This window comes from Sturnira hondurensis, unplaced genomic scaffold (genome assembly GCF_014824575.4).
Source record: "Sturnira hondurensis isolate 20B ecotype Veracruz unplaced genomic scaffold, ASM1482457v3 Scaffold0010128, whole genome shotgun sequence".
In the NCBI taxonomy this organism is placed as follows: Eukaryota; Metazoa; Chordata; class Mammalia; order Chiroptera; family Phyllostomidae; genus Sturnira; species Sturnira hondurensis.
In genome coordinates, this window is record NW_028082759.1 from 1,854,486 (window position 1) to 1,926,574 (window position 72,089).

A 72,089-nucleotide genomic window follows, 5' to 3' on the forward strand; every position below is an offset into this window, starting at 1 on the left:
CAGAAGAAGCAGCGTACCTGAAACACTCTCATGAGCAAGGCTCAAATAAAACATCTTGCTGTTGGAATTAAAGTGAAAACTAAAAGCGAAGTGAATAACCCTGCATTAGGTGTTTCTGGCACAGACTCATTAGCTCATTAGCACAACACATCACCAGTTGGTCGTCCTCCTATGAAGAATAGTGAAAACCTCCAGGCCTTATGCCCACTGAGCTACTTAGGGCCCAGCATATAATTTTTTTCCTCATACCAGCTTTAAATTAGGAAAGTATAACAAGAAGCAGGAAAAGTTTTATCTGTTATAACATTCAAAAGGACAGCGACACTTTACTAATGTATACTTCTCTTCCATTGTTCTTTGAACAGTTGCAAGCAGGTCTTTCTGCACAGATAGCTCTCTTTCCATGGGTCAGTGGGTCATGTTGCCTTGGAAATCCTCTCCTAGAATTAAAGTACTTGTAGATGTTCATATATTTATAGTCACATACAGAATTCTCATTTTGACTAAATGCTTTCCTCTGAAATTGATATTCTATCAGGACTGTGTTTTTTTAACTCTATTTCAACCAGCTCTATAGCAAACCCCTGAAATAGCAGACTGCCATTCTGTTAGGGAAGATGTGTGGGAACTTCACCTACAGGAAGTCTGTGGTTGTCTTGTAAGTCAAGTGCCTAGAAATAGAAAGTGTTAAATACGTTTCAACTCTCTGTAAAAGGCATGCACTTAATTAATAATTATTTTCTAACATGACTTACCATTAGAGGAAGCAGGAATATGTCAACCTTTATAACATTTGAAGGGCTAGGTGAAGCATACTTGAGTATATTTCCTTAATGTTTTCATCTGTAAGTAGCTTTATTGAATGTATTTTCCATGCTTTGTCTACCTGGTTCATTGATCTTCCATCTTCCTTCTTCCCCTCCTCTCACCCCTCCTTCCTTCTTTCCTTTATTCTCCCTCCCTCTCTCTCTCCCCTTCTCTTTCTTTCTCTTATTAAATGGATACACACTATTCCATTTGGTTAACCATTGTATTAGGAAGTAAAGCTGTTCAAACTCTTGTTCTCCATTGGTAGCTCAAACTAATATCAAGCAAAGAGATTAAGAGAATGTGTAGATAGTTGGAAGTTCAAGTTGAAAACCCAAGCCTGTTATATAATAGTGTCAGGAATGTGTACCTGCCCAAGGAGGTGCTCAATAAATAATTTTACTACTTTGAAATATATAGTGTTTCTGAGTATGATCCCCAGCCATCAGAGTGATTTACAGATGTCAGTTAAAATGCAGGTTCCTGGGACCTGCTAGTATCCACAGATTTTGATTTAATAAGTCTAAGCAGGAACTTTTTATTTTGCATAATTAATAAGGTCTTTGCAGAATGACCAGAGTGATTCATTTCCTAGGGTGATGAACCAGCCAGCTTGAGTTTGAGTCCTGCTAGCTGTGTGATTTGGGGAAAGTTGTTTGATCTCCGTATACCTCCATTTTCTCACATGTTAAGCAAATACAACAATAGTGTTTGCTGGAGGGAACAAATGCATAACATACGTGGTGTTTAGAACAGTGTCTGGCACAAAATAAACAGTGTAAACAATTATGATTCTTTTTTTTGACACTTAAAGAACCTCAGAAAAGAATTCATTTGTCCTTCTAATAACTTGGGGTGTTGTCATGACTTCAACTCTTGCTTTCAAAACAACTTGATTGAGATAAATGTACATAACATAAAATATACTTATTTTAAATGTGCAGTTCCCTGAGTTTGATGAGTGTGTACACCCTCATGACCACCACCCCAGTCATAAATTAGAACATTCCCATCACCCGCAGAGTCCCTGTGCCTCTCAGATGGCCACTTCCCGTCCCAGCTCCAAGCAACTACTAATCTGCCCTTTGTTACTACAGATTAGTTTTACTCTTTCTAGAATTTCATATAAATGGAGTCATGCAGTATGTACTCTTTTATTTTATTTTCTTTTTCCTCCGCATGTTTTTGAGATTCATCCACATTCCTGTGTTTTCAGTAGGGCCTTCTTTTCGACTGCTGAATAGCGTTCCATGATATGAACGTACCGCAATGTGTTCATCCACTCGCCTGTGGCTGGACATTTGAGTTCTTTCTAATTTGGAGCTGTTATGAATAGTCTAAATACTGTATTTGTTGACAGCTAGCGTAAGTTTTTCCGTTTAAGAATTACTAAAGTCAAAGATGTGGAGCACGCACTCCCTCCCAAGAACACACCCACGCCATTCTTCCCTCTCAGGAGTGCATCTCCTAAACTCTAAGGGTTTCCATGAGTCTGATAACCAGGGGCGCAATGGGCGGTGGCAGATCATCTTGGGCTGACCCCCTGAACCCGTCTCCAAGGCCCCCCTTTCTCTGACTTTTCAGTGAGCCGCAACCAGCCCCACTCTGGCTCCCCTGGGTCCTGTGACTTTTATTTCTCACATAGACTGTTTCGCAAGTAGCCCTCAGAGACTCATTCCTTCCTCTAACATTTCTAGAGAGCCGACCTATCCCCACCTAGATTCTCTCCTGCTGCTGCTTCTATCCTAAGCTCTTCCTTGTTTCACTGCCCCCAGCTTTAATAAATGTACTCTTAAAATTAAAAAAAGAAGAAGCTATTTCTCAGTCTTTTGGTTAAGATCAAATGCAGTATCTGTTTTCATCCGTTTACTATGTGATACAACCTCGATTCCAGCACAATATATTACATGGCTTTTAGGAGCAGGGAGATGGAACACAAGCCTGCTCCGTCCGTTTCGTGCATGGGTGGGGGAGGGGGACTAAGCTAGAGACGGAAATACTGATATTGAAGACCTTAACCATAGATATGGGCTGTTTTTTAGTTTGTTTGTTTTTGCAGACATTGTATCTTTGTATGGCTACACCGTTCTCTTTAAATGCATCAATTTTTATCCAGGTGAAGTATCTTTAACTGGACAGAGCAAACACAGTTCCATTCAATAAATGCCTTTGAACAAATTTCACAAACACGCATTTTACAGTATCCATTAATCCATTCATCTCAGGGACTTTTTATGTCATTGTCTCCACCATATATTTTCTTTTCAATTTCTTAAGGTCAATTGAATTGCAAGTTATTTCAGTGAGAAGATATTTTAAAACCATCATTAAATATATTGAGGTCTATAGGATACCAGTTTGGTCTCCTTTCAAAGCATGAACAATTTATGGGGTGCTAGTGCTATGTAATGATATTAGAAATAAAAGAGTGAGTATAGATTTATTTTAAGACATAAAGTAAAAATATAGGGATCTGTTGTATGCTTTTAAATATGAAAACCAATAAACTCTTCCAGTATCGCCAAAGTGCAAAGATGTATTTACCTAGATAACGATGGCTTGGCATCTTTTGTAATAAGATGAGGATTTTCTAAATCACCAAGCCTGGCTCTTTTTTGCTTAATAGTTCTTCCTTCAATCTCTCTTTCTTTTCACATTTTATAAGAAGCAGCAAGAAGAAACCAGGCAATGACTTCAACACTTTCCTTAAAAATCTTCTCCTTTAAATACGCAAATTCATCATTTCTGCATATAGCAGACTTCAATCCGGCTGTGTTCGGCTGTGTTGCTTTCTGGAGGATCTGAGGGGGGATCATTTTTCTAGGATGATCTGGCTTCTAGAGACTGCATGTATTCCTTGGAAAGACCTCTCTCCCATCCTCAAAGCCAGCAATTACTGGTCCATTCTTTTTCACATTTCATCTCTCTGACTCTCTTTGACTCTGACCTTGACTTTCTTGTTTTCATCTTTTATTTGTAGGGATCTTGTGATTGCAATAGGCCCACATGGGTGATCTCAAGGTCAGTTGGTTAACACTCCAAATTCTATGTGCAAATTTAACTCCCCGTTGCCATGTGCCATGTGACAATGTATATTCACACGTATCAGGAATAAAGACACGGACATTTTTGGGTCAAGGGTTGTGGGCCATTTTTCAACCCAGTGCTCTATTTACTGTTAACAAGCACCATTCATTTCAAGAAAATAGAGTGGACGACATTTCTACCATCATTAGAATCTTTTCAAGTCCAAATTTTTTCATGAATGTCCTACCATGACTAGAAATTTAGGAATTCCAATGTCACATGGTCTGCTTTTCATAATTAAAACTTTTCATAATTAAAACAGATGTTTCAGAGTGGTAACATGGTCCTGATAATTACAAGTTACCAGTATAAAATTTGTCTAGCTGGGTGTGTTTAAAACATACTGAAAACAAATCGTTATCTTAAGAAGGAGTATAAAAGAATAATAAAGACGAAAATGATCATGAAATGCTTCTTATCTTTCTTGTGTTGGACACGTTATCCTGATTTGACAACTAATATAATCAGTGGTTTTAAAAAAAATCAAGTGAATTTCTGCCCCTCACAGGAAAAGCGGGGTATATAATAGCATACAACTGTGCTTTCCTTTCTTCCCTCCTACTGCTTTGCTCCCTCACCCTTTCTCTTAATTCCCTTCAGTTTATGAACTTGTGTTGGTTTATGAACTGGACCGAGAAGCCAGTAGAGATGAATCCATTAGTGTCTTTAGTTTATTTGAGTTGATATGGCAATAACATCCCAGAAAGAAAAGAGAGACAGAGAGAGGAAGAGATAGGGGGGGGAGAAATGTGGGTTCTAAAAATCCTTCGTATTAAAGATAATCCTACAATCTGTTCCCAGGTTTAACATACTTAGGGAGTTGATTGTGGATCAGCGCTTCTCAGACTTTAATACGCATAGGGATCCAGGGAGGATTTTGTTAAATGGTTCAGTAGGTTGGGGCTGAGGCCTGACATTCCATACCTCTGACAAGATCGCAGGTCACGGTGATACACAGACCACACTCTAACCAGTGAGGGGTTAGATCACATCTCTGGTTGGCACTGTCATTTGCAAGTGTGAAAAGAATACACGTGAAAATGTTTTTGTACTGTTGTCATTGTGAGTACAGGGATAACAAAACGTCTTTTCTGCCTGAGCTGACAAATTTACCCAGGATTGCTTTCAACTAAATACTTGTCCTTGTTAACATTTTCCTTAAGTTGGCATGACAACTATCCCATTCTCAATAAAGTGGAAGTAAGTTTTAACCTACATATCACCTGTCAGCCCGAACAGACATGGAAGATGATGACACACTCAGGTGTTCATTCATCCACTCAACAGTCATTTCACTGAATCCCTACTGTGAACCATGTTCACTGCTAAGTACTTAGGCCACAGAGATCACTTCTCTAGTGCAAAACACTACTTTCCTAGTGCAAAAGTACTTTCAGTACTTTTTTCAGGGTGTATCAAATATTCAGATTAATAAATGGCTTTCACATCACCTCTCAGTGATTCCAGCCACACTTAACCCTGAATTGGTTGCTTTCTGCACATACCCCATACCCACAATGGGTGAGCAATGTCTCCAGCTGACAGTCTACCCTTGGTAAAAGTGAGTAGCCCCTGGCAGAAATTACTGAGGTTCAATGTGGTGCTTATGAAAAGGTGGGTGGTCTACAGAATTTGAGGAAGGTAAAAGCAGAAATTGACAGCTTTGGCAGATCATATTCCAGGATGAAAGGAATACTGACAAGAGTAATACCAGTAGAGGAAAACAAAAACAAAAAAAGTCAATTTTTGCCAAGCCTATAGTGTGGGACAACTAGAGGCCAATGAGGCCATTTGGACCCAACTGATCTTTTCACCTTATCGTCCCATACTTTTTCAATGCACTTTGCATTTTTTTTTATCAAATGGTACCACTTCCTGTTTCTTGAATACTCATGTCACTGCTCCCTACCTCCATGTCTTCCCTCAATGAAAAAAGCAAAGCAAAACAAAAACGAACTTCTATTATATTACCTTTATCCAGGTAGGACCAACCCTTCAAGGCTTAACTCTAATGCTGCTCCCTTATGCAGTTAAGTCTCCTGTCAAAAAAAATCTCTTCTTCCCCTGGCTGGTGTAGCTCAGTGGATTGAGCGTGGGCCTGCGAACCACACGATCACGGTTCGATTCCCAGTCAGGGCACATGCCTGGGTTGCAGGCCAGTTCCCAGCAGGGGATGTACAGGAGGCAGCCATACATTGGTGTTTCTCTCCCTCTCTCCTTCCCTTCCCCTCTAAAGATAAATAAATAAAATTTAAAAAAAAATCTCTTCTTTTGTGCTTTCATATTGAATTTATTTTTAAAAACTGGCATGAGATTCTCTTTCAATTATGTGTTAATGGGTATTTCTTTTTTTCTGGGTCTTAAATTCTAAGTATCCTGAGGACAGAAGCCCTAATAAGACATGATCGTGGGCTGATGGGTTGGGAGTAGAGGAAGAGAAGTTTTCAGAAGTGGGAGAACCAAAACGTGCAAACTTGTAACTACAAACTTTAGTCTGTTACTAAGGCAAAATTTATTTAAATGCCTTGTTTCTTACTTAAATGTCTTTGGGAGGGGGCTTAGTCTGATGTTTGCCATAAGAGCACCGCCGACAAAAATGGGAGAGAATTTGTAAATGCGATGAGTCAAAGATGGCACCAGGTTATGTGGTAGGTTTTAGGAGAAACATAAGAATTGGAGATAACCATGGGCAATTTGTCCCAGAGTTCCTGGGGTTGAAGAAGGACCGCATAATAATCATTAATCATTGTGAATTCACACTGAAACAGCATAATGAAATTTTTATTCTGAAAGTCAGAAAGGTGACTGAAAAACAATATCAGAACCTAATTTTCTGTGCTGGAAGACACACACGGACACCACCCCCTACCCCAACAAATGGAACTAAACGGACTGAATTAAGCAGAATCAGGATCTTACTGGAAGGATGTAAATGCGACCACAGAACTGACTGCATTTGCAAAAGAGTAGATGAGCTTTAACTCGAAGACCAGAACAAGAGAACAACCCGTGCAGACACCAACTTCCCGGCAGAAATGGTGGAAGTTTTAACTATGGTCAACTACAGTTTTTCCAAATTAGAGAGGAGTGTAGTTTTTTTTTGTTTGTTTGCTTTAAGAAGCCAAATTTTTCCTGAGTTCCCTCCTTTTTTCCTTCCTCTTCTTTTGTTCCGGTCCCCATCCCCTCTTCTCTGTTTCCACTCAGTAACTGCTGGGATGGTGATTGGGTAGCTGGAGGGGCCAAGACTCAGTTCCCCTGCCCTAGTCTGGGCGTAGTGGGTGGGACTCAGCCCAGAGCTGGTTTTCCACAAGCAGATTTCTGTGCACTTCCACACGTTCGCCTAGCGAGACCCAAGGCCAAGGGCGGACAACCGCTGGGGAGCCGCCCCGAGCGACCCACACCTGCCGGGGAGGGACCGCCGGCTGCCAAAGGACCCTGAGTGACCTCACCATGGTGTGTTGTAGCCACTACTTTCTTTTCGAGTTTTTCGGTGCAGGGAAGGGGTTCTGAAAAGAAGTTGAGTGTTGTAGGGAAAGGAACTGCCAGGGATCTTTGGGGGTTACCGGAAAAAGAGACAGTAGACACAGGGAGAGGCCGCTACCGGAACGGACCGAATGCTTCGGAGCAGCGCGGGAATCGGATTTGAGAGTCACAGCCTGTTGAGCAGGTAGACAGGAGTGAGCCCAAGTGGGAGCGCTGCGGCTGCTTGTGCGTCGGGTGCATTTGCCCAGGGATCCGCAGGTGCCACCGCAGGGTCCCCGCTCCCTCCCACGTCTTCCAGCTCCTGACGCCCACTCTCCTTCTGCATTCACAGTGCAAGGCGTGCCCTGGAGCTGCTGTAGATCTGAAACGCAGTCCAGAGATCTGGGAGGTCACTGAGTAAGTTGTCGCAGCATACCCACGGGTGTCGGGGCTCCCCAGAGCAGCGGCTGCTTTCTCCGGGCCCCGGGCCCCGGGCCTGGGCCAGTCCTCCACCGGCCCCCCAGCTCCCACCATCCGGGAAGCCTTCCTGGCGCTCCCTGCTGCCCAGCGCCGGGGGACCTGGGCGCGGTTCCCACGCGGGGGAGGAGCGAGGGGGCAAAGGAGACGGTGCCGGGGGACCGGGCTGAGGGTCCGGGGGACCTACAACACCGGAGAGAGGAGTACGGGCGTGGGTGGGCTCCAGGCGGACCCCGCTAGCGGCTGCACTCTGGGAGCTGGGCCGTGAGAACGCGTTGGGCGCGCCGGGGCCGCAGCTCTCCCACCGCCAGGGCGCCGGGCAGCAGCAGCGGGCCAGCCAGCCCGGCGCAGCGCCGCGGCCTCCGGCGAGCGGGAGAGAGCTGGAGCAACCAAGGGGCGCTGGGACCTTAGAGCCTGGGCTTTACCGCAGCTTCCACCCGCTTGCTACGGAGTGGGTGAGCGAATCGCCCTCCTCGAGAGCAAACTGCTAGGATCGCAGGGTTCCTTAGAGAAAACAGCCAGAAAACTTCCAGTGGGGCTCAGGGGTTTGACCAAAGAGTGAGTGTGTATGTGGGTGCGTGTGCGCGCGCTCCCCAGCCCGTGTGCTAATTACAGTTTGGCTGTCTAATCTCCGTCTCACCTGGGGAAACGGCGAGCAGGGGCCACCCTGTCTCTGAGTGCGGGACCTGTGCCCGTGCGTGTACTCAATGGGCTGAGCTGCCTCACAGTGACCGTGATGAGAGGGGCTGCGATGCAACGTAGTCATGTGATTTCTGGCTATAGATTTTGTGTATCTTTCTCCTGCCCGTTTGCTCTTCACATGCCTGTTCTTTCACTTTACACTTACATCTTTACATCTTATGAAATAAATAAGATCTTATGAAATAAACCAGAAGGTTGTACCTCTCACTTAATGGTAACTGGCCGAAGGTACCTGGGTTTCCAACATGATGGAAATTCCTCTGAGTGTGTGTGTGTGTGTGCGTACGTGCGTGTGTGTGTGTGTGTAGGGGGGGGGATATATATTAAATTAGAGTTTCATTTATAACACAGTAGTAGTGATTTTTCAGGGCTAGGTCTCTGATGCTGATTTCATTAAATGTCTGTTTACTTCTAGACCTGGGCTTAGTAGGAAAATCGTTAACCTCTGGTTCCATATATAAGATGTTGAAACACAACGATAGATACAGATTTTCATGTCTTGATTCATAATGTAGAATTAATATGTTGCTTTTCCTAATATAATTATTTTTGTGCAACTGTGCTGTTTCAGATAACGGTTTAGTGGTGTGATGGCTCTATTAACAATGTAAAGATGATACGAATGTCTAAAATTCCAAAGCAAGCTTTACCTTGTGAAAAAGTCCCATGAACTTCATTACTTTTCCAGTGGAGGTTGTCTGTGTAGGCTGTGCTCTCTGTTCAGTAGTTACCAAACACCTGGTTCTGTGGATTTACTGCAAGGGTCATGAAGTCCCTGACATTGTATTCAAACAACTGAGTTGCTGCATTTTTAGGGAAATAGTCTAGACTTCTCAGATAGCTGAAGAGATCTGTGACTCAATAGAAAAATAACCAGGAAGTTAAAATATACATGCATAAACTACACTTTTTCTTATCCAAACAATAGACTTTCTATATAAAGCCTTCTGATAAAATAGTAGGAAAAATTCTAGAATAATTGAATAGTGTTACAATAATAAAACATTTCATATAAAATAGACTCACTTGTATGATTTTAAATGTGTTGGATAGGAAATGTAGGCAGGTGAAATTTATTTCATAGAAACTTGTACTCTTTCTTCTTGTACTGTAAGACCTCTCTCTAGTTTATGACAAAGAAAACATACTTCTCTCTTCAAAATCCAACAAAAATATAAAGTACTTATCCTTGGTGAGGTATTTCATAGTATATGGATATAAATGGCCCCTTAAAGACCTTGTTTCTAGATGTCCTGGTGGAAAATAATGGGTCTAATACAGCTGTCATTTACAGAATGAGGAAGGAAATATAAGGATATGTATTTATACCTGGCAACACCAAAGAAAAAAGAAATGTGGAAAACCACAATGCTTAGTAGTAATATCTCTTATACCTGTGATTTATTAAATCATCTTGCTTTAAGGTATTATTGTAAAAACTGATTTAGTTAATATTATATTGTATTAAAACTGAAGAAGTGATAACGAAAATTAAATTATTTCTGTTATGAATAACTCAGTAAAATTTTATGACTAAATGTCAACAGTTTTGTCATAGACATTTTTCAAACAAAAATTCTATCATTATGTTTTTAAATCTAATCTCTATGTATTTTTTCCATTACCATTTAGTTCCCTTATACTCGCCTCTCCCCAGAAATCACCACACTGTCATCCATGTCATGGGTCCTTTTTCCGTTTTCCTCGATCCCTCTTCCCCCTAACCCCCTCCCACTAGCTGTCACATGCTGACTTAACATTATTTTTAATGAATAAAGATATCGCATAACCTTAAATTTTGTCGGATATCATACAAAAGAAATTAAATTCTATGTCTACATTTGTAGGTTGCATTTATCAACAATTAATGTGAGTATAGGGAGAAGAACACTGATTCTTTTGCAAGTTAGTTTAAAATGACATGTGTGCCCATGAAGTGTCTAATTCACCATTTTCAGAAATAAATAAAAATCGAATTAGCCTTAAGAATGAATCTCTGCAGGTAAAGAGAAATGGAAATTTAAAGCAATTATTGAACATACCAAAATATATTATTGATGGGACAAAACTGTGGAGGAAATTATTTATTCTGAATATTTTCTCTATGTCAGATTTTCCAGAAAGTTTCTTAGCTTTTCAATTATTTGCTAAGATTTAAAACATTTATGGCAATGATTTTTATATTATTTAAATTATAATTATTTACCCAAGAAGCTTTTCTTAAACATTACTATCTACTACTTCTCTTCATATTTGTAGAAACTGTTATTTTTTGTTCTAAACACCAATAATTTCAATTCTTCTTAGTCTCTAGAGAATCTAAATTTATTCAGTAAGTGTTGATTAGGTACGTGTGCAATAGTTCTGTTTTGGATATCTTTATCTTTCCCTGATAAAATAAGAGGTTTTAGCAATTTTTAGGTCTTAAATGAGCAAATTTAGTTGTTCATAAAGTAGGTGACTTAATTGGGGTTGGAGTAATTTCCCGGCTATCCTAAATCACAGTTGCTCCTATTTCCCTCAGATTGTTTGGAAGTATCTGACCCATTTCATATTTGTTTCTCTTCTCAGGCTTGAGGCCAACAGGCTATACCTTCCTGTAGTCCTGAGGCTTATAGAGAGCATGGATAAAATTATTTGCAAGAAGTGAAGAGCTTTAGACCAGCTTATAAAACTGGAGGGTCTTCCTGCAACCTTAACATAAAAATGTGATTCTCACTGTTCATAGTTATGAACTTCACTTGCCTAGAAGGCTTTCTGGTCACTAATAATCTTTTATTAAAATGAACCCTCCCTTTCAGAAAATTAAAGGCAACTGAAATTAATTAACTAGCATACCATCTCCTCCTTCTCACCACAGTGGGAATTAGCAAGAAGCCAACAGAAGACAATGGCTTGGGGAGTGGACACCCTGGGTAAAGGAAGTTGGGCAGACCAAGGAAAACTTCTTAATCCTGAAATAATTTCCAGGTCTGACCCAACCTACATATTCCCTTTCTCTCTGCTAAATTACATTGAAAATACCTGTTTAGATGTTTGTACCTTATACCAAATTCCAGTCTCCCTCATGATATTTAGCACTGGGCTCAGTGCCTGATACAGAGTGTCTGATAGTTTAATTGTCTGATCTTTGTAATTATTGAGTTAAGTTTTTTATGTCTTGATGCTCTAGGCTGTACTGTCTGAGAATTAAATTTAAAGACTGGTATTTGTTTTTGCAATGGCCCTCCATGGAATATTATGGTTTTTCTCTCATATGGCTTGCAGTCTATTCAGAATTGCTTATAAACTGTTATTTTGTTAATCATTGCCAAATTATCTTTTTTTAAAGATTTTATTTTATTTATTTATCTTTAGAGGGGAAAGGAAGGAGAGAAGAAGAGAAATATCAATGTATGGTTGCCTCTCGTGAGTTCCCTGCTGGGAACTGGCCTGCAACCCAGACATGTGCCCTAACTGGGAATCGAACCTCAATCGTTTGGTTCGCAGGCCCGTGCTCAGTCCACTGAGCTACACCAGCCAGGGCTGCCCAATTGTCTTTTGTTTTTCTAAGTTTTCATCCTCCACTAATGTTATCTGTTCTTTTCCCATTACCAATGCTTATTAACCACCTGAACATCACACTTTCCTTAGGAATCTAAAATAATGCAGGTTTTTCTGTCTGCACCTTAGTCAGATGACATTGTTCAGAACTTCATTCAACCTCTACACGTTTGGCTCTCACAGGACCTTAACCTGCTGCCCTTCCCTTTGAGAATCGACTAGTCTTCACCACTTGGGCTTTCACATCACCAAAATCTCCCCGGCTGAGAAAGCTGAGAATCTCATATCCTCTTTCTGACCACAACCCCCTAGCCTTCCAATAATTCATTTCACTCGCCATTACCTGACACCATCCCATCGTCTTCCATTATTTTTCTTTGGCCACCCTTACTTTTCTCATGTGTCTCTCTTTGTACTTATCACAATCATCTTAGCAATGACAACTCTGCTCTAACCCTCAAATCTCTTGCCATTAGAACATGATTTAGTCTAACCTAATTCACTTTAAAGGATGATTGATAGTGCTGGGAATTTGTTTTATTCTTTCTTAGATAATTTCATATCAAAATCTCCATAGTGCGTGTTCCATTTTTTTCAGGTTTTCCAGTTCACTCAAACTATCCTTATTCTTTTCTTCCTTAGCGGATAAGCTTATTTCCGAGTTCATAGAGAATATGAAGATTAACTTAGGCAAATTATTTATCAAGATTTATCTTGAATGTGATAGGCATTTCTTTATTTGATCTGTTCTTAGCATAAGAACTCTTATGTTGGACTATACTATTTGTCTCTAAAATATTTATATCCCAATTTTTAACTCTTAGAATACCTACACAAAATGTTCTCATTTATGACAACTCTTGCAGTCCGTATGATGATATTCAGTTTCTTCAACCCACCCTGAACTGCCATGGTTTGGGAGTCTCAATATCACAGGACATTTCTCCTTTGTAGGCACTTCTGGTTTTCTTGGAGTGTGGTCCCCAAGCTGAACCTAGAGGAGTCAGTGAATATCATTAGACGTATTAGGTTTTCTCTTCTATAGTTACTCATCCTGAAATTAAGTCCGCTCTCTCCCCATTTATTTTTTGCACCCATACTATTCTATTTAATTATGCATATTCATTTGCTTCATCTTGTACAAATACACTTCTCCCCAATTGTACATTTGACATCTGATTAGGGACTTTTAAAAATACTTGTTACAATTAAATTGAATCTTTGCCTTTGGTTAGCCTATTGTTTCAGAAGGTCAAGCTATTTTTGGATTCTGATTCTATGATACAGATTAGCAATTCTTCCCAATGTAGAGGCATTAGTAGATTGGGTCAGGACACATCTTTATCTGAGTAAATGTGTAGAATGCTGAACTGAAAGGACTTCTGGGGCACCTTCTTGCTTTTCATGAGTCCATTAATTAATCCCCTTTATGAGGCTATTCAACCAGTTATATAGTCAAGTAACTCTCTTTCTTCTGAGTTTACATTCCTTTCCATAGCCCAGAGGTATTCCGTGACAGACTTGCTCAAATTCCTTGCTGAAATGCATTTCCACTTTCTGTGGAATAGATATTCACTGACACAGTTAAAACCGAGAGGAAACGACACTAGCTTGTAGGTGATGACACTTCACATTTTGAGGGCTGACATCCCGCAGTTTTAAGAACCTCCTGGGAGTCATGCCTGGAATAATGTCAAAGCTCTTTAGGCTCAAGTTGTCAGAATCCACCTTTTCTATTTTGAAAACTGAGACACTGGCTGGATTTTTTGTTCCCTATCAACCTTTCTATTCATTACAGTAACTATAAAGATGATTTTAACTCTTCTCTTACCTTATCCACAAAGTCTTTCAGTACTTTGCAGTGAAAATTCTCCTAGTCATTTCAAACTCATTTAGACTATTTAATATCGTACTCTGCCTTGGGCCTTTAAATGTGTTTTTGTGTGTGTGTTTGTCTTACTTTTGCCAGTGAATATTATTTTCTTGAAGAAGAGAAATGAAACAGAAAAATACAATATTTCTGCCTGTACTATTTGAATTTCTTCATCCCTCATTGGGAAACTTTATGTATATCTAGTAAAATGCCATTATCACCACTTAAGCAATATAAAAAGAATTAAAGGAATATTCTTTTCAATTTGTAGTTTTGGAAAGTTTAGCTTGTTTTGTGTTTTAGGACACTCTTCTCAGAGGTTCAGTCACCTTTTTGTACATCTTACAATAAAGTTTACAATGGATTATGCTTGTCACTGACAGAGATACAAGCAAAGTTTACAACACAGTCCCTGACTTGAGGGAATTTAAAGTCTGCATGTGGAGATAACAAAACCCAGAAATAGTCTCAGAATTGTACATGTCAGCACCTAGCAGTCAGCTTAATACTTGTGGTGCAATTGAAATAATTTCTAAAAAAACCTGAAAGAAGGGAGACAGTTCTGCAAGGTGGAGATATTGCAAAAGCTTTCTAGAGAAGATGGAGCACTTAGTTGAGATTTTAAAACGGCACCACAGTGTTGAACTTCGCAGGACCTATAGGATTTAAATGTAGAGAATATTGGGAGAGCATTCTAGACAGAGGACATGAAGGACATCACAGAAAGGAGGTGAATGAGTGTGTGTGTGTGTGTGTGTGTGCGTGCACATATATAACCAGGCGTGGAAGGAGAAAGGGCCATACCAAGTCTCTCAAGCCACAGCTTTGAAGTTTTCCTTTGTGGAAAATACATCTGCCCCTCTCCCTTTTTCTTAATTTCCTTTCCCCTTGCTTGATTTTTGGAGAGGCCCACGTGTGCTCATCCTTTAAATCTGAAATGAAGCTCTACTTCTCAGAAACTTTTTCTGCTCTTCCAAGTCTGAATTGAGTTCCACGCCATATTTCCCTTTGACTCCCTCTCACATTAGTATGCCCGTCTACAGTGGTGGCTGAATTGTCTACTTCCCCGTTAGCCTGAGCTCTGCGGGAGGAGGTACCGTTTCTGTTTGGTTCTCCCTCTATTCACAGACACCTCGGAGAAGTGCTCATGGATCGTAAGCACTCAGTAAACATGTGTGAGATGACACGGTCCTGCCTGGAGCAATGGGGTCATGTTGAAGAATATTTATAAAAAGATTGAAGGTAAAGAGGGGTTAGATTACAACAGGAGCAGAGTGTCGGGCTGACTCTGCTTTATCAGGTCACGTGGAAGCCTTTTGGCTTGAGTTCGGAGAAAGGATATGCCACGTGCATTACTTTTCACTGGGCCTTCATAAATCAACTCACACGACCCGAAGTTGGGTATGCATTTTCAGATTTAACTAGGAAATTATGTGGTTCCTTACCTTGTATTAAGTATTTCTATCCGTGAGGTTGAAAAATCCTGTAACTTAAATACTGTGTTTTTATGAGAGGAGATTTGTTATTTTACTAGTCTAATTTTGTATGTATGCACTGAAATTGTTAGCTGCTTTTGGTTCTTGATTTTCGATCATTTTGCATTCAGATATGCCCTGTTATAAGTAGTTAAATATGTGGCATATATTAAGTTAGTAAAACATATTCCTTTAATAAAACAAAGGAATTTCAATGTCTCATTGAGTTGTATATTTTTAAGTGTGAAGTTTAATCATTGTAGCCACATTTTAAAATGTTTGGAAGGGTGTACAAAGGTAACATGGAAAAGATTTGGGTAACACAATAACGTTATCAATATTTGATATGTCGGGATTTGAAACAAGATAGTCTTGGACTGGATTAGCATTACACATTTGTAAACTCGATGAGCAAAAGGCAGTCCTCCCAGTAAGAACTTCCCTGGTAAAATTCTAGTTTCTTAATGTTCTATATTTGCAGTCACTAATTGTAACGTACATTCTTCTTTGTCCACTTCTACCCCAAAGAACAATTTGATATGCCACAACATTTATTTCTGGTTCTTTTCTGTGGTGACTAATCAGAATGATATTCTTAAGCTCTTGTGTCGCCTCCCACTAGAAAAAGTGTTCAGCAGTGGTGTGGAGGAAAGCTCTCGTGTTTTTTGATCAAGTCTGTACCTTGGTGGAATAGCGAATTATCTGAAGTTACTGCCTTTTCCCTTTCTCCCCCACCCCTTTGAAGCTATTGGAGTTTTAGACTAGGTTGCCACCTAGAGCTCACCTGCTGGCTTGGCCGAGTGCAGGAAGGTCATAAATGAACGATATTGCAAGGCCACCCCCAACAGAAGTTTCTCTCCCTCTTGTCCGTGGCCTAAAATTCCTTTGGACGGTATCTTTGTGAATTGTATCTCTTGGAGGCCGTGGGATAATTATTTTACTGAGAAGAGAACCATGACTTGTTTGCCCAGTAGCAAATGTCATTTTTGTTACGTTACCTTCCACCTTTGTTTAAGAGCATAGTTTCTTGGACAGATATTTTTAAAGTTAAGAGAAAAGGGAAATTAAAAGACCCAGCATGTGGGGCATAGACAAGCAAGGTGGATGCAAGTAGGGGGTATCGAGCAACAATACACAGGCCAACAGGAAGAGGGAGGTCCAAAGAAGGTAGAGAAGGTCCTGAAAAGAGCAGTCTCTTTGCACTTTTGCTCCCTGTTCATTGCTAATGAAGAAATGTCCTAAGCGGGTAAGGAGTGGTTAGGACATTTTCCCTCACCTGTACAGCATCATTTTTACTCATTTGTGTGGCTGTCATTTTGTATTTGAATCAAACCTGAGTACAGTTGGCTTAGTTATCTTTATCTTACTGTCGGATCTGTTTCTACGCCTAGCGGAAACTGGAAGCTGTGTGGCATCACAGTCGATTTTAGACGTTGTAAAATGGTGCCGGGCTATGATTATTACCATCAGCTGTCCTTGATAAATGATCATTGGTCAGTGTTCAGTATCAAGAACTTTTGCTTTACACCGTGTGCGTTGAAGGTCATTTGAAGTGGCACAGGGATTGCGCAGTGTTCCTAACTTCAGACAGGTGATCTCACAGCCGTGCTTTACCGCCCGACTCTGTGGCCCGATGTCTCGCTCATTCTCTTACTTAAATCCTATGTTGTAGCCATACTGTCTCCACTGGAATTTGCCACCTTGCCCTTTTTTTTCTTTCAGATGTTAGGCTTATTATATACTTTTTTGCTATTGTATTTTTCATTTTTTAGCATTTTCAATTGCTTCCTTGCTTTTTCTTTTTTTAACCTTTTTATTGAATTTATTGGTGTGATAATGGTTAATAAAATTATATAGATTTCAGGTGTACAATTCTATAATAGATCATCTGTATATCGTATTGTGTTCACCACCCCTGGGACCAGTCCCTTCCATCACCATTTTTACCCCTATACCCTCTTTTACTTCCTCCACCCCCCCTTTCCCTGTTATTTATTCACTTGGGAATCTGGATGTTTTAGGTTTCTTTGAGTCCTCAGTTAAGTTTTTTAATTACTTGGCTAATGTAGAACTTACGTACAATAAACCTCACATATGTAAAATATACAATTGGATAAGACATGACAGATGAATACCTTTGTGAAACCAGCACCACGATCGAGATGTATAACATTCTCACCCTCCACCTAAACGTTTTCCTGTGTCCCTCTCCAGTCAGTTCCCTCCTCCTCCTCTGTCCCCAAACAGTCATCTGTCTGCTTTCTGCACTTGCCACTGTGTTTGCAGTAACTAGATTTTATGTAAAAGTAAATTACCATATGCACCCTTGTTTATGTGGGCTCATTCACTCAGCATAATTGTCTACTTTGTTGCGTATATCTGCCAAATAATGGTTCTTTACATATATGACTATACAACATCATCTTTATTCAATTGTGGGATGAGACGTATTTCAATAGTTTCTTGGTTTTTAGCTATTACAAACAAAGCTTATACATTTATATATGTTTTAGTTGAAATATATTGTTTATCTTTTTCTTGGGTAAATACCTAGAAATGGAATAACTAAGTGATAAGATATGTTTAATATTTTAAGAAACCACCAATTTTTTTTCCAGTCCCTCCAGCAGAGTCTGAGAATTCCAGCTATTCCATATCATCACTAACTTTTGGCATGGTCAAACCTTCAAAGTTTAGACATGGTTTTTGCCTCATGATGAATAATATTGAACATCTAAAGATTTATTTATTGGCTATTCATATACCTTCTTTAGTGAAGTGTCAGTTTTGGCCCATTTTTAAATCTAATTGTGTTTTCTCTGTTCGTTTTGTTTTTTTAAAGTATATTTTATTGATTCTGCTATTGCAGTTGTCCCATTTTTCTCCACTTAATTCCCCTCTGCTCTGTACCCACCTTCCCACCAGCCTCCCCGCCTTCCTAGTTCGTTTCCTTAGTTAGCTCTAAGACTTTATATATTCTGGATTTAATTCCTTTGTTAATATGTGTGGCAAATGTTTCCTCTCACGGTGTGATTATTCGTCTTTTTGTTTACTCAATTATATCTTTTGAAAAGCAGAAAATGTTTAAATGTTGATTTTTAAGTTCAGTTCATCATCTTTTATGTTTCATGCTTTGTTTTTCCTATTTAAACATTTTTGCTTAAGGTGCAAAGATTTTATAGTTTTAATTTCTGTATTTAGGTTTGTGATCCATTCGGGATTAATTTTGTGTATGATCTGAAGTGTGGATCAGAGTTCATTTTTTTCATATGGGTATGCAAGTGTTTCAACATCATTTATTGATAAAGCTTTCTGTTCTCATTAAATTGCCTTGATACATTTGTTGAAAAAATGAACAAACAAATGTTGAACTATTTTTAGACTCTACTGCATTGATTTCTGTTACTCTTTTCAAACCAATACTAAACTTTTTGATTACTATAGTTTTACAAGTTTTAAATGATTCTTTCACTGCTGTTTTTCTTTAGTGTTGATTTAGCTCTTCTATGTTTTCCATTAAATCTTCGCACCATTTTGTCGATGCCTATTAAAAAGCTGGCTGAGATTTTGATTGGGGTTGCATTTTATGTTTAGATCGTTGAGGAAAAATTGATAATGTTGAGCATGGTATATCTCTCTATTTATTTGGATTTTCTTAATTTATTTCACCAACGTAGTTTGGAGGTCTTGCAAGCCTTTGGTTAGATTTATTTCCAAGTATTTTATATTTGTTGACATTATAAATGGATTTTATATATATATATATATATATATATATATATATATATTTAAGATTTTATTTATTTATCTTTAGAGGGGAAGGGAAGGAGAGAGGCAGAGAAATGTCACTGTGTGGTTGCCTCTCATGCGTCCCCTGCTGGGAACTGGCCTGCAACCCAGGCATGTGCCCTGACTGGGAATTGAACCATGGTTCTTTGGTTCACAGGCCCACACTCAATCCACTGAGCTACACCAGCCAGGGCTTTATAAATGGATTTTTAAATATATAATTTCTTAATTGCTTATTATCAGTACAGAAATTACAATGGCCTTGATGTGACCTTTGTATCCTGCAACTTTGCTAAAATTAGTTCTTAGGTCTAGTTATTGTATAGATTCTTTAGAAATCCTTACATAAATAACTATATACACATAAACAGACAATTTTACTTCTCTCTTTCCAATCTTTTTTCTTTTTTCCCCCTTAACTCATTTCAATGACTGTGACCTAACCTCCTTACAATGTTGATTAGATGTGAGAGAAGGAATTCCTGCCTTGTTTCTAATCATAGTCAGAACGTGTTCAGTCTTTTACTTTAAAGTATGACTTTAACTGTAGGTTTTTAAAAAATATATGCATTCAGGTAAAAATTTTAAAGCTATGATCATATAGCTTATCAAGCTAGTTCTCATTATTAGGGTTGGAGTGGGAGCCTATTGTGATTTTATTCAACCTAATCAGAGGTGGACGTCTCTGTACCTTGACTTTTTTTGAGCTAACTTTGTACACTGTGTAGTAAGTACCCCTGTTTTGAGAAAGCTACCAATATACACAACTGAAGAGATTTATAATCTCCAAGGCTCTTTTTTCAAATTTGCTATTCCTCTTAATGTAATCTTCACTTATTTTACACTACAGTATTTCCTCCATTGCTCCTTATTTTCACTCACATTTACTCTACTATTATTTTTGGAATTTGTCTCAAAGAAGTCTTGTATTTATAATCTAAAATTCAAATGATATTTTCTCAGTCTTCTTGCTTATAGACTGAATTGTGCCCCACCCTCAGTTTGTACGTTGTAGCCCTAATCCCCAGTGTGATGGTATTTAGAGGTCAGTTCTTTGGGAGATAATGAAGTTTAGAGAAGGTCATTGGGGGGAGCCACACAGTGGGATTAATGCCCTTATAAGATGTACCAGAGACCTTGCTCTCTCTCTCCTTCTCTCTGTGCCGTGTGAGGATTCAGCAAGAAGGGGGCCATCTACAAACCATGAAAATACACCTCTCAGAACTGGACTATGCTGGCATCCTGATCTTAGACTTTCAGCTTCCAGAACTGAGAAAATGAATGTCTGTTGTTAAAGTCACCCAGTCTCTGGTATTTTGTTATGGCAGCTTGAGCTGACTAATACACCCACTTACCCTCTTCAGACTCTCAACATACACTTCTTTTTGAACAAGTGTCCCCTTCTGTTTACATTCTCAACATATTTATCTGACAGCTGCTTCTCCATGTTAGTCATAATATCTTTCTCAAGTTCTTAAATATGAATTTTCCCAGAATATTAAATTTAGCTATCCTCTCTCTCTACACACAGCCCTTTGACATTGAACAGATTGAAATAAACTGAAATGAACTCCCAACTTAAACAGCTTTCTTTATGTGGAGGACTACAAACTCATATTGGTAGTCTGTGAAACGTTCCCCTACAAACTCCAATTTTCAAGTGCATCTGTACCTAGACGGCCCCTTAACAGTTCAAGATTCTTGTATACAAAACAAAATTCCCATCTTGTCTCAAGTCTACTTCTGTTACCTTTTTCTGTTGAAAGCACCATTCTCCTTCCAGACAAAACTCAGAGTCATTTTGTTCCTCAGATCATGGTCACTTGACAGCTCTAATTTTATGGTATCTCTAGCACCCATGCTTTCCTGCCCCTTGCCACAACTTCCTCCCTTGCTCAAACTCATTTATACTACACCCCCTCTCTGGCATTCCCTTTTGCTAACATCTTTATGCCCAAACTGTAGTCATTTTCAAAACTAAGCTCAAATTCCACAAGAAGCTTTCTTTGATTATCCTTTTGCTGCCACTGGCTAAATGGGATGTTTTTTATAAATATCATTAATTCTCTGTCTCTACCTATTCTCCACTTTTTATTATAACCATTTAAGAAAATTACACATATATATACATACACACACACACACACACACACACACTTGCTAGACTTTGAAGAAAATTAAAGAGAAATTATTATCTTTAGAAGTTCAGCGAATATTGACTGAATTACAAATGAATTTATTAATAATTCATTATAAAATTTTTTCAGAAAGCAAAGACCTTCTATAGCATCCAAAGTAACCACATTTTACTTGTATTTTATAGGGTTTTTAAAACTTTATTTAATTATTTTTCAAGTACAGTTTTCTGTCTATTACTCCCATCCCATCCCACCCCCGTGCTCCCCCCTCCCTCCCATTTCTACCCTTCTCAGTTGTTGTCCTTGTATCCTTTATATATGTTCCTCTAAATCCCTCCCCTATTTCCCCTGAAATTCCCTCCCCTCTCTCCTCTGGTCACTGTCAGCCTGTTCTCTATTTCAGTGTCTTTGGTTATATTTTGCTTGCTTGTTTATTTCGTTGTTTAGCTTCCTGTCAAAGGTGAGAGCATATGGTATTTGGTTTTTTGGCCTATGTTTTGCCCCATATACATTAACAACCTAATGGTATATTTTATTGATATTAGTTAGTATTTACTAAATGCTCAATAAGGCTGTGCTCCATGCTTATAATAAAGCAAAGAACTATAGGAAAGATGTGTGATTTTCAACTTAAGCTAATTTCTCAGGGAAGTGGAACAAGAGAATGGGGAATAGCATAAGCATTGTTGGTTTCTTTGGCAGATCTTAATGAACTTTATACATTTCTATGTAAAAGATTTCTCTTCCAAAAAAATGAATACTAAAATAGAAAAATACTAAAATGAATACTAAAATAGAAAAATACTAAATAGAAAAAATAACTGATAATAATAAAATAAAAAGAAAATAACTGATATAAATAATAAAAATAGATAAAATAACTAATACAATAATGAAATGACAAAAATATAAAGGAAAACTTTTTGAAAAATGTGTCTTCTCATATTAGTGTATGAACATACCACAGATACAGGGGAAACAAAGGGAAAAGATTATGTAAATTTGAGAAAAATATAAGTTATCTATATCTTTTCCATGTTTATATCAGATGACTCCAAGCCAGCAGTTCTGTCTTTTAACTTCAACATAAAATAACTCACTGGTAGTCTAAAGTTGGCTACATTAGAATCTGTGTTAACTAGTCAGGTTAAGGCTGAAGACATGCCTGACTTTCATTTATGTGGCAAAGGCAGAAGAATGAGTAAGATTCTGGAGAAAACATGTTTAGAAAAACTAAAAAAGGACTAAAGATAGTTTCTTGAGAAAATATAACACAAAAAGTGATGAGAAAATCATGGAAAAGAGCCTGGGGAAATATTCTAGAAGCTGAAAGTAATTGATTAGTGTGTATTAACATTAGTGTGATATGTAGATGGACCATAAGCCTCTGTGATGGACTAAGATGAAGTATTATGGTAATTCTCAAATGACTAAGTGTGGAGCTTGAATGAAAAGTACTAAGTGTTAACTTTTTCTCAAAGCTGTAGCTGCAATTGTTGGGGGTCCACAAAGGAGGAGGGCTTCTCTGCATCTCAGTGGAGGGGCCACATTTCAGTGGAGGAGACGGTTTTGGAGCGAACTCTGGTCTCCTGGTGAAACTGCCCGAGTCCTGTCTGACCACTGCACCTCAAGTGCTGGGCCAAGTCACCAATACCTGCAAGTGGGGAAGATGGCACTACACAATCTCTCATGTAACCTCTAGTTCCAAGCTTCTGTTTTAAAAATGAATGTACCTTTATGTAGACTATTATGTAAGAGATACTGAAATCAATAAGGAAAATTGGGGTTTACTGTGAACGGGACAATTTTTTCATTTTTTCTATTTTAAAATAATTAGATGAGAAGGCATTAAAAGAATGTGGTTGTGATTTTAGATTTAATGAGAAAGACTTTACCCTTTCTCAGCATATACTTCGTGAATACCCATATATATACCTGCAAAGTACATGTTTAGAAGCCAACATTCATTTCTGATAATGATTTCCTCTAGTTATTATGTGAAAATTCAGATCTACTCTAGTTTCTAGAGCCAGAGAAGTTCAAAGCAATATTTTCCAAAAGGGAGTCTCCTTAAATCCATGGGGACCCTCAAAGGGCCTCTCACACTGGCATTTCCAGAAGATCAAGGCTTCAGCCCTTCAGCTGACATGCCCAATAGTCTGACCTCCCATTTTCTTCTGTCTTCCATTTTTGCAGATAGATTTAACTTTATGTCCCCAGATGGTGTTTGCTCACAGAGGAATTTGAGTCATAATCACTGTGGTGTATGTAAAGCCCTTCATCTTCAAACCACCCCAGGGCATTGGCTCTGTAATCAGACAGACTGGGGTTTGTTTCCTGTCCTTGCCCCTCTGGAGGGGCAATCTATATTAATCTGTGTTTCATATTCTCCTTAAATAAAAAAAAAATTAAACATACACACACATACACCCTTTCTCCACAGGATTTTGGAGCAGATCGAATGACGTGCGTCTGTGCTTCAAAGCCCTTACAACAGAGATCAGCAAACCGATTCTATAAAGGACAAGAGAGTAAATATTTTAGGCTTTGCTGGCCATGTGGTTCCTGTCACAACTATTCATCGCTGCTGTTGTTCTTGAAAGCAGCAGCCATACGCCATTCATAAAGGAGTGAGCTTATAAATGCCCTGTTTTTCCGTTACTATCAGTCCTTAACTTCTGACACCAAACGTGTGTTCTCCTCACCGAGTAGTTTTCCAGCACCAGCTGCCTGTCCTTTGACTTCATTCAATTCTGACCCTGTCTACCTGGAGTGAAGGTCAGATCACACAGAATGAAGGACCCTGTTCTACAAGAGTGCTCCCACTTCCCCTGACAGTCCCAGGTTCTGGGCCTCTGGAAGTTCTGACCCACCAGCTATAAACTGAAGGTTCCCAGGACCCCCTCTTTGGGTTCGATAATAGGATAACTCACAGAATTCAGGAGAACAGTGTACTTATTAGATTACAAGTTTATTATGACAGGATACAACTAGGGAACAGCCAGATGGAAAAGATGCACAAAGCAAGGTATGGAGAAAAGGCCCAGAGCTCTCGGGTCTTCCATGGACATGCTGCCCTCCCAGCACCTCCATGGGGTCAGCCTTCAGCCCCGCTTCTCCACCCGGAGATCGACTGGGTGAGATGCAAAGTTCCAACCCTCTCATCACCTGGATGGCTTCCCTGGCAGCCAGGCTCCATCCTGAAGGGTATCCAGGAGCCCCCAGCCTCCTGTTACCTCACTCTGGAGATTTCAAGGGTTTTTTGGACCCGTGTGGCAGGAAACAGAGAAAGGAAAGGTGGGAACAGATCAAATATATGTGTTTCTTATAATGTCACTGCATGGCTGTGGAAATTTGAATCTCATACTGTGTTCGTGTATGATGAAATGTTTTTCTTTTGAATTTTATTCATCTATTTCATTACGTAAAGACTCTTCGTAGCTCGAGGGCTGGAGAGAAAATAGCAGCAGAGTGTTCTTGTCCCACAAGTCATTGTTTGCCAAGCCCACTGTCCAGGGGCCTGGGTGTCCAGGGTGTTCCTCAGTGGTGGTCAGCTTTGCCGACCCTCCCTCCCAGTCCTGGTCCAGCACGTGTATCTCCTCCACTGCCTGAGCCTCCCCGATACATTGGTTCCTCTTCTCCTTGGCTTTTCTCTCTGTTGGTTTCTATGTGGCCAGTCCTACACTTGATTAATTTGTTATTGATTACTTTGGGTCAAGTTCTGTCTTCAGCAGTGCTTACATGTAATTCTTAAATTGTCACGGCTCTATTAGTTTGTAGTCCTTTTTCTCAAGAACCTTAGGAAAAGTTTCAGGGGTTGGAATTGAGGAATTGTGAGCATCAGTATTATGTCTTCTTCCAGAATCTTCTTTCTAAATATGACAGCTCAGGTAATTTGACTTTGCTGTACCATAGGGTGAATTAAGGTCACCCCTTCTTTCCCATCAAGGATGAGGCCACCTTGCTATCGCCTTCTTGTTCAAATGTTAATTCCAATGCTCTATAGGTGTGATGGTCAATCCCAAGATCCACTTCACTCTTGTTAGGCATCCCTACATCTCCGATTTTGATCAGACTCTGGGTGACCTACCCATATCACAGTCTAAAAATAACATGCCAGTGAGTGTCTTGCCTCTCCCTGCACATCACCTAACCTTCCTACAAAATGAGTAAACACTAAGAAGGTAAATAGATGAAAAAGCTGACACTAAATCAATATTAAGAACAGTTAGCTTGTAAAAGCAGCGATGGGAGACAAGATTCTTTGTATAGCAAATATTTTTCATTTGTCTATCTAGTGTTCCAGGAAAAGAAAATTACACACCACACGTTTTCCAGTTCCTCTCGGTTAGTATTAGTTTATTTTGTTTGAAAAAATTTCCACATTAGAACTAATGCAGATTTATAGAAAAGAGTATGTGAGCTAATGATGTAGGCTTTTTTGATTTATAACAGGTTTGGTTTAATGAATAGAAAAAGAAATTTAAAATGTAGCATAGTCCTTCCATTTTTATTCTCATATCTTATCAAAGAAATTTGGCATGCAACTTATTAGCTAATAAAATTTCATAAGATAAAGCCAAAATAGGACCTTATTGCTGTGGGATGTGTTGTAAATGCTATTATTTTGTAATTCTGCAAAAGAAACTCTAATTATTAACATAGATATTACTTTCTTGATATACATTCATGTTCTTCAAGTGAAGAATGTTACATATATATAACATTATGTGTATATGTGTATATATGTATATATATGTAAAATATGTGTATATACATATGTGTATGTATATGTGTATACATATGTGTATGTGTGTGTGTGTGTGTGTATATATATATATATATATATATATATATATATATATACACACACATATTTTTTAGGGCACCAAGCACCTGCTGTATACCAAAGTTCCTTTATACAGCAGTAAGAAAGGGTGCCATAGATTTAAAAATTGCAGGGTTTTTCTGAGAAGATGGGACATATTTATCAATTATTTATTCAGGGACTTCTATTAGCATGGCTCTATTGTATAATGCCTTTGTGTATATTATCTCTAATCTGTTATATATCCCTGTTTCACCACCATTTTACCATTTTACACATGAGGTAACAGAAATTCAATGAGGGTAAGAAATGCGACCAATGTAACACTCCTGCTAAGTAATACAGTATTTTCAGCTTGAGGTTGGGAATGCACCTACGTGAAGGACTGACTAGTTGTGTGTGGATTTTCAACTGCGCAGGGGCCAGGGCCCCAATCCTGACATTGTTCAAGGATCAACTGTAATTGTGAGACTCAACATTCATTCATCACATCATCGGTACCAGGTATTTTCCCAAGTGCTTTCCATTTATTGATGTTTATTCTCACAACACATTAATGAGAGAGTTGCTATTAGTGCCCCTATTTTTCAGATGGAGAAAATTGAGGGGAAGTTAGGCTAAGAACTTGGCTAAAGTCACAGAGCTGGCAAGCAGTCAAGGCAGGAAGCAAACACAGACCATCTGGTCCCAGAGCCTGAGCTTTTCACTACTGTACTAGCTCATATATATATACACATGAACATGTAAGAATGTGTGTGTGGTACTTATATATGTGTGTATATGAACATAGAAGTATACATATACATGAGTGATAAGAAATTATCACTTCAGAAGATGGAAAGTAAGTGTGTGGGTATATCTGCATGTATATGGAGTCAAAGATGTTCCTCCAGGTCCTCCTGATTGGCCAAAATGAAAAAGGAAAGAAAATGGAAATTTTTGATGTTATCAATCATCAATTTCATTATGCCACACAAATGAAATTGATCGGTCAGCCCAATTGTTTAATTGTCATGGATGTGTTTTTATTTTAAAAGTTCTGTCAGGTTACATTACCCAAATTGTGATGAACTCTATGGAGTCTTAGAGCTCATAACCAGACTGGGTGATTTTCCCAGGTAGCCTTTTCACCTTCCTTGCAATTTTGAATCAAACATTCTTAAGAGTACAGTATAGGTATTTCTGACATAGTATGTAATACAGGTGTTCCTGAAATCATTTGTTTGCAGCCAAACTACTCACTAAAAATAAGAGAACATATGGGAAGAAAATGTGTTGGGGTGAAACCAAACAACACTTATGAGCATTAATTAAAGCAGTAGAAAGATACACAGCCTTATTAGAAAGACAAATTAAAATCTACCCAAAACTGCTACAGTAACTGTAGGCATAATTTAATGAAAAAAAAGGTGGAAGTAGCTAGATGGGAATGGACTATAAGAGGGGTTGAATTGAGGAGACAAAGAAAAAACAAAGGAAAACTGTGTCATGAGTACTTTTAAAACAAGACATGTGGTCAAACTGAGCTGGGAGGAAGAACATGGGGTGAGTGCTTGTCTAGTGTGATGGCTACTGAAGAGTGACATTTCCTCTTCCTTTTCATTTGTATGAGCCAATTCACATCACAGAAATACTCAGTATTTATCTAAAAATAAATAAAAACAAAATGACTTTTTATTGAGTAAAAAGGAATTACATTTCTCCCCGAACTACTTTCATAATATTGATTTATTTCTCCCTCAACTTCTTCTGTAATTATTATATTTTCAGTAGATATATTTTTAAAAGAATAAGTCTCTGTAAGCAAATATTTTAGCAATATAACTATGATGGGAATTATAGAAGTAGCTGTTAGAAATAGTTTTATGTATTTCAGGAACAAAATATTAAGACATTTATGTGATTTTCTCCTGACCTGTATCCTAAGTAGCAATGATGCTTCATTTGAAGAGATGCCAACTGCATGTATTCAAATTTTAGTGATGATGACACTGGAGGTTTTTAAAAGATTTTATTTATTTATCTTTAGAGGGGAAGGGAAGGAGAGAAGGAGAGAAACATCAACGTATGGTTGCCTCTCATGTGTCCCCTGCTGTGAACTGGCCCACAACCCAGGCATGTGCCCAACTGGGAATCAAACCTCGATCCTTTGGTTCACAGGCCCACGTTCAATCCACTGAGCTACACCAGCCGCACCACACTAGAGTTTCAAAAACATAGACATTTAGAATTTATAATTCTGTAGGTTTTGTTTTTGATCTTTAATTAGTTATAAGACATTCTATAAGCATTGTGATACAAAAACTGAGCATCACAAAATGCTAACTTTTAGAGGTTAAATTCCTCTGCTATAGAGTATAGTAAACTTTGCTATTACTTTAAAGATCTCACAAACCCCTAAGTCCAAAGAAAAAGATTGTGAATCATGTCCACTATTTTTTAAAGCTTTCTTTTTTAAAAGGCCTTGTTTATTTATTTTCAGAGCAAGGGGAAGGGAGGGAAAAAGACGGAGAGAAACATCAGTGTGTAGTTGCCTCTTACGTGGCTCCCACTGGGGACCTGGCCTGCAACCCAGGCATGTGCCCTGACTGGGAATCGAACTGGCAACTCTTTAGTTCGCAGCCTGCACTCAATCCACTGAGCTACACCAGCCACGCATGTCCACTATTTTTAATGAAGAATTAATGGAGCTTATTAAACATAGTTTAGTCACACTGTAGCTTTACTGAGGCAATTGCCACCAGGAAATGGGGTGTTCCTGTGTTTTGAGTCCCTAGAGGTGAGGCTGCCACCACCTTTAGAGCTGACCTCTTTGTTTTGGGAGGATAACCAGTATAGTTACAAAATTTAAGGATTGAAGATAGCCACCTTATACTTGCATGCAATTGTAGTCATTGGAGAGGGGAATGTTCTGTTCAGTAATATAAATTGGAGTCAGCTTTTCCATGTCTGAGCTTTTTAAGATAAAGAAATTACTTTCCTAAAGGAGATTTTATCAGTAGAGTTGGAGCAACCCAGCTCTTACCAGGTGTCATGCAATCCTGAAGACCTAAAATCTGAGCGTAGTCATGATTTAATAACCAAAGTCATGGGAAATGCATCACGGGCTAATTTGATTGCTCTGCATGGCCTGAGAGTCTTCCTTCGGCTGTGGTATTCAGAAGTAAATTAAAGTCAGAAGACGGTATCCTTCCTTTTCTTCAGTACCCATGTCTAATCAGTAGCCAAGGCTTGTGGATTCTCTCCCTAAAATACTTCTGCAATTGATCTATTTTTTTTTTTTTTAATCCTCAGGGAACCCAGATCAGCCACCTATCCAACTCAGGCCCAAATCTCATTGTGCCTTCCAAATTAACTTTTAAAAGTCCAGTCTCGTCTCTTTGTTTTCTCACTTCTTAGTCAGTTCAGTTGTTTACCCTTAAGGAGTAGGGTGTTAATTTGTTTACCATGGGTTACAGAGCCCCCAGATCCTGACCTCTGCCTGTCCGGTCTCTCCCCACCAGGCTTGATCTCCCTGAGCCCAGGCTCTGGCCAGGCTGGAATTATTGCGGTTCCTAGAACATGAGTAGAGCTGCATTAGCCTCCAAGCACGCTGTTCTTTTCTCCCACGCCCTTTACCGCTTTACCGGGCTCAGAGTCACAGTTCTGCTGAGATGCCTCTTTCTCCTGGGACTGGGTTTAGATCCTTGATTTGCTTCCTTAGAGTGCCGTGTGCTCCCCTTTTTTGTAGCCCAAGTTACACTCGGAACCGATGTGTCCAAAATAGTTTCCCAGCTGCATTGGAAACTCCAGGAGGGCACGTGTCTGACACATAGTAGCCCCACATTAATATTTTTTGAATAGAATGAAAAGTGAACAAATGAATGAATAAAGCAGGAGATAATCCAGTGTATCAACGAATCTATGAGAGTGGAGATTATGAAAACAAACATGCAAAGGACATGGAGAATTTCACTATACCAAGAGCCAAAAGATTCTTGAGGTTTAACATTTAGTAGCTTATTGTCAAATTTAGCAAGGAGGGTTTTGGTAACAGTGGAAGCAAAAGCTGGAGAGTTGGAGGTTTAAGAATAAATGCTTAAGGAAATAAAGATAGCACATAGGGCTGGATCTTGTCAGAAGTGTGACTATATAAAACTGGGAGGAGTGACAGCTTGAAAGAGCCTGTCCTTTGCTTGTCATTTTCTTAACTTGCACTGGGAAGACTTGAACATTCTCACCGGTGTTTCTACTATTCTGTCCTGCTTTCCTGATATATCGTGTAGGGGAAGGTTCCATAAATATTTCCCACTGAAAAGTAAAATGAAACACATTTTAAAAGCCTGATTTATGAGATTTCCTTTAATAGTTTTAAAATTTTGGAGGAATGAAAATTTCTGATGATTTTCAGGCTACCCCAAAATTAAGCTGGTTCCTTGACATTTGTTTATGAAAATGGTTGTTACAGTTTGAACTGGACTATGTAAACTTTATCCTGACTAAGGCAGTTTGTTTTGAAGTTGTCTTTTCCTTTTAGCTACTCTTAAAAATCTGGACTTTGGAATTTCATCTTAAAATACTTCTATATCTTCAATCACAGATTTTGGCACAGTTAGGTGCTAAGACATTGATCAGTGGATATATATATTTGTTTTTTTTTTCTTACTGTGGTGATTTAGTTCTTAGGTTCCCCCCACCCTCCCCCCACACATACCATTTATAATTTAAAATCTTTTTAAGACCCATTGTTATTTTAAAAAATGCTTTTTATGTCTGAGACTACCTGTGGGGTGTTTTTCTCGGGTCTCTTTACTTGTAGAAAACAAGATTTTTGTACTTAATTAGCTCCTAGAGTTGAAATGATGGAGACCCCCTTTACCTGAACAATAAGGCATCCTGGTTGTTAATATGAGGCCAATAGCTAGGCTATTATTCTCACCATAGTGGTTAATCACTTACTAGTAAGAAGGAGAGAACATTCAGTGTATTTGAAGGCTGTTTAATCATCAACTCTGAGAATGGCAAATATTACGTCGAGTATCTGAGAACATACATCCCCCCCTCTACCTGTTTGCCAAGGCTTTGTCACCAAATGTATTACTTCCATTAATTTGTTTTTTTCCTTAACATGTTTGCCGTCATTTCTGTCACAACCTACGTATCGAATTGCAAGTGACCAAGTCATTTGTGAAGTTACTGCTGGTACACCTAAAATACATCCCTGGTTGAGTTGAGGAACCTACTCTGTATTCCTGGCAGGCAAGCACAAGCCAAGCATAGGTTTCCAAGGTATCGGCACTGTGTGCATCTGTTTTGTAGTGTAATTTCGTTAGCCGAACAGATGAAGAACACTAATTAGTTTGTTTATACATTTGTGATTTAATGAGACTAAACACTTTTATCTTGAAGTAAGTACAACTTGTTTCCTGTTGCTGTTTTTAGTTTAATTAAAAACAGTGTTAGGCATATTTTCTGGGAGTTATATACTGTGCAGTATGGGAGAATCTCAGAGGAGGATGGCTGGTCAGCTGTAGCCTGTCACAGTGAGACTGAATGGGAAGAGAAGAATAAAAATACTGGGTTTGGGGACAAGTTGAAATTTATTATTAATGAGAAGATTAAGCTACTGGAAGACTTTATTATAAACTACATTGTATCAAACTTTTAAATCTAGTACTAAAGTACTAATACACACCAGAATCACTGATTTTAGGAAGTAGTTCTAAACCTTCATTAAATTCAATCTATAATCAGAATTTTATTTTTATCACCTTCCCTTTTATTTGAGTACCCTCAAAAAATCCTAACTATTCTTCATCTAATTTTCTCTTCTTCTAATTGCTGCAGTTATATTTTGATATAACCAAAATAATGACATTCAGTTAATACAGCTCTTCTTCCTGAAAATGAATGCAAAATACTAGTATTATATTTTTATAAATCAATAATTACTTCATACTATCTACTCTGATCTCTTTTTTTACTTCCATATTGTGCAAAACTGAATATATGTAGGCTATGAAATTTTGGGGTGGCTGGACAGAGGAGATGAGGAAGTAATTTACCTTATAGTCAAAATGGTACTTGGATTGAAATGTTTCAGTTACTTTAGTTCTTTACAACCAGAGATTAGAAAACTACAGCCTGTGGGGCAAGTGTATGGCCCAATTTTGCAAATACAATTCTGTTGAAACACATCCATGTTGGTTGCTTTCATGAAGTAACAGCAGAACTGAGTAATTGATAGAGACCTACAAAGCGGAAGATAGCTACTTTCTGACCCTCCACAGAAAGGTCTGCTGACTGCTGATCTCAACTTTACATGAAGACAGCAGTTGGTAAATCGTAGTGGAGTTATGCTGAAATTCAGTATAACTATTTGTAGAAATGACTCTTAAAGAAATGTTGTTGAGAGCTTTAGATTTTTAGGTCTTTCAGAATCCAAATTACCATCCAAACCTGCTGAGGTAGATCCCTCTTCTAGTCTGCCAGAATATGTTTTCTGCTCGAGAATATGTAGAATCTTCCTTGTACCTTCTTGAAGATTCATAAATTACATGTTGGTCACAGATTTGGGGTATGACTCTAAGTAATAGAGAGTACTGGCAGCTTCTGCTGGACATCACCGTCCTAATCTGCACCCATACCTAATATCCTGTGACCCAAAAGGCTGTCAGCTGTTGAATTTGGGCTTTTTATTTGTTTCAGTTCATAAAGCGGATTGTCATAAAGAGCAATTGTCTATTGCTCTAAACTTATTAGATAACTTATCTATGACAATTTAAAAACCATTCTGTATACATATTAAGAACCTATTAAAAGCATTTAGGTGCATAAGAAAGAAAAAATGAAATGAACACTAGTTGTAAAAACTGAAATATAAGGCTCTATCCTGGATCGTTCAAACACCATGGAATGAGCAGGAGAATTATGTTCTTGTTTGCTTTTTAATGTAAACTCCTAAGCCATATTTTTAAGATAAACCAATCCTAGTTTGTAAATTAGCCTGACTATTTAGAAATTAGTAAAATGTTGTAATATGAGTTTGGATTAATAGAAAAATGCATGGACTGTGGAGAGAGATGGACCCACATTTGAACTCTAGCTCCTTCCTTTTCTAGCATTTCAAATGAAAGTGAGTGACTTAACCTTTGGAGCTCTGGCTCATTAGACATAATGGTACCCATGCCATATGGTGGCTATGATGATTAAGTGATTCCTGTGAGGCTTAAATGTGAACATAGATCCCCGGCACAGAGCAGGGATGAGTAAATGTAGGTTCTTTTCACTCTTTCTTGTGTCTTCGATTTTCCAAGAATGGAAATAGTTGGTAAACCCAGTTAATCAAGATCATTAGCATTGTTATTCAGCTGAACTCACAACCAAACAGTGTTTCATACCTGAAAACATATATTCTGTGTTTCAGTCTGAAAACATGTAGTTAGGCATCAAATATATAAATGTTTGGGGGTATATTTGGGAGACATTGGTTTTTGCTATTCTGATTTATCAGAAATGATAGTATACTGAAAATGTAGTGGCATTAGCACTAATAAAATAGACATTTTGACTTAGTTTCTATCTTAAAACCATAATGTTCCACCCATGTGCAATTAAATTAGACTAAATGGGTTATAAAAAGGAATGTCAGCAGGTTGTACTAATAAGGGCACTTCAGAAAAAATTCTATTCCATCTAAAAAAAATTTGAAATGTTAAAAGCAATATTTTACTAGTATACTAAAAATGCACACATGTTAAAGATCTTTACTCAATGTCCCATCCATTTTATAATTAACGTTTCCAGCAGATTTTTTTTTTTTACTGGAAAATGCAATATGACTATATGGTCTTGGCTTTTGCACACCTGTCTCTTTCGGTTTTCATTAGAGTTCCAAGTCACTCTCTTTCTGTTCTGACTTTCTACAGTCCAGAGACACCTCAGTCACCAGTGTCCTTGATCTGATCGTGGCTTCTCTTTGTCATCCCACATACGAAGACCAGCTCACCGGGACGAGATCCACAGCAGAGTGAGGCCACCAGCGCCATGTTCTGTACAAAGCTGAAGGATCTCAAGATCACAGGGGAGTGTCCTTTCTCATTACTGGCACCAGGGCAGGTTCCTAAGGAGCCAGCAGAAGAGGCTGCAGGAAGCTCAGAGAGCTGCAAAGCCACTCTGCCCATCTGCCAGGATGTTCCTGAGAAGAATGCACAGGGAAGTCTTCCTAAAAGAAAGACCAGCCGGAGCCGAGTCTATCTTCACACCTTGGCTGAGAGCATCTGCAAACTGATTTTCCCAGAGGTGCGTGCTTGTCCTTTCGTGATTTTACTGTCACTTTGAAAACTGTTTCTTTAAAAAAAAGTGTTTCTAAGGAAAATGTAAATACTTGCTTTTTCACTTCAAGACTGTGATAGATGTAGCATATTTTCGGGAAACATACAAAAACATTCCTTTAAAGCAATCATATTCTTAAATTGTATTTACCTTAAAATGTTTAACATCTTGAATTTTTTTAGAAAGGGTCTTGCATTCTGGCAAGCTTTATAATTTTTAGTGACTGCTTAGTTCCTTAGCATCAGCTTTCTTGTCTGTGGAGTGGAAACAATAGCTGTCTATACATTCTAGTGTTTTAATGGTCATGAAGTGAAATGAGCCATACCTCTTGCCATAACATAAATGCCTGGTAGCTGTTCACTGTTATTTTGAAATTAACTTCCTTGAAGAATAACTTACTTTCTGCCATGTTCTCTTTTTCCAACTCAAAGAGCTTCATGCATCACCTGACAATTTGTTGGGGTGGGAAAACCTCCCTTGTCCTGCTAGTTCTGAGTTTGAAATCTCTGCTCGAGCCAGGCCTGACCCGCTCTTTGGGGTCAGGGTCAGGGTCCTGTGATCACCAAGGCCTGCGTTGTTAGCTCAGGCACTTCCTGAAATAGCTCTTCGAGCTGCATAGTCTAGTGCCATTTTGAGATAAGGAGCACCTTCTTGGTCAAATATCTTAGGAATAGAAGGGGCATTTGGAGAGCTCCCCTCCCCCTGTAGGGCTAAAGAGAACAGCAGTTGACTGTGTTCATGATGTCCTTCTCTCTCCATCAGTGTTTAGTTTTATAGAAACTCACTGAACCTATGAATTTGGACATTGATGTAGTTAGGCTCCAGTTATCTTCATCCACTGGTAATTTTTAACTGACTCAGTATCAAAGCACTGAAAAACCACAGACTCACTGACTCTTAGGACTTCAAGGAACTTCAGAGGTAATCTTGTTTCCCTTCCAAGGACTTGGGGAGTTCAGTGGCTTGACCAAAGTCACATAGTGTTTGAAGTGTAGAGCAATTACTGCTGTCAGTGACTGAGAAAGAAGAGACTTGAATTGACACTTGGAACATGGATAAACTAGAATGAGCAGAAAGTGAAGAAACTTATTTCAAATATAATATTACCACAATAGAACTTTAGTTAATAGCCTTTGAAATAGAACCATCTAGTTATTTGCACACTATGGTAGTTACTAGACAGCCAGCTTTGGCTGGGATGAAGGATGTAGCTCTTGCCAGAGAGTTGGGTGGCATCACAGTCTGGGAAGTGGTTGGGACTCTCATTTCCAAAGACAGAGTGTGGTGCCCAGGGAGGAGCAGATGGTGACGACGGGGAAGCTGGACATCCTCCATACTTCTCCCAAGTCTCTTTGTTACTGTGTTGGCTTCATTGTTTTGTTTGATAGATTTTGAGAAGTCATATACATGTTAAAACATTCCAAATACTAATATAAGTATTTTACTTTTTTCTTTGTACTTGTTTAGAGTAATCTGCATTGTTTGTGAACTCATAGGAGTAATCATTGATATTTGACTATGCTGTCAATGGAGCAGATGGTGAAGGCAAGGCTATAAGAATGCTAACAGGCATCCTTTCTTGGCATTTTGGCTAAGATCAAGGAACACTTTTAAGAGGCAGAAAGAGTGTGTAGTTGGCATTGTTGACTAGAATTCCTCTTTGACAACTGAGGCCATTTGCCTTATGACAAAAAAATGTCCTCGTGTTGGCTACACTTGGACTGTGTAATAATAATCTAGATTATTTCATAAACTGTGCAAACATCTGCATATCTTTAATTAAATAGCACTTTTTAAATTTTTTACTAGTATAATAAGGAGTAGACATTCGCTCCTTATTATACTGTTTAGTTTCAGTTGTATGAGTACTTCAAAGAAAGAGACTCCAAACACCATTTGACAGCATCATAGTTTTCATTTTAGAAAATCAGATTTAACTTCACAGTTCATGTTTTTATGGGGGACAAATATTAAAATTTATTACCCATGGCAAATTTGAAATAGGAGATGTCATTCTAAAGTAGTGAAATAGTAGGTCTTAAAAAGACCTTAATGATCATCTAACTCAAATTTTCCCTTCTGTTTGAAGAAACTGAGGCAATAAATGTAGGGCACTTGCTTTTAGTAAAAGAGATAACTGGAGAAATGGAAAGGTCTGTGCATCTCATTCATACTTTATTGCTCTTTTCATTATAATATTGTTTGCTCATTTTTCATGATGGTTACTCTCCCCAAATTCTGTATACTCTTCAGGCATAGTGTGTTTAGGAGCTTGCAATGTAGTATTAGCCACAGTTGTAAAATGTCAGAACCCACTTACTGAATCAACTAAATCAATTAAATCAATTGAATCAAATATGCTTAAATAGATGATATTACCCTAAGTCAAGGTCTCAGGAGACCAACTGGATCTGAGGAGAATCATACAGTTTCTAGCTATGTTTCAATACAGTGGGTTTCAAGGGGGAAAAAAAGAAACAGAATTATAATCTATCCTTAAGAATTGAAATAACTTTGGTTTAGAAAATCATTAAAAACTGTAGAAAAGTTGAAAAATAGTTAAACCATACTAACAAAAATTCATCCATCCAGTGTTCATTGCAGTAATACATCAAATGACAGCTATACCAGAAGTATTAACATACAGTGTATTTTTCAGGGATGCACTTGTTTTAACAATGAATATGTGTCTACCCTTTATCAAGTCAAAAATAATTGTTAAGTAACGAGGAACAAACTCGAGAATGCCACATGATTTACTTTTGGGGACAGGCACTCCCTCCATGAATCAGAAATTCCATGACCCACAGCCCTTCAGGGTCTAAGGATTGTGTATATAAGCAGAGCCCAATTTCCCAAAGCTCAAAATAGAGGCTGTCCCAAGTAAAAGGGAGTTTGAGTGCTGGACAAGTAAAAATCTACAGGAGACTACCGCATCTACTGCATAATATTTGTGTATGTTGGATTATAGGGGATTAATTTTAAAGGAAATATTTATTTCAGTCCTAAAATTCCATACTAAACTAAAGATTAATATACAGAATTGTTAGGATGTGTAGCATCTGACTGACCTGCCTAGAGTCTTGTTGTGGTTGATTGAACATCACAAGGCCCTGACGTTGGCTGTGGATGACAGGTCTCACTTATACTTGAGTCCTGCCTATCACACTGTGGACTTGTGTCATCCCAGTATCGAGACTCAGGATATATTACAGGATCTACAGGGCCAAAGCAGGAAACTATGCCCAACAGCCCTGACAGATAAACGTTTTGCCAGAAAAGTTTGTGGGTTTGGTTTGGTTTTGTTTCTTTGAACTGAATAATAGTTTTCCAGAGAAGAAATGGTATATTATGAAAATATCTACAAAAGTCTGTTAACTCGTCATTATCACTAGATTATACTACTAGAGCTTTCCTAGGACTTGGGCACCCTTGTCTTTAGGAAATCAAGTTCTGATTCAAAATGGAAAGTCCGGAATAGCTGTGTTTCACCGACCCCAGCAATGGGAAGACGGACTATTTCTCCTCCTTCTTACAGTGACATGGAAAGGACTAGAAAGAAAAGTTCCCGGTGAGTGTGGGAAGGAAATAAGAGGCCAAGAAGGATCTTGACTGTAAAGGGTAGAAGAGTGTGATGGTTTAATCAGGAAGATAAAGAGGGAGAGAATGTCTCCAGTAGCATTCAGGAGGAGGAAGAAAATATTATTTATTTTATTTTTTTCAGGTATAGTTTATATTCAACATTATTTTGTATTAGCTTGAGGTGTACAGCATAAAAAGGAAAAAAGTCTTCAGTCGCAGAATTAGATGGGTTTTCTTTTTTCATTGTCTATCAGAAGTTTCTGGTCAGAGTAACAATTCATATATAAACAAACATAATTCAAATTATTTTAAATTGGAAACAATCTAAATTTATTTATAAGCAAGCTAAAAGAATAACACCTCTGTACTTAGGTCTCTAACTTCACTGGTATCATTTTACAGATGAGGTCTTCATGTCTTTGAATGCTGATGGGGAGTATTATTCATTCATTCCACCAATGTGTATTGAGCATCTCCTACGGTCATGTACTGTTGTAGGTGCTGGACATAATGGTGAACAATAGAGGTATTCTCTGCCCTTTTGGAGATTCATCTCTAGTGGAGAACACAAATAATAATAATTAGGTCAGGTAGCAAAGGCATGAAGCAAAAGAGAGAGCTCGTGAGCAAAGGTAATGATGTTCATTTTATTGGTGAGTCCTTTGCCCATCTGTGTATGTGTATCAGGAAGAAAGAACTCACAAACCCCATGCTTTTGTGAATTTTAGTCCACCAGAGTATGCTGGTGTTATGAATGCGAGAGTAACTTTCAACAAAGTAAAAGGCCCCCAAGAAACTGAAGCTTTTCAGGCATCTGGGCTAATCCACTCCATTTAGAGTCTTTTAGTTACTGTCTCTCCTTCCTTAACATGAAAGGCCACAGAGAAACATGCTCATACTTTCCCTTCTGAACATGTTCCTCCCCTGCCAGGCATCCTGCCCTCTGCCGTCATATAGGTCCCCAACTTTGCTTCGACTCTGCCCACCAGATAAGGCTCCTGCCAGCCTTTCTTTCATTCAGAAGCACACGTATCCTCCCTCTCCTTATCAGAACAGTCAGAAAAGTTGCTCTACATTGTAAACTTGTTTTCTTTTATTTTTTCTGCACTTCTATTTTTTGAATAAAGTTCAAATTCCTTTTCTAAGCTCTATAATGCACATTAAAATGCAAAGTCCTTTTTGTAAGTTATTAACTTAATTTCTTAAAACAGAAGCTTGGCCTACTTTGCTGAACTTCACCACCTGCCTCAATTGACCAGTGGAAACTCAGAAAGATATAAATAGTTCTTAAGGAAAAAGGAATTTACCAAGTTGGAACATAGCCAGAAAATTCTTCACTGTTCCCTGGGTAAACTACAAAAAGAGTCAGCAGTTACATGTACCCAGGTAGATACATATAATTTTTACATGGAATGAAAAAGAATTAGCAGCACCGCTTACCAATGCTCTGCTTCCCCTTATTAATTAGGGTCAACAAACAGTTAAGAAAGATTAATAGACAGTCAGCAAGTATTTAAAACATGGTGGCTTATGTGCAATACCTTACAGTATAGAAAAAATCATGAAATCCATAAAAAGTAAAACTATAAGTATTTGGTGAGGATTATTAGTTTAAAGAAAAAACATGAGTACCAATTAGGGAAAATCCAAGGTATGTTTCAAATCAATGATCCACTGATCTTGGTGTCAGATCGTAATTAAGGGATGAAAAGAGGGGAAAGATAGAGACAGTAGCAGAGTTTTCCAGACCAGGAGATGAAAATGATGCATGAAACATGAATTTGCATTTGGAGTTAAGGGCAGAGAGTCACTGGCGTGGCTGGTGTAGAATGTGTGAAGGGAGTGGGGACTGACGTGGCCGGAGCCACACTGATGTGAGGTCCTGGCAGCATGCCTGAGGGCTTTCCTGACCCAGAGGAAGTGATGCCTAGGATCCCTTCATGGGACACCTGACATTGCCAAACTGGCATCTTCTATTCAGATTCCAACTCGCCTGACCTTGTTCTGTGGTTGTCAGTGAGAGGATCCACCAAGGGCAAAACTCGTGGTCCAGAACCCACATCCAAATTCAAATTAGTGTCCACTCATTGTTTTTTCCCAAGTCTGAAAAACCCATGGAAAATCAATCCCACTTTCCAACGTATAAATCCACAACACTTCTCATCGTGATAATAATGTATCTGCTTCTTTACAAGAAACTTTCAAGACGAATGTTTAAAATATGTATCTTCAAGTACATTATTATTTAAGAGAATGTTCACAACTTTTCTTTTCAATTTGCAGTTTGAGCGGCTGAACCTTGCACTTCAGAGAACACTGGCAAAACACAAAATAAAAGAAAGCAGGTAAATTCAACCACTTTAGTTGTATGGACTTCTTGTTACATCACCAATACCACCATCACTAAGTTCATGTTTGTGTAAGATGTTTAGAATTTGATAGGGGGTTAGGAAAAGGCAGACCTGAGTTTCCAACCTGGGCATTTCAGAGCCCATGATTTTAACCGTATCGTCATATGCTTTTAACCAGCTGCCAGAGGCCTCTTTATTTCTCCTAAGGTGTAATTTCTAAAGTACTTCACAGGGAAGGCGTGGATACCAAACACTCAGGCACACTCCTTGCCTGAAGAACACTGCTAACGGGTTGGAACAAGGTTCTGGTGTTCCCCCTCCCCCCCCTTCTGCCCTTTCCCCCTAGGGTAGACTTTTAGGTGCAGCATCAGGAGGAGATGAATGGGAGAGGTTGGAGGGGTTGACTTGGGGGACTTGGGGCAGCGGCTATTAATCCTCAGGGTAGTATTTCAGTGTCTTCATACCCAGTTTGGTTATGCTGGTGTGTGCACTGAATATCAGTTGTGTTTGCAGTTTTTTTCTTATACTGTGTCTTTGAAATTTTTGTTAAACTAGCTCTCTGCAGAGACTTCATATATGAAGTGACATTTAAAAACAATCTGATTTATATTATCAAATTTTCAAATATATCTTGGCACAGTTATTGCTAGTAGACAATTGCATTTGGCCTTGTTTTTGAGTCTGTGAAATCCCAAGAATTATTTAATCTGCAAATGATAGAACATGTACTTGAGTTTAAATGCACAGACTTGAACATTGAGGTTTTGCCAACCAGTACCGTTGTCAGAAATATTTTATAAATTCATTCATCTCCCTACTGCTCGTGAATGAATAATCTGTTTTGTGGGTTATCTGCATGTAATTTTCCCCGCTGACTGACTGGCCCCAGACTGCAGGCAGCGGGCTGCCAAGAAGGGGTCACTGACGAGTTCAGAAGGAGAGAGTGTGAACCCCTGTGTCTGACAGGAGCTTTGTTTACATGAGTGATATGCCGAGCATTCCAGAACACCTCTGACCTTCGTTCTCAGTCGGCCGATAAGATAGCCTCAAGTCAGTGTGGCTGTGCTACTGTGTCTGTCTGCTGAGGCCCTTGGCAGCCAGTTCACACAAAATTTATCCTTAGGGCTTTGTGTTCTAAAATGTTTTTAAAGCTGGATGGGTACAAACATTCCATTAGGATGTTTTCCCAGCAGTAGATCTCTTTTAAAAATCTCAAAACTCAAAAAATATATATTTTATTCGGAAATCTTGAAAAAATCTTTAACCATTTCCATGACTCTTTTACAGAGCTGATCATACTTTTACATTGTCCTGGTGGTAATTATTCAGTTGTTGAAATAAGATGGGGGCCCTTTTTCTTTCATAAGAGTGCCTGTGGGTATGGTGACTGGCTACTCTCTGCGTTGCCTTCTTAGATTCTTGGGTATGCTCTTCGTCCCTGGGTTTCCCCCCATATTTTTGGCAAGGTAACTGCCATTTCTACTGTTCCCGTGTTGCCAACTGCTGAACACACCTTACTCCTTTTTGCAGACTATTTATTATCTATGTAACTTGAAAAGAAAAATACCAACATGTAAAATAATAAACTGTCCCTAAATGGAAGACTGGAGTTGCCTGCTCACCGCCATCTATTCTTTAAGTGAATGAGTTTAAGTCGAATCGTTCTGGTAACTCCCGGGGCTGGTTGCTGGTAGAGCTTTCGTTTTGTTTCTTTTTCTAGGATCTTTTGTTCACACCATCATGCGTATGGACTCATGGCTGATGTGTGTGTGTGTGTGCACATTTGCTGGTGCATATACAGACTGATAACTTCTTTTCTGAAGATAAAGATAGGGAACTTATTTTGGATTACACTGAGAGCTGTTTAACTCACTTTGCTCATATCTCATGTCATGGGTGCTGGAACTGGCAGAATTATAATTCTCTGAGAAGATGTGCTCTCATCCTTTACAAAAAATAGAAGTTACTTAAAAAGAAGCAAGTCTAAAGACTGACTAATGTAGAATAATATACTTCAAGGGGTTTGGTGATGAAAGAAGGATAGACTTTGGGTGGTGAGCAAACAACAGAGTATACAGATGTTGTGAGGTAGTATAAAGTTCTATACATCAGGGTGCCTAAGGGTCTCTAAAGTCAGCTAGATAATGCCATTTAGTGCTCCTCAACCTACTTAAATAAGAACATATTTCCACCTGCTATTTTAAATAATTGTAAGCAATATACCTTTATGTGATAAAGTAGTGGGCTAAGCAATTTTCCCTCTTGAAAATATTTCCTTTTGAGACTGCTCTACATGTATCATGTTCTTTGAAACCTGTTAAAAACTATGGCTTTATGCCTGTTTGTGAACCTGGCTTGGTTAATGGCAAACTGAACCACAAGCAGAACCTGTTTATCCTTTACTATGCTTCCAGAGTTTGGCAAAGTTGCTCGCAATTGGTCATCACTATCAAGAATCATCACCGAAAAAAGTTCGGCAGACATAAATCAGCAAGTTGTCTAGTTGAAATTACCAGAGCCTCTCTGAGCCAAAATGTTTGCCATTGTATTATCAACTTCTATGCTATAGAAACCAGTGCACTAATTGAATAAAGAATAGATTTCTGCCCTGGCTGGTGTAGCTCAGTGGATTGAGCACAGGCCTGCGAACCAGATGATCGTGGTTTGATTCCCAGTCAGGGCACATGCCTGGGTTGCAGGCCAGTTCCCGGTGGGGGACCCATGAGAGGCAACCATACATTGATATTTCTCTCCCTCTCTCCTTCCCTTCTCCTCTAAACATAAATAAATAAAATCCAAAAAAAGAATAGATTTCTTTAGCCACTCCATTTTATACAAGTTCAAGGATAAAATTTAATGTAAAGATATGCAAGAGTTCAGTAGACAGGATTTACTGTGTGTTTGCTTTAGAAAAAAATAAGGATACAAAGTGGCATTTATTGATGTGTTGGTTTTTCTTCTTGACTGGGCTTTTAGAAAAACTCGAACCCCTCAATGTCTATTCAGAAAAACTCTGGGCAGCTTTATCACTATCCCTTTGTGGGCCATTTCATATTCCTGGTTCCCTGCCAGTGTAGGTGGCCATAGCATTAGTCTAAGTGAAATTCAGTTGAAAGGTAAGTAGTTCATAAGAAATGACGGAACACTTTGCATCAGGTAGATTGGGGGTTTCCTAACATTGCTCTGGGTTGCACACGTCACTGCTTCTTTCCCGTAAACTTGATAGTCAAGCTCTGCCTCTACAGAAAAGGTGATTGAAATGATTATTTGTCATAACTTGTTATAATATGAAGTTTTAGCATTCATTTGTCAGTTTATAATTTAAGATATTGAAATGATTTCAGAAAATCTGTGGAAAGAGAAGACTTTGAAAAAATAATTGCAGACCAAGCACTTGCTGCAGGTAATAGAAGTGTTTAAGTATATGTGATTAGGAAATAATTATAATTTTAGAACTGCCATTTTACCAGTAAATTAATATTTTCTATTAGTAAAAATGCCTACTTGTGCAACTTATATTTTCTCCTAAAATATTTATTTATGTTTGCTAGTGAGTTCCAGTGTGAAGTGTTAAATGTATTGTATTACCATAAAGAATAACTCTTTTCCATACTATATATTTTTGTTTGATCTAAAACATTTCCTCTTCTTATGATGTTTATTTGCTGAGAGTTAGGTATGGCTGCATGGAAATCGGACTCATAGACATTTACAGCTTTGGTCTTGATGTCAAGTGAGGATTCCTGGTTTGTGCAGAAAAAATACTATTCAGTGAAGTAAAACAAAAAAAATTTAGAAGGCTAGAAACAACCGTGGGAAAAGGGGTTAATGGTGTTTTCATATTGATACTTACTTTAGAGAGACAAGTAGATGAGTAAATTTGTTTTACTGTCCTTTCACGGTTTGAGTACATAGCCCAACAAGTTAAATTTTTCTAAAAGTATAAGATATTAAGATTGTAATAATAACAATAATGGTAAATATGGCTGATTATTTTGAACCCTCTTAGAAGCAGGTACTATTCTAAACATCTTCCCCACATATCACAAGAGGGCTATGAAAAGGGCACTCTTTTTTCCTCAGTTACAGATAAAAAATTGGTGGTGCATAGAGTGTAAAGAATAAAGGAAGTTAAGGAAGAAAGTGTAGAAAGTGATATGTTCCAAACACTATTCACTAGAGTAACATTAACCAATGAAAAGGATATTATACTCAGAGAAAATTGCTTTGTATTATCTCTAAACATGATAAAGTTGAGTTTCATGACCGTGATTTCAAATTAATGCCTGTGTCTGAAGCTCATTCTCCCGGAGGCCCTGCAAGGGGAGGCAGTACTTCTCCACGAGGATAGATCAGTTTTGTTGTCAACAAGGTGGGAGGGCTTTTTCTGAAAGGGACCCGACCCTGCAGTTACACTTGCTCTTTTATAGCTAAGTTTTTTAGGGAGATAGAGGTTGTACATTATACTCAATTGCCCATTCTTTTTCAAATAAATGATTGGGGATTTTTATTCAAAGTTACCAGAGTTTTAGTAACGAATCTGTATAGGTAATTTGAATATAGATGGTTAATTTGGATTGGGACTCTTATTGTGATATATAAAAGGAACTAAAGCATCAAATAAAACAATGTTTATAATAGAAGTGACATCACAAATGTGGCAGAAAATGTGAATATGTGTTTCAGGAGTTCCTGAGGAGATCATCAAAGAATCTCTTGGTGAAGAGCTTTTCAAAATATGTTATGAGGAAGATGAACACGTCCTGGGTGTGGTTGGAGGAACCCTCAAAGATTTTTTAAATAGCTTCGGCACCCTCCTGAAACAGAGCAGCCCCTGCCAAGAAGCGGAAAAGAAGGGCAGGCTGGAGGACGCCTCCATTCTCTGCCTGGATAAAGATCATGATTTCTTAAATGTTTACTATTTCTTCCCTAAGAGGACCACGTCCTTGATTCTTCCTGGCATCATTAAGGCAGCAGCTCACATCTTGTATGAAACCGAAGTGGCAGTGTCATTAGTGCCTTCCTGTGTCCGTGATGACAGCAGCGAGTTTGTGCATCAGCCCTATTTGTTATACTCAGTTCACGTCAAAAGCACCAAACCGTCCCTGTCCCCAGGCAAACCCCAGTCCTCACTGGTCATCCCTGCTTCTCTCTTCTGTAAGACATTTCCGTTCCATTTCATGTTTGACCAAGATATGACAATTCTGCAATTTGGCAACGGGATCAGGAGGCTGATGAACAGGAGAGACTTCCAAGGAAAGCCTAATTTTGAAGAGTACTTTGAAATTCTGACTCCAAAAGTCAACCAAACGTTTAGTGGAATCATGACTATGTTGAATATGCAGTTTGTGGTTCGAGTGAGAAGATGGGACAACTCTGTGAAGAAATCTTCAAGGGTAAGAGAAACAGCATAGAATTTTGAATATAAAATCAATTATTTGATTTCATGAAATAATTGATTTCAAATAATTGATTTCATATTCAGGACCAGAAACAAATAAAAAAAGGCACAAATACATATGTATTGCCTCAAATGTTTTGAGAAAACAATTCTAAACTATTTTTAAGGCTGGAATAAATTGAAAACAAGATTCTGCATGCATTTATTCTTGACCCTTACTTCACAAATATTCAATGAATGCAGCCTACCTTTTAAAATCTTTATGAAGCATTTAATAACTAAATTATAAAAATATTTATATAAAATATGTTTTCAATCATGAAATAACTGCCTTACTTTGGAATAAGAGATATTTTTCTTAACAAACACAAAAAAAACCTACTTTTTTTTCTTATAGGATCCAACTAAATGGGTTTTTAATTCAATATGTAATAAACATGGAAGAAATCCATAACTTGTTCCATTGTTAGAGGATAGGTGGGGGAAATATTCTGTCACCTCATGGTAGAGAACTTTGGTAATCATTTACTCTTAAGATACAAAGTTTGCTAAATCACAGTTGATAGTACAGCAAAACTACTAGAGAGGATTAGAATGCATATAAATATTAGTCATGCATAACCTCAGCACATATACTGTTCCCCAAATTGCAAACAGCTTTATTGCTTTTTATCATAAAACCCATAGGTAAATGTTTAAAAACATTGGTAACTGTAGTAAAAAAAAAAAATCAAAGACATAACTTACATGCATGTCTGTTTAAAACAAAAAAGTACTATTTATAACTTCCATTTTATCACTAAAAAATATTTTGGGCATTCTTCCATTAAATTAGATATAAGCCTATTTCACTTTTCAAAGGCTGCGTAGAATCTCATTGTGAGGTTTTCCTCCATTTAAACCATCTACCGTTGAAGGGCATTGGGTTGCTTCCGACTCTTTGCGGCAGTGAACACGCATGCACGTATCCACCCCGACTCATCCCGGTAGATTGTGTGATCCTGGATGGTCACTTGAAGTGTCACCTTTCTCAGGCCTCCCTTGGAACAATCATTTCTCCTGGCTGCTACTGTCAGAAGAATTTAGTCACAAAAGCAGCAGCATGCCACTTACTGAGAAAGCCTTGAAGAAAAAAATCATTTGCATTGTTTATTGAGAATTATGATTTACATGTAGAGTACACTCTTTGAATGCCTGCATTCATTTTAGAACTAACAGTAAGAACTGTAAGAGTGCATATTGTTCTTGGTCAGCAGGTAGAAAAAAATCCAGTTGAATACAAAAGGATTATCCCTGAGTCTACTTCCTCTCCTTTTGTCTCAAAAAACTGTTGGGAACTTGAGTAAACTACAGGCACTGGTTCTCCTTTGCTTCACAGGTTATGGACCTCAAAGGCCAAATGATCTACATCATTGAATCCAGTGCGATCTTGTTCTTGGGGTCGCCCTGTGTGGACAGATTAGAAGATTTTACAGGACGAGGGCTCTACCTCTCTGACATCCCGATTCACAACGCACTGAGAGACGTGGTCTTGATAGGAGAACAGGCTAGAGCTCAAGATGGCCTTAAGAAAAGGCTGGGGAAACTGAAGGCTACCCTTGAGCAAGCCCACCAAGCCCTGGAGGAGGAAAAGAAGAAGACGGTTGATCTCCTGTGCTCTATATTTCCCTCCGAGGTGGCGCAGCAGCTGTGGCAAGGGCAAGTGGTGCAAGCCAAGAAGTTCAATAATGTCACCATGCTCTTCTCAGACATTGTTGGCTTCACTGCCATCTGCTCCCAGTGCTCACCGCTGCAGGTCATCACCATGCTCAATGCTCTCTACACGCGCTTTGACCGGCAGTGTGGAGAGCTGGATGTCTACAAGGTAGGGCTGGAGCAGGGCGATGATTGTTTTTCCATGCAGAAGTCACTGAGAAAAAGCACAACTAGGATCTGAGTGATAATGCAAACAAGAGGCTGTCTCAGCAGGGCCATCCCGGGAGTGAGTGTTGTGCATTAATCAAGGGGTTATCGGCCAGCCAGAAATAGCTCAGAATCTGCTCAGAAACAGAGATAATGATATCACGAAAAGACTGCCACGTTGTCTTCTCAAGGCATAGGCATAGAATGATGGGATGATGGACTGAGGGGAGAACGGGGTGTAGGACCCATGATCAGGTGAAGTTTATAAGTCAGTGAACCAACCTTACACTTGACTACGAAAACTGAGCCATTAAGCATCATACAATTCAAAGTATGGCTTGTGCAGGAAAAACTTATCCTTTGTATCTATACATGAGGATTATACAAATTGTATTTGAATAGATTAATTCAATACAGAGTCAACATGCTACTCTTTATGGTTCATGTTGATACATACAAAGTGTATCATGATGGCCAGTTGGAAGAAATCCCGATCACCTACTTGAGGCATCGTTGTGGAGAAGCCATGGGTAGAGAGGCCTCACTAAGAGAGGTCTGTCCAAATTCTGCCTCTACCCGACTTGCTTTGTAAGCTGAGAAAGTTAACCTTTCTCATTTCTGACACAGAGAAAATATTATCCACCCAAAGGTTACTATGCATGAATAACATAACTCATGTCCTGCAATCTTGCTGAACAAGCTTGTAGTACATGTCAGGGTAAATAATATCTGTTTTTCATCAGGTAACAGGATTGAGTGCCTAGGATGTACCAGGCATCACTCCAGGCGCTGGGGTTGCACAGCATTGCCCCCAACCTGTAATAAGCTACTGTTTAATTGCAACCATTATTGAAAGGAGAACTCATGAAGAGATTTCATGTTCTGCCTGTTTTTTAAGAAGTAAAACATATATTTTTACTGACGGAAAGTATTTTGCATTGTTTTAGACATGAGTGTTAAGAAGAGAGCATGCCTCTCATTTGTGTGGCTTGAATCATCTCCTAATTTGCCACATAATCTGGAATTTCAGAGTTTAACTCAACACAAAATAAATGATTGAGGAGAAAACAGAAATTATTTATGGGAATGTGAAAGCCTTTTTTAAAAAATCTAGATACTGGAAGTAAAAAAAAAACCTTTCTTTTTAAAATTTCTAACAGGAAATTCCAGATAGAGCTGTGATCCCTTGGGACAAAAATAGGTCCATGGATAATTACAGATAAAATAATTGGCTTTGGTTAGGTTAAGCTTGATGGCCTCCGTTGGAATTCAGTGTATTTATTTGTAGACAGTATCTGTCTTGAGAATGTCTCCTTTCTCAGAATTGTGAGAAGGAATTCTTGCTGTTCTTTGGAAACTGCTCTGATTGATAGCAGAAGATGCTGTCCTCTTCTTCAAGTTGAAAAAACGTGGTTATTTCTGGCGAGTATTTAGAATCAACCCTCCCGACTACCAGAGTTACAGCTCAAACCTGTCAATTGCCTTCCTTCCCGATCCTCATATCTGCCTTCTGTCCACTCCTGATTTTTCATGAAAGTACCTGGAGATAGCAATCAATAAAAAAGGGTCTTCTCCATAAAATACATTTAAGATCCACAGAACGCATAATCACAGGCTGACCTAGAAGTGTCATGGCTTCCCAGCAATAGTCAAGTTTATTTATGCAGGGATGTGATCATACCTGGACTTTATTTCATTTCATGTTTTCTCTTTCAATTATTTTGTCATCTGTTTGCTTTAGTATTTATTTATTCATCATTTTAGCATATATCTATTGGTTATCTAGCATTTTCCAGCATGGGCGGGCATAATCCCTGTGAGAAGAGTTGACATATGTTCGGGCGGGCGGGGTGTTGGCAGTGGCGATGACAAATGCTGTGTTCCCATATGACATGATGAAGGCCCCATTTCACTCAAGTCTGTACAAAGGGCCATAATAGCACAGAGATTAGGCACCTGCCTCCAAGTAGGGGTGAGGGTACAGCTTCTCCTAATTAGCAGCATTTTTTGAGCACGTGTGATATGTTAACCTCTCTATTAAGCATTTCTTATGCGTTCACTGTCGAGAAAAATCTGGTGGGAGGCATTGCTACCTGGTTCATTCATTGGTGAATATAACCAGGTACTGGTGGTGTAGGAGTTAACAGAATAGACAAACTCAGAGAGCTTACATTCTACTGGAGGAAAGAAGGGCAATTAACAAATGAGTACATTTGTAGTATTTTATGTGGTGTAATGTTCTGGAGGAAAATATACAGCAAGTTAAGGGCAATTGTTATTTCCTAGAGGGTGGCCTTTCTCATAAAGTGATGTTTTACAGGGGCTGAAGGAAACGAGGGACAAACCAAGTGGTTGTCTGCAGTCGTATTATTTCTGGCAAAGGACTAGCAAGTGAGAGCATGTTTGGTATGTGTGAAGGAAAGCAGGAGAGGCCAGTGGCATTGAGGCAAAGTGAGCAAGAGGGAGCATTACCAGGTAAAGTCAGCAACGAGCAGAGAGGCAGGTCAAAAAGAACTTTGGGCATGCACTAAGGGTTTTGGCATTTATTCTGACTGAAATGGGAAATTAGTGTAGGTTTATGTATCTTTTTTTCTCATTTCCATTTTTCCACCCTGGAAGTTTTGCATAAGAAGAATGAGATGATCTCCTAAGTGACAATAAATATTTAGAGGAGAGGAAAAAGGCAGCCATTACAATTTGGTGGATTTAAATTTGTTGGTAGCTTTTTGCAGCCAATATCACAGAGAACACTGAGATTTTCACTATAGGATTCATAACTTCTGTTATATGTTATGCACTGTGATTCTTCCTGAGCTTGAGAAATGTGTTATGTGCAGGTGGAGACCATTGGAGATGCATATTGTGTGGCTGGGGGATTACACAAAGAAAGTGATACCCATGCTGCTCAGATAGCGCTGATGGCCCTGAAGATGATGGAGCTCTCTGACGAAGTCATGTCTCCCCATGGAGAACCTATCAAGGTAAAGTGGATCATATCTTGTCCAGGAAATGAGAGTAAATGCTTATTAGTTATCAAAAGAATGGTGTATTAGTCGGGGTTTAGTTGCAGAGAGCAAACTCTCTAACTTATTTAAGCAGGGAGAAATTTACAACATGGTATTAAGAGGATCAGAAGCGGTTTAGAGAATCATTACAAGGACCAAAGAAGCTCTCGATAACTTGAGCTTTTAAAAAATGGCTCCTACGGCCAGAAATCAGAACCACTGCTTTTTCCTCGATCGGGAAGCCGTCTTCATCAGAAACATCTAGACTGCTATAGCCACAGTCAGGAAACTGTTGTGTTCGAAAAGCTGCTGCCTCTATGACTGGCCACAGAACAAAACTGCGCCTACTAATGTGAATCAGCCACCTGGAAATCCTGCATCATGACCCCCACGAAATGAGTGACTGGAAGCTGAGCTTCCACTAAGCATGGCACAGGAAACCCAACGGCTTCCACAGCTAGGCTCCTACTCATAAGCATCACAATGAGTGTAGTCACAGCAGAGTCCTGGCTTCCAAATCTAATGCAAGTGTAGCTGATTCACCCAACCTAATGCACTACCAGGGAGTTTGGAAAATGTAATTTTAATTTTCGAGTACTTGTAGGGGAGGACATCACAGTAAAATGAATGTTGACTATTAATCCATCAATGTTTTCCAGGACATATAAAGTTTAAAAATGTTTTGATGAGTCATATCCCAGAATATTTTATTGCAGAGGAGAAAATAAAATTAACACGCAAGGTATTGGTTTAATCAATAGAACATGAGCTGATTGTCTTTATTTATGGCACTGATAGTCAATCTGTCACTTAATTTTTGTAGGATAGGCCTCAATTGATGACCCCAAAACAGGCCTGTGCAGTGACATTGAATCCTGTCTGATATGCAATAAGATACATAGAGAAGAAAGAAAAAATGTAAAATAAAACTATAATATTTAGAATTTTAGTCTTGGTTTTCTTTAATGTTAACAGACACTGTACATGTAAGCCTTCATAATTGTTTTCTATGTTGACCATCTTCCCAGTTCTATGTTCAGGTGTGACACATTTTCATATATTTAGTGCTGTAAAAACACAAATCCTTTATTATGTATGGATTCTGTGCATCAGAAATTTGATGAGGCATAGCAGGGATACCTCATCTCTGCTCACAATATCTGGTATCTCAGCTGGGAAAACTCAAATAGTTGAGGGCATCTGGAATAGTTCGATGTACCACTTGGACCCACACCAAGGCGTCTGCTTCACTTATATGGCTGAGAAGTTGGGCTCAGCTAGGACTGTCATCCATGTGCTTAAATGCTGTGTAGCCTTTGAGTCGTCACACTTCTAACATGGTGGTTTACGTCCCAGGGAATAAGATTGGTGGAAGCCGCATGCCCTTTTATGACTTAGCCTTAGGAGACACATAGTGACACTTGCATTGTATTCTACTGGTCAAAGCAATCATAAGCCTGGGCAGAGGGGTAGCTAACAGTGCATGTGCTTTTACTGCCTTGTTTGGATTTTTATAAGGGGAATGCATGTAGATATTAATCATATGATAGAAAAATAACAACGCTATGATAAATTTATCACATAGAAAGCTAGAACAACTAAGTACAGAGAGAGAAACTGATTTAATCAGAAGAATCCCCAAAGCAAGCAAAAACTTCTCCATCTAAATGTATTTAACTTGTGGCTAATAGAAGCAGAAGATCTTTTTTCTCATTTTTTGTTTATATTGTTTTGTTGTTGGATGTCTTAAACCACATTCCTTTAAAGAAGAAAAAGCCCGATGCAATAAACATCTGTTTGCTGCTAGAAATAAAACTGGGACAAACAACAGGCTTTAAAAATAATCCAATTCTTCATTTTACAGATGAACATATAGAGGGAAATAATGTGACTTACAGAAAGTCAGACTACTCATTTTCGTAGAGTTGAGTTTAAAATGCAGATCTCCTGATTCATAAGAGTGCTTTCGTTTGAAAATTTTGAAGAATTCAGGATTTGACACCTTATAAGCAAATAATTTGGAAAAGTTTCTAGCAGATATTAGAATATAGCTATAGCCCTGGCTTGTGTGAGTGGCTCTGTGGATTGGGTGCCAGCCTTCAAAAGGAAAAGTTACTGGTTCAGTTCCCAGTTGGGGCATGTGCCTGGGTTGTATGTGGTGTTGGGGGGGTGTCACAGGCAATGAATCAGTGTTTCTCTCACAGGGGTGTTTCTCTCTCTTTCCTTTTCCCTCCCTTCCCCTCTCTTTTAAAATAAATAAATAAAATATTTTTAAAAAGAAATCAGCTATAAAAAGAGGCAAGACTTGAGTCTCCTAAATTCCTAATTATATCTAAGTTAGTGAGTACTTGGCCTTTGCTTAAAATGCATATATCTAATAAAACTTATTTTTCAATTGTCCACTGAACATGCAACTTGACAATTATGAACATGGCATTGGATTGTTATTTACAACATCCCCATGTTAACTGGCTTTGTTGTAGGCAGTACTTTAAGACTTTGTGCATCGTCTAAGGTCATCGCATATTCGGATCTTCTAGAAGATACCACTTCAAAATATCCTGTTTCAAGAGCTCTCCAATCATTGATAACTTTCAGGATTTCTATATTTTTTCTACACCATATTCCAGATTGCATCTTATAACTAGATAAGGGAAGACAATGGTTTTCCATGGGCCCAGATGTTTGAAACTGAAATTATATATATATATATATATATATATATATATCACTATAATCTGGGCCTCAGCAACAACTTCCTGCTTCCTCTGTTATTTTTTGCTTAAATATTGGAATTCCTTTCCTCTAGCTGTTAGTCATTTGAGCAATGGGGTAGTGTTTGGCATAAAGCTTTTCTAAAGCGATATTCCCAAAGCCACACACTTTATAGAGTGAGAGCTATAAAGTGCCCCTTTGCCCCTCCTGACAGCATTTTGGGAAACAACTCCTGCAGCCCAGAAGTTATGTCTGCCTCACTTCATGAACAGAGCAAGTTCCTGTTAGCAGCCCATAGATGCTTTGTCTTGTCTCTGTGATGGTTGCGTAGATAACACGTGGAAATTTGTCTCAGATATTGAAGCGAGGTGAAATAAAACTGCCTTGTGCGATCAACCTAAGTGCACAAATAGAGAAGAGTTCAGAGGTGTGGCTGATTCTCCACCGGCCATTATTAATCAGCTGTGAGGAGTAGAGGGAAGTTGGCTTGAGGTTTTGAGGAAGGAGGAACTGGTGTGGTGAGAGCGACTGGCCCAATAATGTAGACGGGCCATTCAAACAACACTGACAAATGGAAAGTGCTTTACCGAAGTACTTTATTGCTTGCAGATGCGAATTGGACTGCATTCTGGGTCAGTTTTTGCTGGAGTTGTTGGAGTTAAAATGCCCCGTTACTGCCTTTTTGGAAACAATGTCACCTTGGCTAACAAATTTGAATCCTGCAGTGTGCCACGGAAAATCAACGTCAGCCCAACCACTTACAGGTACTGATCGCACTGACCACTTGAAATCTACTCGTTTACTGTTGTAGTGGGAGCAGTGGTATCTAGTCAAGAGGGAGGGAAGGAACCTTCTGCCTTGTGTGGACGTCTGCACCGGGGCTCTCGCTGCTGTCATCGCAGCTGACTGCCATCAAGCTTCCACTTAAATGGTTTCATTTTTCCTACCTGTTTTTCTCATGAATTTGATCTTGATTTGAAGGTGTTTTTAACGAACATTCTTCACCCCATGACACTCCACTTGTGTTTATCTGTAAGTTTCTTCAAAAGGCTGGGATTTGTATCCAGAAGACATGTCTTACCAGTTCTAAATACAAGACTGTAGGATCTTGAGCAAAACCCATTTTAATAAATTCAGGTGATATAAAGGTTGTGATTGTAGTTATTATACTTAACAGGAAATGTTGAGCTAATGTGCACAGAAAAATAGTTTTTAAATTTATCAATCACCTACAGTTTTATACAGTTTTATTTACTAAATCCTTATAGATTTATACATTTTTACAATTAATTTTTAAACATTCCAAACATACAGAAAAAAGTCAAAGAAAATATGATACCCACGTAACCAATACTGATATTTAATAAATCTCAACATTTTGCCATATTTGTTTCAGGTCCCTGTTTTATAAAAGAAATACAATATCATAGTCCCCAGGTCCCTGTTTTCTGGCTGACACGCTGGACTCTATATCCCTTAAGATTTGCAGGAACATCTGGGAACTTGCGCTTCCTGAGGGCAGGCAGGCTCTGAAGAGAGAGGCAGGAAGGCACTGAGTCGAGATACAACATACGTTGCTGCTGTTTACCGGGAAGGAACATGGACAGAAAGAAGTCAGGAGCATAGCTCTCTTCATTTAGGTTCCTCCAGAAAAAAAAGGAAAGTCAGAAAAAAATAGGTTTGCATTCAGCCTGTTTATATCTTTGTATGACTTGCTTGGGATCCACTCAGAATTATGTTTCTGAGACATTTTTTCTTGATGAAATATAAATCTAATTCATTTGTTCCAACTATTTCTCAGGCAGTGGTGTGCTGGTAAACCAGTTTAGAGGAGTGAAGGGGAGAATCCCTGATTTCTAGCATTTACTAATGTCTATGGCATAATACTCCCACAATGGCAGGTTTCAGTCCATCGATAGCTTGGGAAATTCCTGAATGTTTTCACAGTTTGCTCTCACAAACCAGTACAAACCAGAACAAGCACGTCACTATATAATATTGAATATGTGTTCTAGAGTATGAATCAGCCAGAATCTACCTTCTACCTCCCTGTTGGGGTGTCAGATGTGATGGACTCCAGCCATCAGAGTCTGCCTGTTGTGGCTGATGACGAGAATAAATACACAGGCGACAAGAGTCCTGTGGAGAAAAGGGGAATGGCATGGTTACTCTCTCAAGGGGAGAGCACCCCGACCCTTGCCTAGACAGGCTTTTATTGTTTTCCTCAGGTCTTACATCAGAGAAAGATTTATTATCTATTACACAGAATGTTAGTGTCTACATTTTAGGTACAATCAAGGAAATGAAAATAACATGCAGAGGAGAAGGGTGATGAGCTGATTAGCTCTGTCCTTGGGAAAATTCACACAGGCTTTGGAAATCACCTTGAGGATAGACAATACACATTTGTTGTTTTAGACCGGGGTGATGGCGTTTTAGCAAGAGCAAGCTGTAATAGTCTGGATTCATTTTCTAGGCCTGATTCCCACAGGAAAACTCAGTTTGAAGGGCTGGCTCCTGCCCACCACTTCGCTTCTGTAGGTTTTCCTACTGAGTTGAGTCACATTTGCCAGACCAAAACAAATCGGTCCCCTACAATATGATATCTCACGGATGCATATTCTTTTGTAATTGACCTATTTAACTTTCACAACTACCCTAGACATGCACACTACTGTCCCATTTTTGAAAGTTAGAAAGCTGACATGTTTGTTGCATTTTAAAGTTAAATCTACCAGAGTTTGAAGCTTATACTATTACTATGGGATTCTGTAGCTTTTCATTATATATTGCCAAATCCTGTGCCTTATAAATAACAGGCCTCAAGAAATATTTATGAATTTCTAATGGAATCATCATTTCTATTGGTTTTATTATTTTGCAGATTACATATTTATTGGTGTACTAATAGAAATTAGTTCATAGAATACTCACATGTATTCTACTTCAGGTCTGTCATTGTTAGGCCTAGATATCTACCCAGTTGTTTTTTTCAGTATTTGGAAGAGTGTCATAGTTCCAAATTCTAATGCAGCACCAACATGCTATTTCATTTGGATAGGACATTGCCGACTGGTGAGTAAGGCTCTGGTCTGGTTGGGCAGATGTCATGAGTGGTTTTCTGTAGAAGTTGGTTTAGATCCCAGAACTATTCAACATTTTTCACCCATGGCCTAAATAATAGGTTAGAGTGATACTAAGTTTGCCTTGAACAGAAAGCTAGGAAAATGAACGGGAAGAGCCAGTGACTGAATCAATAGGATCTGGAATTCAAAATTAGTTTAGCATAATGGATAAGTAGTTAGTAAAATTTTAAAAAATTGGGTAGGACAAATGAATTTAAGAAGGAAATACATTACAAATACCAGATAGGAAGTAGAGTATCAATATGTACAATTAAATCTCAGTTTAATCTTACTAACCTTGAATTGATAAAAATTCTATTGAGAGATAAAAGTTTAAATATATATATGTTAATATACACACACATACACATACACATATATGGATATAGCTTATGTAGCTTTCCCTTCACAGTTTTCTATTATTTCTCAGTAACATTTACAAAATGACTAACTCAGTAAATGGGCAATGTTTTAACTTGCCCAATCTTTCAACTTTGGAAGGAAGTCTTATTCTATAACATTGCATTTATGGGTTTATTTATTTATTCTTTGCTCTTATTAGACCTTTAGATTATTTTGGGCTTTATTTCCCCACTACTGTGAATTTATTTTCCATTGTACTTCTGTTTGTTAACAGCATAAGGAGCTTTCTGTCCATCACAGTGAGAGTGGCAGGTTTATTAATATTATCAGAAATATTCATTTAGTTCTGTTGTCTTTTTTTGAGTAGACAATTATGCAAGCACTAAATCTTAATGGTTATATTTTTATTTTAATCTTTCAGATTTCTCAAAGACTGTCCTGGTTTTGTGTTTACCCCTCGATCGAGGGAGGAACTTCCGCCAAATTTCCCCAGTGAAATTCCTGGAATCTGTCATTTTCTGGAAGCATATCAACAAGGAACAAATTCAAAACTGTGGTTCCAAAAGAAAGATGTTGAAGATGGCAATGCCAATTTTTTAGGCAAAGCATCGGGAATAGATTAACAAAATATATGCCTGGTGTTAGCCTTTGGGGATTGACTCCTTCAAACATTTGTGGAATCTCTGAAAGCACTTTAGGATACAGGTGGTTAGAAAGCAGTATTAAAATTTCAGGAGCTGAGTCTTGATCTACTCTTTCTTCCATTTAACATGACAAAAATGTATGTGCACTTCAACACTTCAGCTCTTTGGTGAAAATAAAAACAGAACCTCGAGAAGTAACTTCGGGGGGATATTTTTGTTATATAACAGTCACTTATTATCTGTACTTAAAATTTAGCACATTGTACATATATCAGGTAATTGTAATGACCTATACAATGTGATGGAGTCACTTGTATTCTTTGTCCTGGTGGAATGCCAGCTGTGTTTGTGATAAAAAAAACCTTGGAATAGAAATTATAGTCTTCAATGCCATGAGCTCTTTGGACCTTTAAACTCTGAATTTTATTATACTTTCACATATAATTTTTTTAGCATACATAAAATAGATTGAGGGTTTTTTTTCTGTTGCACTTTTCTTTTTTCTATTTTTAAGAAAATACGTAATTATGGGTTAGATGCAATATGAATATAAAATAGATCTTCTGTAAATATCAAAGATTGTTTTATAAACATATTCTCCATAACATAATATGTCATTAACAATAAATATTCCCTTTTGTTTGACATTTTTATTCAACATATAGTAAAGATTTTTCATTGTTATTAGCAATTTAATTCCTATTCGTTTCTGTGTTATAGTATTTAGAATAAAAGAGAATTAAGCCTATGTTAAAATACAATGATATCATTCTAATTTATTTTAATCAGAACATGGGAGTAAAGTAATCATTTGGGGAACATATAATAAAGTAAATAAATAAAATGTTTACACACACAGAGTAATTTGGGTCTATTTCAGACTCAAAGAAAATCTAAATTCAGAATTGGAAAATAAAAATTGTTCTTTTTTTTGTAAGAATGCATTTTTCAAGTAATTGCATTGAATACTTTAGTGTGTGTATATTTCCTAAAAATCTTCAGGGGGATTGTCTTACTAAATACAAACTTATGAATTTTTTATTATAGTTGCAATACCTCAATGATACTGTTCAAAAAAAATGTTAGTGTCATTGAAGAAAATTATGCTGTGATTTTATTACTGAAAATTTTAAACATTTTTCTGGAGCTGGAACTTTAGCTTTTAAATGATGTTAATTTAATATCTCCGGTTACCTAAATCTGAATAAGGATTTGATTTTAAAAGAGCTCAACTTTGAAGCAAGAGAAAGATGAACATTATAATTTTTAAATTAGTATTAGCAGAGCCATAGATACACTGAAATTTTATTTGAAGTTCTAAGAAATAACTCCATTTGAAAGGTCTCTAATAATCTCTAGTACTCACAGGCTACCCCACGGTGATCTCAGGAATTAAAGTAATTACTAATTGGCCTCTAATATCCTATGTGTACCACTATAGATATAACAATAATTATTACTAATTACCCTAATTTCTTTTTTTAATTTTATTTTATTTATCTTTAGAGGGGAAGGGAAGGAGAGAGGAAGGAAACATCAATGTATGGTTGCTTCTGGTGCATCCCCTGCAGGGAACTGACCCCTGCCGGAAACTGGCCTGCAACCCAATTATGTGCCCTGACTGGGAATCGAACCGCGATCGTCTGGTTCGCAGGCCCGCCGCGCTCAATCCACTGAGCTATACCAGCCAGGGCCTAATTACCCCAATTTCTTGAAGGACTATTGAATGTGTCTCATTAAATACCAATCCTATTGTTGGAAAATACCACAGGTATTGGGCAAATATAGTTATGTGAAGTTCATAAAAATACTTACGGGGAAAATAAAGACAAACACATTTTTCTTTCTATAACTGAACACCTATCATAGGGAAAATAATAGAAGTTAAAGGAAATTTAAAAGCATAAAATCAAGTGTCTCCTTTACGGAAATGTTTAGCAGATCCCAATTTCATAATAACTTTTAAATTTAATTATTGTTCAAGTACAGTTTTCTGTCTTTTACTCCCATCCCACCCCACCCCCAGTGCTCCCCACTTCCCTCCCATTTCCACCCCCCTTGGTTGTTATCCATGTGTCCTTTATGCTTGTTCCTGTAAACTCTTCCCCCTTTTCCCTGAAATTCCCTCCCCTCTCCCCTCTGGTCACTGTCCTCCTGTTCTCTATTTCAGTGTCTTTGGTTATATTTTGCTTGCTTATTTGTTTTGTTGTTTAGCTTCCTGTTAAAGGTGAGATCATATGGTATTTGTCTTTCAACACCTGTCTCATTTCACTCAGCATAATGATTTCCATTTCCATCCATGCTGTTGCAAAGAGTAGGAGCTCCTTCTTTCTTTCTGCTGCATAATAATTTGTTTTCTTATTCAGATTGTTTTTCCTGAGAATCACCACAAGCTGTTTCTCCTGTTCTGATTTTGTTTTCATTCATGGCTTCTTGTCCCATTACTTTGTGCCCAGTTCACAAAGTAGATTTGCTCTTTATAGTCCTTTCTCAAGCAAGAATAGAGTTTCACTGACATTTTCTAAAGATGTTTGCATCGAGAAGCAAAGAGAAATATGGAGTTAAAAAGTCTCTTCCCTTTTTTCCCCATGGTTTTATTTCCATCTGGACTTTATAAGAAAAGGCAGAGTTTCAACCTCAATGAATAGGTTCACTTACTCATCCCATTTATATGATCATCATTTCTTGAATGACTCCCATATACTAGAAATAATGCTGTTTTTGGAATTCAGAGATAAGGTGTGGTCCATTCTATTAAAATAAGAAAATGAAAATGAACATAAAATAATTTCAAAATTCTGTGGGAAAACAAAGTAGGAGACTCAGTGCTTGGAGAAGTGTCTTGGTCTTAGAGGCGTTCATGAGGCAGAGAGGGAAGGACTTGGCCCAAGCAAGTACACTAGTACACACGAAGAAATGCAGTCTTGGAGATGCGTAGCCTATCCTGGATGGCATGTTGCCTGGGATGAGTTGGAGCTGAGGAAAATAAGCTCAGAAAGTCTATTTAGATGCAAATCATGAAGAGGACTGTTGTTTACATTAAGGTGTGTGGTTTTGATGATAAAGATGGTCAATTGTCATTATTAATTTTCATGGAGCCTTGTGTTGGAAACAAATCTTACAAACCAACAAACATGAAAAGAAGCAAAACAAAAAAAGCAGACCATTGGTTTCTGCTTCCCTCCCAGACAGTTTTTAAAACTAGTAGGCAAGGGAAACAGCAAATGCTAAAGGAAGAAACGGGGCAATCGTATGTGTGTTTTGAAAGGCAGTGTCAGAAGCAGCATGGATAGGTGCGCATGTTGACTTGCACAGATGACCAAATTGACCTTCTTCTGTGTCTCAGAAGAAAATGAGTCATGCTATATCCTGGGCGTTTTTACCAGAAGTAGGAACATAATTCTGGCATTGGAATTTCATATTACTCTCTAGGTTGTTAGTCCTTCAGATCCTGGGAAGGAGGGAAGAGTTGCTTCAGCATTTTGCTAACCTTTCCTTCAACTTTTTCTCTGTGATATTACCAGTCACACCAAGGCAGACCCTTCCAGGCCTGTCCTATGGTTAGATTAGAAGTTGTCCCAGGATGGAAAAGGTGCTCTAGGAAGGGCAGGGGGCAAGCAAGTGCAACGGCCTGCGTGTTTCAAATAGTCCTGGGCATAGACTTGGCACCCTGAGATTCCCCAACTGGAAAAGTGCCCACATAGAGCTTCACATACAAAGCTGGCAGGAAGTCTAGAGCCGTATAATGCTTAAAAATCACATTCAATTCCCTATTAAAGCAACAGTTAATAGTCTCAAAGAGAACGAGTTAACAAATTATTGTAGTAGTTTGAAGTGTATGGATTTTACCTGGAGAAATTAGTAAGTGAAAGTGAATCTTTATGATACATACTGTTGGGGTGGCTTGCTGAATCACTACTGTTCACTGAACACTGAAATATGAAGAGTTTGTTTTGCCTGATTGGGCACTTCAGTGCTGTGTCACTCTTAAATGGCTCTACTTCCACAGTGAAATGAAGGCAGATTTAAAGGGTGGAAGGATGGGTGATATGACTGGACAGGTGGGAGGCGAGTCACCAGAGGGGTTGCAATTCCTACAAAGAAGGACTAGTCTCCTGCAACACAAAAACTCAATGCAGGTGGTGGAAACCCAATGCAGATGATAGAAAATGCAATTCCCTTGTCTAATCACAGGCTAAAAGCAGGGACAGCTTGCTTTATTAAGCAGAAAACACCCAAATATAACTTTAAACCAAGGTTTACAGTGTTGTATGTTCTTTGTTGGGATTCTTCTCAAATCTTGAGAAATCTTGGTGTCTTGTAGTGAGAAGTGGAAGAATCACTCCTGTTGTGAAAGCTAAGAGCTTGGGAAGTATATTTAGTCCCTTGTGGTCTTTGTTGCCCTGAGCTTTCTTCTTTCTGTATGTTTGCTTCCAGATGTTTGATATAGTGAGACTCCCTTTTAAATACTTCTTTTATTACATTGGTGATGTGTACTCTTTTGGTATTCTTCCTTTAAGCTACATCAGTCATTTTACATTTGACTTTATTGCCGTCGTTATTTCTCTTTTTCACCCAAACTATTTCCTTATTTTTTTACCCAAATTATTTCTTTGCTTTCTTCTTCATGTCCCTTTCATTCCATATTTAGTACATACCCCCCCCCCCCATAGCAAAACCTTCATAAATGCATAGATTCTATTTTTTAAGTAAAAGGGGAAAATAGTGATATTCTAAAGGCCAGGCTTCTTTTATCATCAGTATAGATTCTTTTGATCACCGTATACTTAGTTTTAGGAAACTGTTAATATTTTAGATTTAAACACTGGGATAGAAATCAGGACAGAGTATAAATGTTCTAGGACTTAATCTTAGACATTTCTGGTAGAAGATTTTGGAAAAGTTTGTGCTGCCTCTTAATAATTTAATCACTTAATGTCACAATATTAAATTGCCAATACACCTTACCATTTGTGGAAACTGTTTGCAGTGAGCTGCCTTGTTCCCCAAATAACTTGTACCTTGTAAAACTGAAGCAAATAAAAATATATCAATATTTGGGAATTTACTGTTCCTTTACCTCTTGCCATGTTTAAATTAAAGATGCCCTGCAAAATCTTATAACAGAAGTTATATCCACTAAAGTGGTGTTCTCCAGCTTTTTGGATTTCTGCAACTATGAGTAAAATATTTTAGAACACTAACAATGTATTTTAAATATAAAAAAACTAAGTATTTATCATATAAATATTATTAATGCTTTGGATAAATAAATATAATATGCTATCTTCAAACCTATTTACTACAATATAGTTATAAAGCTTTTTTGTTTATGACTATGAATATAAATAGAAATTTTAGTATTTTCTTCTCTTACCCCAGCATATCATCCTTATATTTTACTTTGGAAACTGCTGCAGTTGGCTGGTGGATTTTCGCTTTGATTGAGCCATATCACTCTGAGAAGGTGGATAAAAGTCATAGAACATCACCTCTCCCAAAATGTGCAGATGATCTCCTAGCCCAAGATTTACATATACTTCAGAGGTTTGGGGGCTTCCTGGAGTCCACCCCACTGAGGTAGCATAGATTCTCAAAGAACACAGAGGGGGAAATAGTAAATAATCTTCAAAAATAAAAGAGAATGAATAACTGGGAAAAGTCTGACTTTTGGGTTAACTGGGCCACTTTTGATTTTTGAGTAATAAAAGAAATATGTGCATTTTTTGTGTGTTGGTTTTTTTTGGTCCTATTCTGTGAAATGATTCATGGGACTTCATATATAGGTAACTAAATGTTTTTCTTTTGTTGTTTTTCAGCAAATATTTAACATATCTTTCAACATATTTTTCTCTAGCTTGCTAACAATACCTCCCCTTTTATGCCCTAATTTAAGTACTTCTTTTTATTTTTCTCTATGTGAAAGAGAATACCTATTGGACTTTGCATTGAAAGCCTCCTTGATACTAACAACACTCTTTTTATTATAACTTTCATTGTTGCTTTAAATAATATGTTTATTTTGAGTTCTGCTTCTGGTAGAGTTGCAAAGTTTATCAAAAAGTTATCCTGTGTCTCAAGCTTATTAGATATTGATGCTACATAAATACTGTAATAAAAGTGTTTAAATAAAAAGCTTCTTAAAAAAATAAAATGAGTTCTATTTAAAAGAAAAATGAACCATTTAATCAAATAAAAACAATTTTTTCCAAAACATACAAATACATTTCTTTTAAAGTAGGTTTGCTTTTACAGAGAGAGGAAACCTGCAACACAATAGTGTGGAAACCCAGGACCAACAACCATTGTTTCAGGCTTTTGCTGTGTACAGCTCAATCTATATCCAAAAAAAAAATTGTTAAATAAGGTACTAATATAACCAAAATTATTTTTTAGGCATTTAAAGCTTCAATTCCCAACAGAACTCATATTCAAATTTTTCAAATCACACATAAAATCAAAAGTGAAACAAAGTCCCCTAAATTTAAGGATAAAACAGGCTCTGGCTGGTGTGGCTAAGTGGATGAGCGCTGGCCTGTGAAGCAAAGTATTGCTGGCTTGATTCCCAGTCAGGGCACCTTCCTGGGTTGCAGGCCAGGCCCCCATTAGGGGGCGTGCAAGAGGCAACCGCACATTGATGTTTCTTTCCCACTCTTTCTCCCTTTCTTCCCCTCTGTCTAAAAGTAAATAAATAAAATCTTTTTTAAAAAAGAATAAAACCAGACTTGCACAAGTGTAATTGTTAGTGGCACAAGCTTTAGAGTCAGTTTATCTTGTTCTCAGTCTGTTGGGAGACAATTTTCATCTCTTACATTTTTGTAAAGAAACAGGAGTACTGACTGCCTTTGATCAACAGCAGTACTGACTGCCTTTGATCTACACTCTATTTTAAAGGATGTTTGTAGTGGAAAAAGCCTTAGAAAACACTGTCCCCCTGCAGAGCAAAGGGCAGGCAGGCTTACTGCCCACCGTGTTCCTAAATTTGGGGCTGCTCTCCTCTACTGCAACCCACTGTGTGTGCAGGGCTCAGCTGATTCTCTTCACATTGTCCTGTGAAAACTGGGACCCATGGGATCAATGTAAAATAAGGCTGATGCTCTCTTTCCACTGATACTATTCTGAGTAATACTCTCTTGTCTCTGACCCAGGAAACTTGTGTCTTCTGCCAGCATCCATGAAACCATGATGGTTTTACTCGTTAACTTGCAAGTAGAGTAAAATCTCAGATCTTTCATAGTAATTCATAGTTATTGACAGTTTTGGCATGAGGATGGGAGACCAACAGAAACATGACTTCCTGGAAGAGAAAAGATAGGGCTCTTGTGGGCTGGTGAACAGGAATGGAGGGAAGAGTCCATGGGAATCAATAACAAACATGGTGACTGAATAGTGTATTCCATAGGCTGACAAATGATCCACCATTTTATTATGTGTTAATAAGGAAAAATTAGAAAGGAGTAGTATGTCAAGTGTCAAAAATGAGGTTCAAAGTTGCTGCCTGAACAGTGGCATGGTTGTTGCTAACATTTCTTTGGGTGAAAAGACTTCGCACAAGCTGCCAGCCTCAAGGATACCTCATTGTCATAACTCGTACAAAGAATACTTCTGGGATAAAATAAGGTTCTGACCCTCTTCGGGCAAGAGTTACAGAAATGTACATTTAACATCAATGCACAGAAAGGAAATCATCATGTCCTATGAGCAGAAACCAAGTGAATTGGTAGAACTTTGGCTAGACCACTTGGGAGATGAACATGCCAGAATTATAAAGTTTTCATGAGCTGGGCAGTCTTAAGGCTTAGCTTTTTCTGTGGTCTTTCATGCTAACCCTGGGTCTTTTTAGAGATGACAATCTTGTAATTTTTTTCAGTAGTCCTTGCTGCCATAGGGAGTTTTTTTTTCCAGGACATTTTCCTGATACAGGCAACTTTTTATGGAAATCACAGACAACATGTTACTGTGGGATAAACTGTATCACCCCCAAACTCCTATGCTAAAATTCTAGTTCCTGGTACCTCAGAATGTGACCTTATCTGAAGATAGGATTGTAGCAGATATAATTATTTAAGATGAGGTTATACCAAAGTAGATAGATCACTAATCTAATGTGACTGGTATCCTTATTTTCAAAAAGGGAGTTTTGAACACAGAAACACACAGAGAGAATGCCACGTGAAGATGAAAGTGAAGATTGAGGTAATGCTTATACAAGTCGGGAAATATGAATTATTACCAAGAAACAACCAGAATCTAGGTGAGACGATGAGGCAGATTCCATCTCACAGCCCTTAAAATAGTCAACCCAACTCACACCTTGATCTTGAATTTCTAGTCTTCTGTAATAGGAGAAAATAAATTTCTGCTGTCTAAGCCACCCAAATACTTTGTTTCATCATGCAACAGAGACAAAATTTTGATTTCCTTCTTTCTCCCAACAACCCATCACTCACCACCATGTTCAGATAGGTACTTATAAACTTGGTACTTATCCACCTTGTGGATGTGTCCTCACTTAACAGACTCTTTATTTTATAAGGACACTAATCCCATAGTAGGGTCTTACCCTCATAATCTCATTTAGAACTAATTACCTCTCAAAGGTTCTAATTCCTTCTAATACTATCAATTGGAAATTAGATAGAGCTGCAACATATGAACTTAGGAGACACAAACTTTTAGTTCCTATTAAGTTTTCAGCGAGATCCCAGATTTGGGTTCAGAAAAGATACTCAGCACAGTTTTTGTATCCTACTGTTGCTGCAACAAAGTACAAGAAACATAATGGCTTAAAAGAACACAAATTAATTAACTTGTAGTTCTAGAGGTCAAAGGTCCTAAAATCAAGTTTAGCAGAGGTGCATTCCTTCTGGAGGCTGTAGGGAAGAATTATATATTTTTGCCTTATTCCAATACCTACAGGCATCCTGCATTTTTTGGTCCATGGCCCCTTCCTTCTGTCACTCCAATGTCACACCTTCGCTGACTTTGCTCTGACACTCCTGCCTTTCTTTTTTCCTAATTACATTTTATTGATTATAATATTACAGTTGTTTCAGTCGTTCTCCCTTTGCCCCCTCCACTCAACAACCCCAACTCCCTCAGGCAATCCCCACACCGTTTTTCATGTCCATGGGTCATGCATATAAGTTCTTTGGCCACTCTACTTCCTATACTGTACTTTACAACCCCATGACTATTCTGTAACTACCTGTTTGTACTTCTTAATCTCCTCACTTCTTCGCTCATTCCCCTACACCCTCCCCGCATCTGGCAACCATCAAAATGCTCTCCATATCCATGATTCTGTCTCTGTTTTCCATGTTTGCTTAGTTTGTTTTTTAGATTCAATTGTTGATACTTACTTATTTTGCCATTTTATTTTTCATAGTTTTTATCTTCTGCTTTTTCTTAAATAGGTCCCTTTAATACTTCATAAAATAATCTTTTGGTTCCTTTAGTTTTTTTCTGGCCTGGAAGCTCTTTGTCTGACCTTCAGTTCTACGTGATATCTTTGCTGGGTAGAGCAATCTTGGCTGTAGGTCTCTGCTTTTTAGGACTTTGAATATTTCTTGCCAATCCCTTCTAGGCTGCAAAGATTCTTTTGAGAAATCGTTGATAGTCTTATGGGAACATCCCTGTAGTTAACTAACTGCTTTTCTCTTGCTGCTTCTAAGAGTCTCTTTGCCACGGCTGGTGTGGCTCCGTGGATTCAACGCCGGTCTGTGAACCAAAGGGCTGCTGGTTCAATTCATAGTCAGGGCATATGCATGGGCTGCAGTTCAGGTCCCTATTAGGGAACATGTGTGACACAATCACACATTGATGCTTCTCTCTCTCTCTTTCTCCCTCCCTTACCCTCTCTCTAAAAATAAATAAATAAAAGATTTTTAAAAAAGATTTTCTCTTTATCTTTAATATTTGGCATTTTAATTATGATGTGTCTTGGAGTAGAACTTTTTGCGTCTATCTTGTTTAGGACTCTGTGCTTCCTGGACCTGCGCCTCTATTTCCTTCACCAAATTAGGGAAGTTCTCTTTCATTATTCTCACAAATAGATTTCCAAATTTTGCTTTTTCTCTTCTCCTTCTGGCACCCTTACAATGTGAATGTTGGACCTCCTGAAGTTGTCCCAGAGGCTGCTTATACTATCTTCATTTTTTTGGATTCTTTTTTCTTTTTGTTGTTCTAATTATTTGTTTTTGCTTCTTTGTGTTCCAAATTATTAATTTGATTCTTGGCTTCATTCACTCTACCGTTATTTCCCTGTAAGTTGTTCTTTATTTCAATTAGTGTATCCTTTGTTTCTGACTGGGTCTGTTTTGTGCTATTGAGATCCTCAATAAGTTCCTTCAGCATCCTTATAACCAGTGTTTTGAGCTCTGCATCCAGTAGATTGCTTATTTCCGTTTCATTTAGCTCTTTTTCTGGAATTTTGATCTGTTCATTCATTTTGGCCATGTTACTTTGTCTCCTCATTTTGGCAGCCTCACTCTGTTTGTTTCTATGTATTAGTGAGAGATGCTATTACTCCCTGTCTTGGTAGTGTGGCCTAATGTAGTAGGTGTTCTGTAGGGTTCCGTGGCACAGCCTCCCCTATTATACAAGCTGGGTCTGGAGGTGTCCCTTACATGTAGGCTGAGTACACTCTCCTCTTGTAGTTGAGGCTTGATTGCTATTGGTAGGTCAATGGCAGGAATTTACTCAGGCCAGTCAGCTTCAAGGACTGGCTGTGACCACTGACTACAAAATTCTGACCTCTGTGGAGGATCGGCTATGCAGCGGCAGGGTGATAGTGGTCCACCATGGTTTGTAACTGTCCACTGACTGCACAGACCGTAGGCTTTCTTGGGAGGTGCTGGCAATGTCAGCCCCCACCTGTGTTCTCAGTGGAGCGAAACTGCATGAGCTATAAAGCAATCTGAGATGGCTGCTACTTGTACTGGGCTTGGAGACTCCAAGGCAAAGCCAAGCTGTAAATCTAGGCTGGCTGCTGCTAGTGCCGGATCTGCAGACACTTAGCAAGGGGTAAGAAGGCTGGGGCTCTCAGCTGTTGCTTGTTTGAGAGGTTTTAGAAAGTTGTGAAGCGTGAGCCAAGACCAGCCATTCACACAAAAAAGTCACAATTAACAGTTTGGGTGGGCTTGTAAGTTGGGTGAGAAGAGTCTCAAGTGAACTCCAAGGTGGGGCAAACAGTGTTAGCCATGTTGATGGAGTTTCAGATATAGTGCTCACCTGCTAGCTTTGTGGCTCTGTGGCAGAAGGTCTCAGGAAAGGGACAATAGCCTCTGCCTACCTTTCTGTCTGGGAGAGAGCTGTCCCTCAGTTCCAACTTTGATGCCAGACACTTCAGTTTCTATTTGTGTGCCACTGGTGCCCTTTAAGCAGCTACCCTGGTGCTGGAGCTCAAAGGAAGTGCATCTGAGTAGGTTAATGAGTGCATTCTTTTTTTTCTCAGTATGTCTTTTTAATTTTCTATTTTTAGCCAATATAATTTTATTCATGTTCGTTTTAAACATTTTATTATACTGATTTTCTTCATATATATATATATATATATATATATATATATAAATGATTATGCTATTACAGTTGTCCCATTCCCCCCCTTTATTCCNAAGCAGCTACCCTGGTGCTGGAGCTCAAAGGAAGTGCATCTGAGTAGGTTAATGAGTGCATTCTTTTTTTCTCAGTATGTCTTTTTAATTTTCTATTTTTTAGCCAATATAATTTTATTCATGTTCATTTTAAACATTTTATTATACTGATTTTCTTTTTTTCTTTATATATATATATATATATATATATATATATATATAAATGATTATGCTATTACAGTTGTCCCATTCCCCCCTTTATTCCCCTCCTCCCTGCACACCACCTCTCACCCACATTCCCCCCCTTTAGTTCATGTCCATGTGTGATAACTTCTTTAGCTTCTATATTTCCCATGCTATTCTTCCCCTCCCCCTGTCTATTTTCTACCTACCATCTATGCTACTTATTCTCTGTACATTTTCTCCCTCTCTCCTCCTCCCATTCCCCTGTTGCTAGCCCTCCATGTGATCTCCATTTCTGTGGTTCTGTTCCTGTTCTAGTTGTTTGGTTTTCTTTTAGGTGTGGTTGTTAATATCTGTGAGTTTGCTGTCTTTTTACTGTTCGTATTTTTATCTTCTTTTTTTAGATAAGTTCCTTTAACATTTCGTATAATAAGGGCTTGGTGATGATGAACTCCTTGAATTTGATCTTATCTGAGAAGCATTTTATCTGTACTTCCATTCTATTTTTTTTAAATATTTTGTAAATTTAATTATTTTTCAAGTACAGTTTTCTGTCTATTACTCCCATTCCATCCCACCCCCATGCTCCCCACCTCCCTCCCGTTTCCACCCTTCTCAGTTGTTGTCCATGTATCCTTTATATATGTTCCTCTAAATCCCTCCTCTATTTTCCCTGAAATTCCCTCCCCTCTCCCCTCTGGTCACTGTCAGCCTGTTCTCTATTTCAGTGTCTTTGGTTATATTTTGCTTGTTTGTTTGTTTTGTTGTTTAGCTTCCTGTTAAAGGTGAGATCATATGGTATTTGTCCTTCAACATCTGGCTTATTTCACTCAGCATAATGCTTTCCAGTTCCATCCATGATGTTGCAAAAGGCAGGAGCTCCTTCTTTCTTTCTGCGGCATAAAATTCCATTGTGTATATATACCATAGTTTTTTAATCCATTCATTTACTGATGGGCACCTAGGTTGCTTCCAACTCTTGGCTATTGTAAATTGTGCTGCTATGAACATTGGGGTGCATATGTTCTTTGGGATTGGTGTTTTAGGGTTCTTAGGATACAATCCTAGCAGTGTAATTGCTGGGTCAAAAGGCAAGTCCAATTTTAGTTTTCTGAGAAAATTCCATACTGTTTTCCATAATGGTTGTACCAGTCTGCAATCCCACCAAGAGTGGACCAGAGTCCCCCTTTCCCATACCCTCTCCAACATTTGTTGTTTATTGCTTTGTTTATGATAGCCATTCTCACCAATGTAAAGTGGTATCTCATTGTGGTTTTAATTTGCATCTCTCTGATAGCAAGTGATATTGAGCATCTCTTCATGTGTCTCTGGATCCTCTCTATGTCCTCCTTGGAGAAGTGTCTGTTCAAGTCCTTTGCCCATTTTTTAATTGGGTTAGTTGTCTTCTTAGAGTGAAGTCGTGTGAGTTCTTTGTATATTTTGGAGATTAAATCTTTGTCTGAGGTATCATTGGCAAATATGTTTTCCCACACAGTTGGTTGTATTTTTATTTTAATGCTGTTTTCTTTAGCCACACAGAAGCTTTTTATTTTGATGAGATCCCATTTGTTTGTTCTTTATATTCCTTGCTCTAAGGGACATATCAGTAAAAATGTTGCTGCATGAAATATCTGATATTTTCCTGCCAATGTTCCCCTCTAGGACTTTAATGGTGTCACGGCTTATATTTAAGTCTTTTATCCACCTTGAGTTTATCTTTGTGTTGGTGTAAGTTGGTGCTTGAGTTTCATTTTTTTACCTGTAGCTGTCTAATTCTCCCAACACCATTTGTTGAAGAGGATATCTTTACCCCATTTTATGTTACTGCCCCCTTTGTCAAATATTAATTGGCTATAGAGAGTTGGGTTTATTTCTGGGTTCTCTATTCTGTTCCATTGGTCTATGTGCCTGTTTTTATGCCAGTACCAGGCTGTTTTGATTACAGTGGCCTTGTAATACAGTTTGATATCAGGTATTGTGATCCCTCCTACTTTGTTCTTCTTTCTTAACATTGCAGTTGCTATTCAGGGTCTTTTATGGTTCCATATAAATTTTTGAAGTGTTTGTTCTATGTCTGTGAAATATGCCATTGGTACTTTAATAGGTATTGCATTGAATCTGTAAATTGCTTTGAGTAGTATGGACATTTTGATGATGTTAATTCTTCCAATCCATGAACATGGTATATGTTTCCATTTGTTTGTGTCTTCCTTGATTTCTTTCTTCAGTGTTGTGTAGTTTTCTGCGTACAGGTCTCTTACCTCCTTGGTTAGATTTATTCCCAGATATTTTATTTTTGTTTTTGCTATATTGAATGGGACTTTTTNACTTAAAGGCTTGTCTATTTTGTTTAGCTTTTCAAAAAACCAACTCTTGGATTCATTGATCCTTATAATTGTGCTTTTGGTCTCTATGTCATTTAATTCTGCTCTGATCTTGGTTATTTCCTTCCTTCTACTTGCTCTGGGCTGTCTTTGTTGTTGTTCTTCGAGTTCTTGAAGGCGTCGGGTTAGGTTGTTTGTTTCAAATGTTTCTGTTGTCTTTAGGAAAGCTTGTATTGCTATGAACTTCCCTCTCAGGACTGCCTTCGCTGTGTCCCATAAGTTCTTGGTTGTTGTGAGTTCATTTTCATTTGTTTCCAGAAACTTTTTTATTTCTTCCCTAATTTCAATCTTGACCCATTCGTTGTTTAATAGCATACCATTCAGTCTCCATGCTTTTGGGTGTTTT

At 38.3% G+C, this 72,089-nt stretch overlaps 1 protein-coding gene and 1 non-coding gene across 8 annotated transcripts; both read left to right on the top strand.

Annotated features, from left to right (window-relative positions):
* The first annotated feature begins 2,623 nt into the window (after nucleotides 1-2,623).
* On the top strand, nucleotides 2,624-2,808 carry LOC118995623 (U2 spliceosomal RNA). The gene has a single exon (XR_005068326.1). It is a non-coding gene; the product is annotated as a U2 spliceosomal RNA (small nuclear RNA).
* A 4,043-nt stretch (nucleotides 2,809-6,851) lies between these two features.
* GUCY1A1 (guanylate cyclase 1 soluble subunit alpha 1) lies at nucleotides 6,852-58,438 on the top strand. Of its 7 annotated transcripts, none has more exons than XM_037058263.1 (11): nucleotides 7,087-7,347; nucleotides 7,709-7,773; nucleotides 11,396-11,505; nucleotides 34,096-34,461; nucleotides 40,360-40,421; nucleotides 43,772-43,830; nucleotides 45,114-45,823; nucleotides 47,207-47,692; nucleotides 50,568-50,711; nucleotides 54,060-54,214; nucleotides 57,360-58,438. In XM_037058263.1, exons 4-11 carry the CDS (start codon nucleotides 34,207-34,209, stop codon nucleotides 57,559-57,561), a joined length of 2,073 nt encoding a protein of 690 aa, XP_036914158.1. In that variant the 5' UTR covers nucleotides 7,087-7,347; nucleotides 7,709-7,773; nucleotides 11,396-11,505; nucleotides 34,096-34,206; the 3' UTR covers nucleotides 57,562-58,438. The 7 variants fall into 7 exon arrangements, with proteins under 7 accessions (XP_036914160.1, XP_036914158.1, XP_036914157.1 ...); XM_037058267.1 differs by lacking the exon at nucleotides 7,087-7,347 and adding an exon at nucleotides 7,369-7,561; XM_037058265.1 differs by lacking the exons at nucleotides 7,087-7,347; nucleotides 11,396-11,505 and adding an exon at nucleotides 6,852-6,950.
* Nucleotides 58,439-72,089: the final 13,651 nt, after the last annotated feature.

Coding starts and splice junctions, on each gene's coding strand:
- GUCY1A1 (XM_037058265.1), top strand. CDS start 34,207: ATGTTCTGTACAAAGCTGAAGGATCTCAAGATCACAGGGGAGTGTCCT. Junction 45,824..47,206: donor CTGTGAAGAAATCTTCAAGG/GTAAGAGAAACA, acceptor TTTGCTTCACAG/GTTATGGACCTCAAAGGCCA. Junction 54,215..57,359: donor GTCAGCCCAACCACTTACAG/GTACTGATCGCA, acceptor TTAATCTTTCAG/ATTTCTCAAAGACTGTCCTG.